Source organism: Pinus tabuliformis, chromosome 5_1 (genome assembly GCF_031772625.1).
Source record: "Pinus tabuliformis cultivar Carrire ecotype Pingquan chromosome 5_1, CPIR1, whole genome shotgun sequence".
Classification (NCBI taxonomy): Eukaryota; Viridiplantae; Streptophyta; class Pinopsida; order Pinales; family Pinaceae; genus Pinus; species Pinus tabuliformis.
The window spans coordinates 275618260-275690348 of record NC_142305.1 but is presented as its reverse complement, the minus strand read 5'-3'; positions in this window follow the sequence as shown (position 1 = coordinate 275690348).

Below are 72089 nucleotides of genomic sequence, written 5' to 3'. Positions count from 1 at the left end.
CCCTGTAGAGGAATGTTTGAACCTCCAAAGCATAATGCTTGATTTGTGGTACCTCTCAAATACCTAAGAATCCACTTCAATGCCCTCTAATGTTCTTTTCTTGGATTGTTCATGCACCTGGTTACAACTCCCACTACATGTGCAATATCATGCCTTGTGCAGACCATTGCATACATTAAGCTTGCAACTGCTGATGCATATGGAACTTTAGACATATCAGCCATTTCTTCCTGCGTCTTGGGACATGCCTCATTACTTAATTTGAAATGGCTAGCTAAAGGTATACTAACTGGTTTTGCATTCTGCATATTAAACCTTTTCAACGCCTTTTCTATGTACTCACTTTGAGACAATGTTAATTTGTGATTCTTCCTGTCTCTAGTTATTCTCATACCAAGGATTTTTTTTGTAGCACCCAAATCCTTCATTGCAAATGAGTTTGCAAATTTCCTTTTGCGCACATTTATTTCCTGCATGTTAGAACCTCCAACAAGCATCTCATCTACATACAATAACAATATAATATAGCTACCATCATTTTTCCTTTTGAGATAAACACAATGATCAGAGTGACATCTAGTATAACCTTGTTCAAACATAAACCTGTCAAATTTTAGATACCACTACCTTGGAGCTTGTTTTAAGCCATACAAGCTCTTCTTCAACCTGAACACTAGTTTCTCCTTCCCTTTTACCTCATATCATTATGGCTACTGCATATATATCTCTTCCTCCAAATCCCCATGGAGAAAGGTTGTCTTTACATCTAACTGCTCAAGATGCAAATCTTCAGCTGCTACTAGACTTAAAATAGTTCTGATTGAAGTCATTTTAACAACAGGAGAAAATATTTCATCAAAATCAATACCTTTCTTCTGTGCAAACCCCTTCACTACAAGTCTAGCTTTGTACCTCTGTTTTCCTCCATCTTCTTCCTTCAGCCTGTAAACCCATTTATTCTGCAATGTTGTTTTACCTGCAGGCAACCTGACTAAGTCCCAAGTCTAGTTATGTGCTAAGGAGTCCATCTCTTCTTTCATGGCTTGCTCCCACTTCTTCCTGGTTTCTACCTGCACTGCTTCTTCATAACATTCTGGTTCACTAGAATCAGTTAACAATACATAATATAATGAAGGAGAGTAATGTTCAAGGGGTTTACTTATCCTGGTAGATATTCTAACACCACTTTCAGGTGTTTGAAGTCCTTGTTGCTGTTGTGGTTGTTGTTCTGGCTATTTATCATTATGATTTTCAAGCACAATCACTTTTCCTGTGATATCATCAAGCACTATGTATTCTCTGTTTTCTTTTTCTTATTTCTTTCGCTACAACTGATTCTTATATGAGACATTTTCATTGAATATTACATCTATGCTCCTAATGATTTTGTGATTTTCATAATCATATAAGCGATAACCAAAATCATTAACACCATATCCAATAAAGGTACATTTCTTTGATTTTTCCTTAGGCTTTGTTCCATTTTCTTTGTTAATGTGGACAAAGGTTTCACAATCAAAAGTCTTTAAAAATGAGTAGTTTACCTTTTTACCTATCCATGCCTCCTCTGGAATACCACCATCCAAGGAACTTGAAGGCCCTCTGTTTATTAGATAAATAGTAGTATCTATAGCATCTTCCCAAAATTGTAAAGGCAATCCTGCATGCAATCTCATGCACCCTGCACCCTCCATGATTGTCCTGTTCATCCTTTCTGACACACCATTTTCTTGTGGTGTTCCTGGAACTGTATTCTCTCTGTGAATTCCATTCTTTGAACAGTACCTATCAAACTCTTTGCTTCAATATTCACCTCCATTATCTAATCAGAGACACTTCAATATTTTCCCTATCTCATTTTCAACCAAAGCTTTCCATTTCTTGGAAGTATCAAATACATCAAATTTATTTCGAATACAATAAATCCACATTTTTCTGGTTGCATCATCAATAAAAGTAACATTAGATTATACTTGAGCAGGTCCCCATACATCTGTATGCACAAGCTCTAATTTTTCGCTCTTCTTTTCTTTCCCAACTCTAAGGAATCTGACTCTCTTTTGTTTTCCATAAACACAATTCTCACAGAATTTTAAATCAACATGCTTCAAACCTGGTAACAAATTTCTTGAGTGAAGAATCTGCATCCCCTTCTCACTCATGTGCCCGAACCTATGATGCCACAATGTCGTATCTTCTCTTGTAGAGGTTAAAGCATTAACATAATTAGAAATGCTATTGCATAAATACAACGTACCAACCTTTTCTCCTTCCGCTGTTACCACAGATCCTTTAGTGACCTTCTAGGTTTTATCTATGAAATTAGTTACGCAACCTTCACCTCCCAACTACCCTGATGAAATCATTTTTTTCTTCAGATCTGGAACATGCCTTACCTTCTTCAATAGCCACTAATTTCCATTTTACTGTTTTATGAAAATTGTACCCATTCCAACGATTTTACAGGGTTTATCATCACCCAATCGAACTTGTCCAAAATCTCCTTGAACATAATCATGAAAATGTTTCTTATCAGGTGTGGCATGGAATGAGGCCCCTGAATCTATCACCCAGGCATCAATAATATTTTATAATGAAAGAATCAAAGCATCTTGCAACACATCACCTGTTACATTCGCTTCATGATTAGTTTCTTGCTGCGCATCTCCTTCTTTCCCTTCTGAGACTTGCAGTCTTTCTTCAGGTTTCCTTTCTTCCCACATTTCCAACACACTATCCCCGATCTAGACTTAGATCTACCTTTTCTTGACTTACTACGATGTCTTGGGCTCTTTCCTCTTTCCATTTTTCTTCCCCTAGTCTTTGCAGTCAAAGCATTACTTGATGTCTCACCGGAGCTTTTCCATCGCATTTCCTCGCTAAGAATTGCACCAACAACATCATCAAACTTTAAAGTACTAGATCCAGAGACAGAGTTACTAACAGCCATAACTAAACCATTCCAACTTTCTGGCAATGAGCACAGAAATAACAGAGCCCTAACTTCATCATCAAGTTTTACCCCTACATAACTTAACTGACTTGTAACTATATTAAAATCATTTAAACGATCTGCAACAGATACACCTTCATATTAAGTAAATGTTTCATAAGAAATACCTTATTTGAGGCCGAGGGTTTTTCATACAGTTTGGCCAATGCCAAAATTAAACCCTGTGTTGTTGTTTCCTTTGAAATATTAAACGCTACCGATGCTGCTAGGCACAGTCGTATTGTTCCAAGTGCCCTTCTTTCTAGAATATCCCATTCTATGTCTATCATACTCATCGGCTTCTTTGTCTTTCTACTCAATGGTAGGTACAGATCTCTTTGATACAGATAATCTTCCATCCGCATCTTCCACAGCTGGTAGTTTTGGCTGTTGAATTTTCGACCCTAAACATACCATCTTCCGCCATTGTTCCCACTCGAACTAGGAACCCTTCTCTCCTACGAGTTTATCAGCCAAATAGACCTTCGACTCTGATACTAGTTGTTAGAAAATTATATATTACAGAGCAATGGAACACGTAAAATATTGCAGAAATATAAACACAGAAAATGCATAAAACAAGAGAGACACAGATAAACGTGGTTCACCCAGTTTGGGCTATGTCCACAGAGAAACATCCAGTCCTTCTTTTATTGTATTATCTAGCAAACTGAAAAAGAAATAACCTACAGTAGGTCTGTTGTAACACCCTCTTCGCTCTCAATCTCCTCTCTCTTCCTCACTTAGAATATAGATATACATAGACACAATACAATTCCCTCATATATAGTGAGGGGTTGCCTTCTAGGGAAAAAATCCCTAAATTAAACATAACTTCTACCATCAGATCATTAGTCTAACGAATGGCCCAGATTGACTAGAAATTACTAGACTTTTACAAGGAAATTTAACATCTATTTTTAGCTTTGGGGGCACTGCCCCTGAACCTCCGTCGGGAGACCACTGGCCACTAAACCCCCCAACCGAGGGGGATTAGCCCCCCGAGACCCCCAAGGGGGGGACAAGTCCCCCCTGCGTGGAGGGGTGTACAGTCTTCCTAGGGTATACATCCGACTAAAACCTTTGAATACAAAAGATAATCAAGCTCCACATCGAACACGGAAAATTTTGGTTTTGGATCCTATGTTAGGTTGGGCAGACCCACCTATGGTTTTGTGGATGATTTTCACACATGTTTTTTGGACGCTGGTTTTCGGTCCATGGTATTGGATGCTTTGGCATGTATAAATATGTATTATAACATTGAAAGGAACATAATGAAAAATCAAGCTGGTAGTCCCGGTTTTGGGATCTAGGGGAAAATCTCTGTGTATATGTGTTTTATGTGTTCTACTCTTGCATTATTTATTTTCTGTGTTTTAGAATTCATATGCAGGTAGTTTATGTACGGGGTTAAAACCTACATTTGGTATCAGAGTAGATTTGGCTTCAAGGGGATGCCTTTGTTGCTGAGGGGTTTCGCTCAGGCTTGTGATAGACCCTGTTCAATGGGAGGTCTGCGAGATCAATTTTGGTGGTGAAAGAAGATGGCGAGTAGTGGAAATATAGAGATCAAGAAATTTAATGGTTAGAGTTTTGAGTTGTGGAAACTCAAGATGGAATATTTGTTGGTGGATAAAGATCAGTAGATCGCAGAAGATCTGGGTCTAAACTAACGGGAGTGTCCGATGAAGAATGGAAGAAGTTGGATCAGAAGGCAAAGAGCACAATACGATTGTGCATCTCAGATTTAGTATTGCTAAATGTTTCATGGGAAGCTACAACAAAGCCTTTGTGGGACAAGTTAGGGACTTTGTACCAATCTAATTCTCTGGTGAATAAACTGTTCCTGCGGAAAAAGCTGTATAACCTAAGGATGAAAGATGGAGACTCAGTGACAGAGCATCTGAATGCATTTAATACTGTGGTAAGTTAGTTAGCATCTGTTGATATTAAAATTTCAGATGAAGATAAGTGCATCATTTTGTTTTGTTCTCTGCCAGATTCATGGGATAGTCTAGTTATTGCAATAGGTAGCAATGCAATTGTCTTGTAGTTTGATGAAATAGTCTCAGCCTTGCTGACGGAGGAGATAAGATGGAAAAATATGGAGAGCCAAAATGGTGATTCCTTGTCTATACGAGGATGATCCTAGAACAAAAACAAAAATAAGTCATCAAGTGGGAGATCTAAATCTAAGGGGAGATATAAATCTGTAGAAAAACCTGGAAAGGTGGTGTGCAAGAAATGTTGAAAGGAAGGGCACTACAAAAAGGACTCTAAATCTAAAGCTCTTGACAAAGGAAAGGGATCTGATGAGTCTCCTTCTGTAGAGGCGAAAACCACCTCAGATGAAGGTGGGGATATGTACTTGGCTTCTTCAAGTACACATGTAGATCATGAGGCATGGTTGATTGACTCAGGTGCATCCTTTCACTTCACTCCCCATAGAGAGTGGTTCTATGATTATGAGAAATATGATGGTGGTGATGTCTTCTTGGGGGATGACAGGAAGGCTAGAATCAATGGTCATGGGAAAGTAAAGTTGAAGCTGCAAGGTGGAAGGGTTAGAAAACTTTCGGGTGTTCTGCATATTCCTGCATTAGCCAGAAATATGATTTCTGTTAGTAATCTGGATGATGCAAGTGTAAAAATAGTGTTCGAGAAGGATACCTGCAAGATGGTTTAGGGAGCACTAGTGTTGATGTAGGGAGTTTAGATTGGAACTCTGTACAAGCTACAAGGTAGCACTGTTGTTGATGGGTGCAAAAATTCTGTGGTTCCTGAAAGTGGAGCAGAAAATCTAGTGGTCTCTGGAGAAAAGTCCATGCTATGGCATCAAATGCTTGGACATATTGGAGAGAAGGGCCTTCAAATACTTCATGGTAAAGGTATGGTAGAATGTATGAGTAATAGCTCTCTGGATTTTGATTTCTATGAAAATTGTGTATACGCGAAGTAGAATCGAGTGAGTTTCCCCTCTGGTGGTAAGAGGGCGAGACAGATATTAGAACTTGTGCACAGTGATGTGTTTGGACCTGTGAAGGTTCCATCACTGGGTAAGTCTGTGTACTATGTATCATTTATAGATGACTTCGCAAGGAATACATGGATATATTTCCTTAAGAAGAAATATGAAGTCTTTGACAGGTTTAGAGAATTTAAGGCTCTGGTGGAAAACCAGACAGAGAAGAAGATAAAGGTGTCGAGGATAGATAATGGTGGAGAGTTCTGCAGTAAGGAATTCAAATAGTTCTGTAAGAAGTGTGGTATAGCATGGCAGAAGACTATTCCATATACACCTCATCAAAATGGAGTTGCAGAAAGAATGAACAAGATGTTGATGTAAAGGGCAAGAAGCATGCTCAGTGGTGCTGGGTTAGGATAGGAATTCTGGGCAGAGGCGGTGGATACTGCATGTTACCTGGTCAACAGGTCACCTTCATTAGCGTTGGAGGATAAGACTCCACAAGAGGTATGGACTGGTAAGAAACCCTTTCTTTCACATCTGAGGGTATTTGGATGTGATGCATATGTACATGTTCCAAAGGAGAAAAGAACAAAGTTGGATAGTAAATCTGAAAAGTGCATCTTTATTAGGTATAAGGATGGTTTAAAGGGTTATAAGCTTTGGAACCCAGTCACGCAGAAGGCTGTGTACAGCTGAGATGTGGTGTTTAGAGAGGTGAAGACTGTTATTAAACATGAATTCCAATGAAAGGAACCTGAGAAGATAGAGTTTGAGCTAAAGGAGGAAGAATCAAACTCTACAGCAGAGGAGGAATCAGAAGATGAAGAGCCACAAACTCCGCTGTGAGAAGATCAATTCGAGAAAGAAGGAATCTTGAGAGGTATAGTCCATTTTCTTTCTGTTCAAATTTTTCTTTATCTATTACTAATGATGATCCAAAAACTGTGAAGGAAGCAGTAGATTTAGAGGATGGAAAACTATGGAAAGAGGCCATGGTTGATGAAATGACATCTTTGCACAAAAATGAGGCTTGGGATCTGGTGGAGTTGCTGGCTAGGAGGAAAACCATTGGCAGCAAATGGGTGTTCAAAAAGAAGACAAATGCAAAAGGAAAAGTGGAGAAATACAAAGCTCGGTTGGTAGCAAAAGGTTATTCCCAGGTGCTGGGAATTGATTTTGGTGATATTTTTTCTCCTGTTGCCAAGGTAACTTCTATTAGATTACTTTTATCTGTTGTTGTTGCTTTTGATTTTGAGGTAGAACAGATGGATGTGAAGACAACATTTCTTCACGGGGATTTGGAAGAGGAGATCTACATGAAGCAACCTGAAGGCTTTGCAGTGAAGGGTAAGAAAGAACTAGTATGCAAGTTAAAGAAGTCTCTATATGGGTTAAAACAGTCACCAAGGATGTGGTATCAGAATTTTGATACATTTATACGGGGACTTGGCTTCACCAGAAGCAAAGAAGATCACTGTGTGTATTTTAAATTAGTTGGTGATCGTGTTATTTATCTAGTCTTGTATGTGGATGATATGTTGTTGGTTGGAAATGACAAAGAAGTTATCCAGGATCTGAAGACCCAATTGTCCTCCAAATTCGACATGAAAGATCTTGGTGCTGCAAACTATATTTTGGGCATGGAAATTAAAAGAGATTGGGAAAAGAGGAAGCTCTGGTTAAACCAGAGGAAGTATGTCGAGACAATATTGTAGAGGTTTAATATGCAGGATAGTAAACCGATAAAGGTTCCTATTCCTGTAGGTGTGAGGTTATCTGCTGAACAGTGTCCCAAGACACAAGAAGAGGAAGAGGAAATGTCCCGTGTTCGATATGCAAGTGCAGTTGGTAGCTTGATGTATGCAATGGTATATACTAGACCAGACATTGCACATGCAGTGGGAGTATTAAGCAGGTTTATGTCAAAACCAAGGAAAGATCACTGGACAACAGTGAAGCGGGTTTTCAGGTATTTGCGTGGAACTAGTGATTATGGTTTGTGCTATTAAGGAAGAACAGGATTGGACAGAGTGTTGGATATTCATGCCTATGCTGATGTAGATTGGGCTGGAGATTTGGATCAGACAAGATCTACAAGTGGGTATGTGTTTAACCTAATTGGAGGTGCAGTTAGTTGGATGAGTAAGAAACAATCTGTAGCGGCACTGTCAACTACAGAGGCAGAAGACATGGTAGTCACTCATGCAAGCAAGGAAGAAGTTTGGTTGCAGAGATTGTGTTCAAGTATTGGGTTAGTACAGGAAGCTATAAGGATAGACTGTGATAGCCAAAGTGCAATTTTCTTGGCAAAGAACCCTGCTTATCATTCAAAGACAAAGCACATTGATGTTCAGTATCACTTTGTGAGGGATACGATAGAAGACAAAACGATGTTGCTGATAAAGGTGGACACTTTCAAGAATACTGCAGATGCATTGACAAAATCAGTGAGCTTTGAGAAGTACTCCTGGTGTAGAGAAACAATGGGCGTTTCAGGGCTAGAAAAATGACTAAGCTCTCATGTGGCCCCCTGTGGAAAGAAAACAACAAGTGGGAGAATGTTGGGTTGTGTTACATTCTTTCCACGTAGTTAATAGGGGGTTTGAGGGGCACCCACCTATGGTTTTGTGCATGATTTTTGTACATGTTTTTTGGACGCGATGGTTTTCAGTCCATGATATTGGACACGATGGTTTTCAGTCTATGGTATTGGATGCTTCAGCATGTATAAATATGTATTATAACATTGAAAGGAACATAATGAAAAATCAAGCTGGTAGTCCTAGTTTTGGGATCCACGGGAAAATCTCTATGTATATGTGTTTTATGTGTTCTGCTCTCGCATTATTTATTTTTTGTGTTTTAGAATTCGTATGCAGGTAATTTCTGTACGGGGTTAAAACCTACAATTATTTATTAAATTTAAGTTATGCTTGCAAATGAAGTTCATTTTTTGGAACTATTCAATAGTTATAGTTGTAATGTTTTGGATTTGAGATTTTATGAGAATAATCAATATTAAATTATTGTTGTTATATGTTTAATATTTTTATTATGTGATTTTCACTTTAATTTTTATGTGAATCATTATTTTTTGAAAAAAACTGTGATTATTATTATTTTTGACATAAAATTCATAAAAAAATCTATGTTTTAACATTTTTTTGTTAAAATTTTCTCGTAAAAATCATTTATTTGACATGTTATTTTTAGAAAAAAATCTCAAAATGTGTATTTTTTTGTTATATCTATATTCAAAATGTGTATTTTTATGAAATGTTAAAAATTATTGCTTTTTTAGTGACAATTATTTGATGTGCATTGAAATATTAATTAACAATAGATAAATATATAGAAAATCGTAACTTTAAAATATACTATGCAAAAAAAAGGAAGATCTCACTTCAAAAAAAATGAAAAGAAAAACAAAAAACACAAACGTGAAAAATAGTTAAAAATAAATTATCTCTAGGAATAAGAATATGATGACTACTTTAAAAAATATTAAAAAAATTAAGTGTCAAAAATAAGTCTTGTAGGAAAAGGGGTTGATGTTGCATGAACAGTTTTCAAAATTGGCATGAAAATCTCTAACATTTAAAAAACAATGGTCATACTTGATACATAAGAAAATTTAAAGTGTCAAAAATATGCTAAAAAAAATAGGTGTATTCCGAATCAACACTTTTCAAAATCCAATGAATTTTTTCTTCCTTAAAAAAACGAGTACTCAGTACAGTTCTCATTTACTGGTTTACATTGTTATGATTTATTGTTGCTTCTATCTAAGGTGCAGATCCTACATATTATGTTATTGTTGTTGAAGACTATCTTGGTCTTGTTGCCTCACTATAGAGGTTTTTGGTCTTCGTTATAAATTTCAAATATGTCATTTGATGTAAAGGTCATGTAAAGACCTATGATGTAATCATTGTAAAATTCAGTCGTGTATGGACTATTTTGGTGAAGTCATGTAATCCCATCATTTCGGGCATGCGATGTAATTTGTAACCCCACTATGTTGGGTGATCAATGTAAGCATTATTCATTGGTGATAGGAAAATTCATGTCTAGTTGATAGAGTCATGTACTTCTTCAAAACATTCAGCATGTGCTCAAGGGGGGCATGGTCAATAGTCATAATTCATTCTCAGCAGATCAGAGCTACAATTCTCATGTCAACAAAGGGAGAGAAGCCTTCATGCAACATTGGTCAGCCCTTTTCCCTTGATGTCAAAGAGGGAGAGTAATTTAGTGTTTGAAAATCTTGGTGCTTAGCTTGATGTGTTTTACAGGTATTTACATGTTGTGGTGACCAAACACCAAAGTGATTTCCATCAAGTCCAGAGGGGGGTTGGCATTATGACTAATGTGTTGTCCTTGATGGAAACCTACTTGATGAGTTGTCCTTTGATGGAAACCTACTTGATGAAGATGTCAACAGGATGTGTCTACATGTGACAAAGGGTTTGGTCAAAGGCATAACAATTCAGAGACAGAGGAATGATAAAGATGAAGTTTGAAGAAGTATATGTGAGTTCTATGACACAAAGCTACTTACACACATGGTGTGAAGAAGAAAAGGTGCATACTGTTTCCACACCATGGTATTCTAAATACCAAGGGTCTATACCATGGTATTGACCCATATTATTGAACCCAACAATAGATATTTAATCTCGTCAAAGAATATTATCAACATTAGTGTGGTTTTGACCCGTGGTATTGGCTGAGGGCTAAGCTATATAAGGAGATGAAGATCAAAGTAATTTGCCTATGCAAGTAATGAATATTTCATAATTAGATCTGAAGCAAGTGTGCATCTAATGGGTTATTAATGAATAGTTTGATATGAAACTAAGTATGAACCCAAGAATTTGATGATGGATTAGATCCAATAGATTTGAAATCACTATATTAAGAATGGATTGATTTGATCTCTAATATTTGTGTCTGACAAAAGCTTTATTATGTGTGCCAAGAGATGGGTTTGTTCTGAAGGTCTGATGTGCAACAAAGATATAAGTCAATAAATGTAGATATGTATGTGGGTTTGATAACCTAAAGGTGTGTACATACGAAGTTTTAATACTAGTAAGACGCGTATCGATTATGCACTTTGAACCGATATGTATGCGGGTTTGATTCCTAAAAAGCGTGTATACACAAATAATGTTTTGTGGAAAGCCTGTGTATAAGTTAGGGTTTTGCTGAATAAGATGTTTGATCAGTATAATCAGTATTGTTGTGTTTCTAATATCTGTCAATGAAGTCTTACTTGATGATCTACGTTTAACGGTGTCAATTAACGTTGAATTGATTGATTGAAGAATGATGATGCTGCTAGCTGTATGTGATTGAAGATCTGTGATAGTTCTGTGATTATTTTAGAATGATTCAGTGGTTCAAGGTGTAACTCAATGTTTGTTTCATAATGACAATGATTTAGTTTCAGGGTTCAATGTTTTAAGATCTGTACACAAGTATGCTTCAAGGAAGTCACGTATACACGTGGATTTGTTAAATTAAAATAGCATATAGATTTTGACATTTTATTGATCAGGTTTTTGATTTGGTTTAGTGAGTTGGTGTAATTTTTGGGTTTTGATTTGGTTCAGTGAGTTGATGCAATGTTTAGGTTTAGTATTGGTACTCTAGTTACAAGAATCTAACTTCTTGGTTGATTGATAATAAGATGATTGATTTTGGTCTCAGTTGGTTCAGTGATTGGTTGATTCATTTGGTTCAATGATTGAGTGATTTTTTGTAATGATTAGTTCCAGTTCTAATATTTGGTATTGGGCTTAAATGATGGTAGTGGGTCCAATCTGAAAATTTGATGAAAAGTGGCCTACAGATTTGATGTTTTAGTCTAGGTGGATCTAGTGTGAAAATATATGAAATGTGGTCCATGGTGGTGCTGAGGGTTGGAGACTTCAATAAGGGAGTTGAAGCTTCGTTCTAGTGGTAGCTAGAAAATCAGATTAGGGGGTAGGAGCTCCCTTCCGGTGGGTGTCGGTAAATGAGATTAGGGGGATGGAGCTCCCTTCCAGTGGGTGTTGGAGAACGAGAGAAGGTTTTAGCCTTCTACAGGTGGGTGCCTACGTGTTGGTATGATTCTATTCCAATACAAGATTGTAATATGATTCCTTTATAATAAAATATAAATATAAAGACGAAAACAACGGTGGTTTTTTACCATAATGGGTTTCCACATAAAAATTTTGGTGGTCATGTGTGTTGATCTATTACTTATGTGTGCTAGTTTATTCTTTTCTTACTGCACATGGTTACTATTTAATTAAATTTTCCTAATGAAGTAATGATACACTGGTTCAAGTTAAACAGATTATGGATTAACTGGAAAATTTAGTTAACTAGATATACGCTAGTTGTCTGCATAACAGTCATGTACATACACAGGTTTATTTCAATAAAGTCACATACATAAATATGAGTAAGAAAAGAAAAGTTTAAGTGGGTTTTAAATAGTGATTCACCCCCCCCCTCAGTGTTTTTCCCAACACTTACTTGTGATTTGTCGAAAGCCATTCTCTCCTCTTGGCTTGTAAGCTCAAACTGTAGCTCTGATCGCTATAATTAGAACATGCATAAAAAATCAACACAAGCCAAAAATCTGTGACATCTATGTAGCATTATCCAATCACTCTATTCAATGGATCAACATAGCATTCAAATATATGAATGTAAACATAACATAAAACATATAGGAAAATGGTATACTCTATGTATTAATATGAAAATGAGAGAGCTTACAACCAAAAGTGGAAGTTGATCTTGTAGATACCTACCCAAGTTGACTTTTCCTTCCTTGTCATAATGCACACCTCAAGGTCACCCTAATGCATGAAAATGATAACTCTCTTATGATAAAAACAAAAACATAAGGGTATGATTAGTCTCTAAAATCCAACCTCTAGCTCATGGATGGTAGTAAATATATAGGGGAGGATGGTAGTTTAAGAATTCTTATCCCTTTACCAATCTAGGCTTGAGATTTTGACTTGATGGGAGGATGAGTTGAAGGAATAAGAGGTGAAAACTCCAAGGTAGGATCAAATAGGATTGGAAGTACTTATCCAAGGTAAATGGTTGTAACAACTCCTCGAAGATTATAGAAGAGGAATCTTTGAGATTCTTTTTATTCTTCCCAAATTTCTAGAATCAGTGCACCCCCAACAAAGGACAACCTGCTCTGATCTGAGTGATTCCAGAACTGAGCAACCTGTTGCGGAACGTAGGTCCTTAAAGGACTAGGAATAACTAGGCCTTATGTTGGCTTGATGGGGCCTGACCTAGGTTCGGAGTTAATTAGCCAAACAGATCGCTGTACTACTGGCCCTTTTGACAATAGCTCGCGGAGCGTAGACTAAGGTCCCACCCAAAGCAGTATGGGGGGATGCTGGAACCAAGTTTCCGCACCCTTGATATGTCTAAAGGATCGATTTAGTCCAACTATGAATACCTTCACATAGGTCACTTTGTGCACCTTCCTAACCTGTGAGGAGTTTGTGCCCTGTTATACTCGACTTTGCGCAACCCTAACCAGCAGCTGAAGAGCTTCGCATTGCTAAAGCAATGATCGACGCTGTTTCCCCAAGTCACACTATGGATCTTACTTATCTTCTTATAACAACTAATTATCTTCACATAAAGAGATACCTTATATTATATTCACTTATTCAGCAAATTCATATAAGTTATCCCAACAAATAAACAGTGAACTTGCAATTTATACCCAATATACTTCAATGCATAAAACAGAAAAAGATACACATAAATATTGTAAAAATTCTATTTATTAATGCTTCAATTGATTATAGACTCAATCTTCCCTGCACACTTAGCTACAGGGGTCCGCGCACTCAGTTGCAGACTACTAGGCCTCTACACACTCCGTTGTAGATCCTTCTCCTACTCTACGAACCAAAGACATGACTCTACACTTAGACTCAATGCTTCCTCGTTAGATCTTCCATCAATTGATTTCTTCTCTTTACACTTAGAGCCTCGCTCTAGTTATACAATCCCATGGTCCGCGGACCATGGGTACAATTCTCAAGCCGACACTACATTTAAGAAAGTAAGGGCGAACATCCGTATGACTCAATTACAACTTCGCACTCTGCACCCATTACAATCGTGGAGTCTTTACATCAGACTTAGTCAAAACTTGGGCTTTAAGCCCCAAACCTTGCCTTGGGGGGACCTCACGCCCAATAGGCCCCCAACAAAAGCATCATGACTTGCCCTCGAGTCACTCTGTCAGTGCGGAAATCTTTGCACGGAGACCTCCCAACTTTTATTAGATTGTTGTAAGGTCGGTAGCACACTGAGTGGCAGCCTACTGTATCTCCTGTACGTGTTGTTCCGAGACCACAACATCAAAACTTCTCCCCTGTATCTATTCTTGCGTCCTCTGCATCTGCACGATCTTGCCTTCAATTTTTGCTGTGATTACAAAGGCCTCGTTGATATGAGGCTGAAGACGCGCCTTCAAAACCGCTTCTCTATGTCGCACTGCATCTACTTGCTCCTTAAGCACTTTGGCCTGTTACATTCGCGCGAACCTCTATGTGAGGGTGGTCCCTTTGAAGTTTTCATATGGTTGCTGTAGTTCACACAGCTCTGTTTCTAAGCACTGTATGTTTGGGTCCTCCTGCAGAGTGGTGAGGACCTCAAATGATTCTTCCAACATTTTGGTTCAGTCCCTTATTGCACTGCTGATCTCCTCCATCCTCGATGTAATGGCACTGGCACACTGTTCCCTTACCTTTGGAGGAGTTGAAGGTTGTGCCTTCAACCGCAACTCTGCTATCTGGAGGTTCAGCTCCAGCTGAACCTTGGCCATTTCTTCTCATGCCTCGCGCACCGCATTTCTTTGCGTGCCTCTACTGGTGCTTCTGCTGGGATGGCCAGCTTAGGGACCATCTGGTAGGCTTCTTTAATTACCTGTACCATATGCCTATTCTAAGACACAACCTCATCACGCTATAAGCTCAACTGCTTCATGTTGATCCTCTGTTCGCTCAACACCTGTAATGCACGACTCTCCCTAGCCTACATTTTTATAGTAATCCCATCTTACAAAACATAGAGCATCTCCCGAGGGAGTGCAACCATGTTAATCCCTATTCCTTTCAATGCACTGACCATAGGCTTGTCAGCCTCATTTACTATAACCAGTACCCCTTCTGGAAGCACTATTGCGTTGGACGTACAAGCGCGCAACATTTCCTCGGCTGCAGTTGTTCCTACTATGAGGCTGGTTGAGAGAGTACAAGCCTGAGGAGTGCGCACCTGCAACTCCTGAATCTATTCTCGGAGGGGCCCCAACACAATCTGACTCTCCTTCAGAAAGTTCTAGAGAGCATTTATGGTAACGTCGTGCACATCTCTCCTATATCATGCAAATACCCCTCGGTAAGGGTGATGGGGTCGATGAACATATTAGACACTTTTACCTTCTTGCACGACCCCATCTTATCTCTTATGCGCTAACACTTCAATAGTGTCGATGATGTCTGTGGGTCCGCACCACCCTCCTCTATCTCTGTTTCCATCTCTCGCTCTTGCTCAGGTGAAGATGACTTCTGGTCCTCCCGCTCCATTTTTGCTACCTTTTGTGCTTCTGTTGCAGCGTTCTGTTGTTCTGTTGCTATCTGCACAATGTCCCACGCCTCCTGCACCTTTTCTGTTGCTGCTTCTTTCCTTCTCTTTTCTTCCAACTATGCCACGTGCAGTTTTTCCTCCTCCTTCTTTTTCTGTGTAGCAAAATTTTCCACCATGGATATGTCTGGAGCACGCTACTCTGACAGCCACGTCTCAAGTATGTCGAAGATCACATCATCTGTGGCCACATATGGTAGCTCGTTCCACTTCTTGGCAGGGTCCTTGTGTGGCTTGAGGTAGATGTGATGAAAGTTGGCTTTAAACTCTGTGAAACTTTGTAGGTTGTTGTAGCTAGTGGGTGATAATCATGGCTTGCGGTTAATCCTGATCCTGATGTTCATCTCCATGAAGACACAAAATATTTTACTGTCGCGGATGTGGTGCGCATCTTTAGTAGCCCATAGCGAGTCATACTTCGTGGCTTCTGGGAGATCCCTTGTAATTGTGGGGAGCTGGTTGTCCTCAAGCAATTCCCCAGCCACCAGCACTATGTATAGCAAAATCCATGCATAGTGGAAGGTTTTCCCTTGTTCTCGTGCCTCGCGACAATTCTCCAAGAACTCCTTGAACAAGAATTCGGACCAGTTAAACTGGACCCCCTCTACGCACTGTTCGACAAGTGCAACCACTGGTGCAGGCACCTCATCCGCGCGACACTTCTGCATGACCTTACTTGCCAGTATCTGAGTTGCAACTCTGACTACCTTGTTGTTGATACTGGAGATTGTGTAGCCCCTCTTTTTCTTCCCCAACTTGTATTTATTTTTCATGGCCTATGCGATGGCCAAATCACTACTTTTACCCTATGAAATGTCTGCAGGGTCTTCTCCTTTACACGGGAGTCAAGTAATTCGATGGATTAGGTGGTCCGTGATGGGGACAAACTCCTCCAAACACAAACATGTATCATGCACTAGGCAGAGAAATTTCCTAATGATGAAGATAGTTACTGGGGCGCGATGGTAATGCGGCACCCAGAGCAAGTTCAACAACCCTGCCTTTTCAACCCCACACAACCATTTGCGTGGCTCCAACTCTATAACTCCTACCATGGTGTGTTTCTTTGGGTTCATGAATGCGCAGTCGCAAAGTGAGGGAATTTCTTGTGGTCAGCGAGATCCCAGTCTTCGAACTTTAAGCTCAGAACCCTTCCCAAGTGCGCTCCTTCGAAAATGATATCATCAGGTAACAACGGAGTCTGCAGAGGGATTTTACTATCGTCCAGGTCCTTGGGCACCTTTGACTTCCCATTCTGTGGAGGGACATATGCGGGCAGCTTGGTTAGAGGGACTGCGCCCTCGGTTTCTTCCTCCATGCCCTCGTCCTCATCCTCTTCGATTATGATATCCTCAAGGTCTTCTTCCTCCTCATCGATTTCCAGGTTAACTGCTTTCCCTTTTTCCTCCATTGTTAATCTAGTTCGCAGCGGGTTTCGAGGGGACACACGCATTAGAATCATGGGCTATTTATCTTTCTTCAGTCTCGACGTGCGCGGTGATTTAGGGATTTCCGCAACAATCCCAACACTCTCAGGGGCATCTTCTATGGTCATGGCTTGCGCGGCTTCTTCGACAGTCATTTCTGCGATTTCCCTAGCTTCTTTAGATGCTGCCATCTTGTTCATCCAGAAATCTCTCAACTGTTCAATTAGGTGCTCAAACAATGCTCTCCATAGGGAAAACAGGTCTCGATTCGGAATACTTAGGGCATGCAACAACTTAATTCTCAAATGACCAAGTGTTGTGTGCTGGGCAGTCCTTTTTAATTTATAGCACATTTTGAATTCGAATTCGACCATTCCCCCAAAATATGATCCATTAATGCTCCCTTGGTAGCAGATTTTCCCAAATCTTACCCATAAAATTCACCTTAAATGCCTGCTGCCCGCTCCATTTGGTCTCAAACCAAGAATCACATCATCAATATTGACTACAATAGTCACTTTCCAACCAACTTGCATGGCAGCACAACCACTCTTGTGCTGTCGCAGACCCCGTGACACTTTGCTCCTATGCACAACCCTAACATTGCGCAACTCTCAGGCAGAGTAGTTTATAGTCCCACGCCTCCTTCCAACTACTTGGAGCGCTAAGACTATGATTCCCACAACTAGTCAGGTGGTTGGGCCACTTATATATGGCTTCAACCGACCATCCATCATTTTTCCTGGAAAAAACTGCCTTTTATTTTTACTGTCTATGTCGCACACTTCACCATCTTCATCGCGCCATCATCGGTGATCCCTCTAGTAATATACCGTCCAATCCAAGGCATCAAGCTGATCAACTCTCAACGTGTTGATGCCTAGAAAATCGTTGCACCAACATCGGGGGATAACCACCTAGTCCGGACCTTAATACAACTCCTTTTCTGATTGGGATGGTGGCTCCGACTGGATATAATGGGACTAGTTTCCCAGTAATGAATAAAAAGAGATGGATGAGTGACTGGTTTTCTAATAAGTGATAATGAATGGATGACTTAATCTAAAAGCGAAACTACAAATGACTATTCTATCCCGGGAAGCTTCTATTCTTAATTGCAATTTTTGATGATCTCTGTTCATCAATAGGCATATAGATGACTCTATTCAATAAACATAGACATTCATTCATATAATAATTGCTTTGTTCAAATAGTTGAACAAAGTAATTAATAAAACATTATTACACTTATCTTTTTATATTACTGATACATGTATGATTAGAAGAAAAGCACGCTGTAAACATCCAATAGTGGAAAGTATAAAGAATGTTGTTAAAACACATGCATATATTCAATAATAGCAAGAATGATCAAATAACAATTCACATAAAAAGAATGAATTCAGACATAGATAGTAGTACCATATGAGCTGCAAATCATTCCCAACATCAATCGCAATTCGAATTCCTTCTTCCGACTCAGAAATACTTTTAAATAAAGGCAGTAGTGCACATCCACATAAAAGCTTCGTTATCAAAATTGGAATAATTGGCCCAGTCTTTATAAAAAATATATACCTGAAGTACAGTAGTGCAACTTCAAGTTTAAGTCATATACAAAAAATTACGACCCTTTCTAAATACATGAAAGGGTCTATAAATACTTAATTAAACTAACTAACTACAAAATTAAAATGCTACTAAATTGGTATAACTTGATCTTGAATATCTTCCCCAAAGCAATCTGGTAGTCAGCAACATGATTCATCACTCTGGTTGTTTCCCTTTCGACCTGAGTTGGCATATCGCTAGCATCGGTTACACTTATTGAGGGCAGTTGAGACAAGAATTGAGTTGAGCGGCATAGGTGGCATCATGTATATTGGGAATGATACACTCGATTGCATCTGTTAGGCACTTGAGGGTGGCTCTCTGGCTATATGGTTTTACTAGGAACAACCAATAGGTGTCCCAATTTAAACTTTTAATACCTGTGATCAATCTCCCATTCTTTTCCAGCTCTTGATAACATGATTGCTCCAATGTTTTGGCTGATAGTAATTTACCTGGTGTACACTAAGAGATCATATTAGATAAATAGAGAGTATCATTAATTAATTCAATCAAATTACTTGTGGATAATTTGAATCTAGAAACTACTCTCTCTGCCTTCATCAATTGGGACTGCCACTCCATAAATAAAATTTCTTTATGGGATTCTAGGATTTTAGGCAAATTTGCTGCCTACCCCTCATTAGTGTCCTGCCAATTAAGAAAATTTGTTAAGGTCTCATCGGCTTGCTCAAAGTCTTGTCTAGCATCGACTGATTTATCGATTATTGATGCTATTATGTCACACAGGGGTTCAACTTGAGCAATGTTATGACACAATAATCTTATTTGTGTTACCAGTGCCTTATTAATCTATAGTGCTTCTGCTCTGAAATCAGCAGGCTGCGGAAGACTCTTGAACTTCTCTATTTGACCTGATAATTGAGCAATTTTCTCATCTTTTGACTTTACCATCTGTTCATTTATTGTCTTCAATTTTGCTAATGCCTCCGATAGTTCTTTCTATTTCTGAATCGCACTCAAATCGATCCTTTGTTTCTCTTCATGCAACTGCTTGTTCAATCGATTATTTAACTGTTGCTGCGTGGAAAATTGTTCTTCTAATTGTTCTACTTTCTGTTGTGCCTCCGATAGTTGTGCTTGTAATGAAGCGATTGCCTGTTCCTTTTCTTTTAACAAATTACTCACTTCTGATACCTTGTCCATAGTAGCCGCCGAATAGGATCCAGCATATTGGGACAATTTGTTAGGTCATCAGAAGGATCAAAATCCTCCTTCCAAACTACGTTGGTTGTCACTATTTGTTCAGGGAACAGGGAAGGTTGATCAATCCTTCTCCTTTTCCTCTGTCGCTTTACTACGGCCCTGTGCTTTGGGCTGTAAAAGACATCCAATGGAGGTATATCCTCCACTTGCAAAATGATTTGATCCGAAGGATCTTTGGGAATTATTTCTAAGTCTGTAGTAGGGGGTAGACCACTGGTTCCTTTGCTTGGAACCTCTTTTGATGCTGTATCCTGTGTATCAGCCGCTTTGGATGTATCGACTTCTCTTGAGCTTTCTAGATTGCTTATGATTGAATTGAATTGCTGCCATTCCTAGAGCAACCTTGGGTTAATCTGGGTATCGACATTCACATCCTTGTTGCTCTGCTCCTACTGCCTTTTCTGTTCCTCTTCATATATTCTCTCTTGTTCTTTCCTTTGCGCTTCCTCTTGTTCTTTCCTCTACGCTTCCTCTTGTTCTCTCCTCTGGAGTTCCTCCTGCTCTCTTGTTTGTACTTCTCCAAAAATTTCTAATGTAGCAGGAGGTTCGTTGGTAAGTCGTTGTAGAGGCCCGCTTGACTGTGTCATGGGGGCAGTGGCTAACAAATCTAGAGGCAGAGTTTGCAACCTCTGGTCTCTAAGTTTGTTAAATTCGACTAACCCGTCATTGTGATATCTCATTTTAGCTAGCGCTTGAATCTGAAATAATGACTCGGCCCAGGAGAATAGGTCCTCAAAATCATCTTCTTGATCTTCAAATTTAGTGAGTTTTTCCTGTTCTAGTGCATTATAGACAACTTTGTTTGGATCAAATCGTCTGTTAGGAAGAGTGGAAAGATTCAGTGTATTTATATTTTTTGCTTCTTTCTCTGCATGCTTGTAGTCATGCAGAGTGTAAACGCCACACCTTAGAGGAAAAGGAGGCTAGACTTGCTTCTTTTTATTCCTCAGAGTCTTTGTAACTCCTTCGGATGTAAGCTGATATGTTATTTGTCGAGCCAATATTTTGTCGAGTATATACAAGGGGAGGACGTGAGGCCTGGCATGACTGCCAAAAACTCTTACATATGTAAATTTTTCTTCTCCGAACCAGGTTCCTATGGCTGTCAAGTCAATCTGTGCTTGTGAGGAAATCTTAGGAGCAGGTTTGTCAAAAATTGAATAGTAAATGGGTAACATAAATCCATTGAAAACTCGATATAGGTGGTGTTTATAGTGGGCTTTCCACAACTTCTGGTGATAGATATGAATGGGCATGGGGTCCTGTGGAGTCCATCTCCACCCTAGCACAGGAAATTCGGAGTTAAAACAGAGAGTATCTAAGATGTAGGCACTAAAGTAAAATGGAGGAATGAACCTTTCAGTAACGCGGGATTTGTTTCTGAACTCAAGAATAGCTGTTGCTAACTTATCAGATAATATATTCCCCCAATCCATTATTTCGTTATTGCATGCTGCTTCCATTAAAGGTACCATCTCTATGGTGAAGTTTGAGGAATCATGCAACCCCCAAATCCTACACATCATCACTCCAACATAACAATAAGGAGAACACAAGAAATCGACAGAGTACTTACCCAAGGACTCATGCTTGTGTTTCGCTGGGTTTTGTCTCCATTCCCGTATAGGTGCTGATTCAATCTCATTTTCATCTCTGAACTTCTCCAGAAATGTTTTGTTATACTTCTTCTCTGGTTTGGGCAAATGGTACATTTGTCTCAAATCATCGAGTTGGAATGAGCTGAATACTCTCCCGTCGATAGTGCAAAATGTTCTGTTTGTGATTGGAATTTCCTCAACTTCCCATCTTACCACATCTGTGTATGGAAGAATTTTCTCTCGAGCCGCTATTCGGTGTAGGTAAGAATTGGCCAAATCTTTTAGGGTTGCCTCGGACTTCCGGGTCGAGTCTGCTGTAGCTTGTACTGATGTTTCTTGAGGCTCTTCGGCCTCAACCAGATTATAGATGCTCTGCCAAGTAGTATTACCGAGACCAAGACATGTGGTGTCTAAGATTAATCCTTTTTTACTTGGTCCCGGATCGACAGTGTGTTGTCTTGTTACTGCGGAAGCTGAAGCTGTTCCAGATTTCTTAGACTTCTTTCCCATTTGGCCTAAATTTGCTGCTTCGGAGGAGCTCTGCACAGGAGATAAAATGAACGTAATGCGGAGAATAGGTGGCGCAAACAAAATATGAAAGAGTTATATCAATCAATGAATAATGGAGGATTAACATAAGGTGGCCGCGGATACAATCTCTGAAGAGATTTTGGCATTACTGCTCCATTAATTGGCCATTTAAACCTGTCAATCATTTAAATGCTCATCATATCGTTTATTGGCCGAATAATTCATTTAAGCGTGGCTTTGATGTTTTGGCGGTTGGGCATAAGTGAATCACTATCAGGAAGAGAAAGGCTTTTAATAATAATTAAACATAATATACCCAAGCCTTATCAATCCTTTTTGAAAGTCGCGCTTAGCTTTATCACAATCAGGGATCGGAGGAATGCTTAAGTTGTTATATTGGTGTCATTACGGGATCCCCGATCACTAATAGCAATATCGCCAATTCGCATTGATAGTTTTTAGAAGAGGGCTTTTAGTTGCATGCGTGTTACATTTCCCCGATCACCGATAGCGATATCGCATTAGAGCAAAGAGAGGGGCCTTTTGTTATGATTGCTTACCTTCCCGATATCCGATAATTATTCATGCTTGTCACATCGGGGAAAACTAATGGGTCTTTTGTTATGCATCCTTTGTTATTGTGATATGCGATCTTGCGATCACTTTATCACAATAATAAAGAATTATTCATTTTTTATTATGACACTGATTATATATTGTCTCAAAAGGCTTATAATGTTTTGTTTCTTTTCAGAATTTTTGAGGAATGATAAGTTGATACCAATTTAATCTAAAAGGGACCCATTTCATATTATAGTTTTGAAAGTAAAATTTTATGAAATGGGGGGGTTGTTGTACAGCGCAACAATTGGCAATTCGCTGGGAGAAACAGTTATCTCTGAGAAATATTGAAATACTTAGACTTTCTTTGTATAGAAATCTTATCAAAGAGGAAAATTCTAATATAACTAGGTATACATACATTCTAAATATAATAAGAGCTATTTTGCTAATTTCTTCTCTTGTTAAAATTAGATACATTCTAAGTTTTAAATTGGCCTCTATTGGTTGATAATGATAAAACAAAAACCTTTCCAACTTAGCCTTTTTTATTGACTCCTTTGTCATAGGTAGGGCCTCTGCTTCCAGCAAACGTTCATAGTTTTGACAGGGATACCTTTTAACCATTTGAATGTCCATTATCCCATCCATTTTAGAATATGATTAAAAGAATGAATTCCAAAATATGCTTTCATATTTTGTATTGCTTTTTTCCTTTTCTATTATTTTGTAAGATAAAAATCCATTGTCCTAGTTTGGTGGCCAGCTGTTTGACAATGCCATTCACTGGTTGTAATCTAACTAAACAAGATGGCTCGTGATGAGACCCCTTGTCTTATGATTATAAGTCATTACCCTGTTTTGGTATGCAGTGTTGGTAATGTCGGTTAAACTATTTCCCAATGATCATGGTAAGCAGGCTTGTAATGAGACCCCTTATCTTTTATATCAAATATTTTAGAATTACACTCTGAGTAATCATAAACTTGGATGAATGCGATGGAAAATTTTCTCCTTAAGGGAGAATGGATGACAGGGTAAGAGTTGAAGATGCTAAGATTGAATTAGCTTCTGTTTTGATATTGATAACCTTTTTGTGGCCAATTTGTAAAGCATAAAATGATTTACAGGACTTCTAAATCTTGAGAAGATTTCACAAAAATGAAATGGGGTTTCAGAATATGAATATACCTAATTTCCTAGAAATTGTCCCTTTTGTTTAAGACTTCTATTTTAAAAGTAAATATCCAAACTACTTCTTTTGAGCAACTTTTCAATATAGCAAAGGCCAATGGAAGATAAATTCTACTGAACTTTAAAAAAGTGGAGAAGGGGTTACCTCCTCAATTGAAGAATTTATTTAAGATGAGGCCATTAACAGGAAGAGAATCTCTCTTTCCTGATAAATCTTGTAATATGAATGTTGAATGGCCTATCTTCTCATAGATCTGAAATGGTCCAAGCCGCATCTTCTGGAACTTGGTGTGTTTTCCTTTATCCTCACGGGCTTTGTCCCATTTTAGAACTAGATCACCAACCTGTAACTGTTTTGAACAGGATGAAGTTGAATCAAAAGATGACTTGATAATTTGATGATGTTTTTCATGAGTAATTTTGGCCTTTTCTCTTTCTTCTACTAATTTTAAGATTTGATCATGTCTAAGTTGAATAGAAGAAGAGGGGCTTTCTTCAATAAACTGAACTAGGGCTAGAGAAGGAAGCACGAGATTGGTTGGTAGCACTGCTTCTTTCCCATATACAAGGTTGAATGGAGAAGTACCTATGGAAGCCTTCTGCGTTATTCTATTAGCCCATAGTGCGAATATTAAAGATTTGTGTCAGTTTTTATCATTTTGTTCAATAGTTCGCTTAATAATTTAACTAGATTTTTATTGGTAGGCTCTACTAAACCATTACCCTGGGGATAGTAATTTGTAGAATATTTCAATTTAAATTCTCTTTTAATAGCGAACTCAAACATAGCATTTCCAGAGAAATAAGATGCATTATCGAAAACAAGAGCATTTGGGGCACCAAACCTAGTAATGATGAATTGATCTATGAATTCCATAATTGCCTCAGAATTTGTTGTCTTTAAAGGAATCGCTTCAACCCACTTAGTAAAGTAATTAGTGGCAGTAAGGATATACTTATGCTGTTTGGATGAATGTGGAGTGATTTATCCAATGACATCCAATCCCCATTGCTCAAATGGTTGTTCAATGTTGACTGGTTGCAAAGGGAAAGCTGGCTTTCTTTGTCTTCCACTGGAGGTTTGACAACTTCGACATTTCCTTACATATTCATGAGCATCTCTGAACAAGGTGGGCCAATAGTATCCAGCATGAATGATTTTTTGGGCTGTTGTGTCAGCTCCAAAGTGTCCTCTTGCTGGTCTATCATGTAGTTCCTGCAAAACCTTTTGTGCTTCAGGTTTTTCTAGGCATCTTAATAAAATTGAATCATAATTTTGCCTAAAAAGTACATCATCAATGATTATGAAGTTTTTTGCTTTTAATCTAATGGCCCATTTGTTTTTATAAGAAAGGTTGGGAGGTGCATATCCATTTTTCAAATAAAATATCAAGTTTGCATATCGCGATTCAGAATCAGTGATACTTATCTGGTTGATTTCTTCAATATGTTCTGTATTACCTGGTTCTTGACTGTTGGATGCTCCCGCTAATAACCTGCAAAAACCTTGGCCTCTAACAATCTTTGCTGGCTTGATTTCCAAGTCATATTCTTGAAGTGTTGTAACCCAGTTTGCCCTTTTTTCACCTAATTCCCTTTGGATTAGTAATTTCCTTACTGCAGGAAAAGGAACTATAACTTTTGTATGGGCTTTTAAAAGGAAGGGTCTGTAATGTTTGACAACTTTATACACAGCAAAGGCTTGTTTTTCAACTTCGGAATAATTTAGTTAAACACCTTACAGATTTGAACTATAAAATGAAATCGGTGCTTCCAAGTTTTGATCATTACTCTAAGTGAGTACTGCTACATAAGATGAATCGGATGCGATAGTGTACAATATGAAATGATTAGAAAAATTAGGAGTGTTTAAAGCGGGGGCATTGATTATTGATTTTTTGATTGAATCAAATGCTTCCTTTTCTACAGATCCCCATCTAAACACTGAATTTTTCTTAAACATAGTTTGTAATGGTAAAATGATGTGGGAAAAATCGGGAACAAATCTCTTGAAAAAGTTAATTTGACCTAAAAATGACTGCATGGATTTTTTGTTATGAGGAAATGGAATTTCAGAAATCTCTTTAATCCTATCTGGATCAATATAAATACCATCTTTGGAAACAATAAAGCCCAAGAGCTTTCCTTGATTAAGAGCAAAGAAGGATTTTTTGGGATTGAGTGAAATACCATACCTTCTGCAGCATTCAAAGATTTGATTCAAATCAAGGAAAATTTTAAGGATGGAAATTTATCTTAAAGTTTAGAAACCTTGGTGAATCCCACTCGTCCATAATATGAAATCTATAAAATGTTTGGAGATATTTTTGTAAAAATATTCAAATTTATATATTTTTATATAGTCTATATATAATTTTTTGGCGATTTTTAGGGTAAAATAATTTCATTTTATAAAATTTGGGCGAATCATTTTTACAAAAAAATGGAAATTAGCGAATCTTTTTTTTGGAAAAAGTATAAAAAATTAGCCCATGGGCAAATATTAGCCCCTAAAATTTTCCTTGATTCAAATCATGTAAATGATTGGATCTCTTCTTGGAAAATACAGTAATATCATCTAAATAGACAACTACTGTTTTGTTGATCAATCCTTTGAAAGATATATCCATTGCTCTTTGGAATGTAGCTCCTACATTAGTAAGTCCAAAAGGCATTTTCTGATAAGCGTAAGTTCCCCATTTTGTTCTGAAGGTAGTTTTGAGTCTGTCATCAAGATGGAACAAAATTTGGTTATATCCTGAAAAAGCATCTAAAAAGGACATTAACTCAGAACCTGCTAGTGAATGGAGTATTTGCTCCATGGTATGGGAAATTATCTTTTTGGCTTACCTTATTCAGATTTCTGAAATCTATACAAATCCTGATATCGCCATTTTTCTTCCTAACAAGCACCATATTGAAGACCCAGTTTGAGTGCCGAACGGGAAAAATAATCTTAGCTTTCAAGAGTTTATTGAATTTTGATTTTATTTGACTCTCTAAGTTCGAATGTATTTTCCTCAACTTTTGTTGAACTGGTTTTTGTTCAGAAAGAATTGGAATGGTATGCTGGATGATTGATGTATCGTAAGTTTTTAAATCCTCATATTTCCAAGCGAAGACATGTTTATTTTTTCTTAATAATCTAATGAATGATATCCTTTCTTCCCTAGAAAGTCCTAATCCCAAATTAATGTTTTGAGGGTTCTGCTCAGTACCAAGGTTTATCAATTCAAATCTTAAGGTGGAACTTTGGAGCTTTGCATTGGTCACCTGTTTAAACCTGTCTTTAATATCGTAGAGATCCTCAAGTTTAACCACAGGTTTTGGTATGGAGTTTTCCTCGTGTTTTTCTTTCATCTGAAGATCATGATCATTTTCCTCAATGATCTGATCAACGTAGGACTTGTCAGAAGTCAAAAAATGTAATATGTCTTCATCGTGATTGAACACTCGCCAATAGGTGACATTGTGAGGAATCGATGGTCTAAAAATTAACTCTACTGAAAATCTATCTGGGCTATAATCTTCAGAAGGTAGGAGTTTGGAAGCAACATTAGCTAACAGGTCTGCTGCTGCATTCTGGGACCTAGGGATGGGAGAAATATTGAATGCTAAAAATTGAGAGGTGAGTTCTTGTACCAGAGACTGATAGTGTTTGAGATGACTAGAAAGACAATGAATTGTGTTTCTAACTTGTTTTATGACAATCTCTGAATCACCAAACACTTTCAAATATTGAATATTAAGGCCAATAGCTTTATATAGTCCTTGAACTAAGGCCTTATACTCAGCTGTATTATTCGTGCATTCAAATTCCAACCTACAAGACAACATCGTTTTTTCTCCCTCAGGGCTAACTAAAATGCAACCTGCTCTTGATCCTTCACTGGATTTAGATCCGTAAAAGTATAAAGACCAAAATAAAAAGTTATCAACAATTTTATTTACAGTGTTCTCAGCAACATTAACACATCTTGATCTATCGGTTTGTGAAAAATTTTCGATTTGGGATGTGAAATTGCTAACTGGGAAAGGAGATGGTTGGGCGGTGAAGTTGCCAAAAAATGATTCAGATGAATAATTCCCCAAGATATTGTTATTAAATGCTATTGGTTGATTCTCCTCTTCAAATTCTGTAACAATATAGGTCATATGTTTCTCCCGATTGATTTTTATTTGATTTGGCTTTCCCTTGTAGGGTAGCCACATATGGGACCAATCGGTAGAAATATACCCATGGAGCTTCTCAGACCAATCCCTACTCAAGATTAAACCATAAAACTCAGGTATATCATCGATTAAGATATCAATTCTTTGAACTACTCGTGGATTAGCCGATAACCTGATGGTTACAGAGTTAATTTCCTCTAAAACCTGGACTTTGGTTATATGTAACTGCACAATGTGAATTGAGGACTTTTGGGGCTCAATGTTCAGTTTGGAACAAACTGAAGCTGGCATTATATTAGAGGATGCCCCTGAGTCAATCAAACAATTGTGTAGATTTCGATTATAGATCTCGTAGGTTAAGAGGAAAGGAGGAGTATGGGAATTTGATCTGTCTCCAATTAGAATCGTATCAGTAGCTTCAACCCTACCAGAAGGTGGTTGACCTGAATCATTTGCAGCTTTAGCACTAGGAAGAGGCGAAGAAGGAACTGCATTCAGTTCCTTAAGAAGCAATTTCTGCTGATGTTTTAATTTGCTAAGTTCAAACATGGTGATGTTTGCCTTAGTCTTCTTCATATCATCAACAATATTGTAATCCATTGAATCTGATACTACCAACGTTTTAGATGTTGAAGGTATATTTGAGGATGATGGTTGGTTTTGAGGTACTGTTGCAGCCGGCTTCTTTGTGGGTACCTTTTCCTTTGTAGTAGTAGTACCTGCACTCCTTTTCTTTGAACTTGCCTGGACAGGTTCAGGGGCACCTTTACTCCTAGTAGTCATAGGAAAAGCTTCTTGTTCATTTTTTGTATCGGAGTTAGGTAATATGAAGTCCCACATTCCATGGCATTCAACAACTTCCTCTTCTTCAAATTCATCGGATGGTGGAATTGTTTGATCTTCTTCTTCCTCTTCAAGATCCGAATCTGCATTAGATATAACATTTGGTGGTTTTGATTCAGTTTTCTTGAAGTTCCTAAATGGCCTTTTTGTTGAGGTTTCAGCTACTTGTTTTTTGATTTCAACCATTTCATTTGACATCATGGAAAATTTTAGGGGCTAATGTTCGCCCAGTGGGCTAATTTTCCATGATTTTTCCAAAAAAAATATTCGCCAATTTCCAATTTTATAAAAGACGATTCGCCCAAATTTTAGAATATAAAATTATTTTACCTTAAAAATCGCCAACATTATAGAGAGACTATATATAAAATAATTATAAATTTGATTAATTTTACAAATATATCAATAAACATTTATAATTTGCATATTAGGGATTAGTGAGATTCGCCAATGTTTGAAACTTCAAGAAAATTTTCCATCCTTAAAATTTTCCTTGTTTGACATAGTCTTGAGGAACTTTTGTAAACCTTCCATATCATATGGATCTTTAGGGGTTTTCTTCTTTGAATCATATTTAAAAGAAACTTTTTTGGATTTTCTATCTTCAAGAGCAGTTTTCTTTTCTAGAGCATTAATATGTTTCTCCACATCAAGTGCTTCTTTCATGTTTTCAGCTAAAGTTGGTTTTGTAGCCCTGTCTACAAAGATAGCTATATTGGTGGGTAGGGTAGTTATATACCATTCTCTTCTGATTTGCTCACTTGGTTTGGAGGCCATTGGAATCTTATTCAGGAGTTTATTGAATCGTGAGTTGAATTCTTTAATCGGTTCCTTATGCTTTATCCTAAGATTTGAGAGGTCATTGATTAATGTGGCTAAAGATCTATCATTGCCATACTTAGTAAGAAACTGTTCTTGGCAAATGTTCCAACTGGTAATGGATCCAGAGGGTAGGGAAAAATACCAAGATCTCGCTGATCCTTGCAAAGTATAAGGGAAAAGCTTAACGACAACATCTTCCTCTGTTACTCCTTTCAGATTAACTGATAACATGAAGTTATTAATATGTTCTTCAGCTTGTGTTCCAGCATCTGGATTAAACTTGGGTAACCATTTTTCAGGAGAATCAGGCAATGCATGTAATGGTGCAGGCATATTGACCGCACCAGGACTATTCCATGGATCTGCCATTGAAACACCAGTAGTGGATGAGATTGCTGATGAAATTCCAGATGTTTGGGAAGGAATTGATATTGAGGATTGAGCATGTTGGAATGTTGAAGTTCCTAATCCATGATGAACAACAATATGTAATGAGGGAGTGGATGGCTGACTTTGCACTGGGGAGGATGAGATGGAGGATGTGGATGAGAATGATTCACTATCAGATCCTTCAGTGTTCTTCTTCGCCCTTTTCCTTTTAGGTAAGGGCAACTAAGTAGGTTCAATACCGAGCTTTCTGCTCTGAAGTCTGGTGAGAGGATGAGGTAGATTGAATTGCGAAGTCTCACTGACTTGAGATACCTCAGATTTCTGTGGTGATATCAAGAAGCCTTGAAGTTCATGGATGAGTAACTGAAATTCAGGGGACTCATGACTTAATCATTCTGGAGTATTGTGGGTTTGAGCAGTGGTAGTTGATTCCTCTTCTTCTCAATTGGATACTGGAGAACCAGCATGCAATTGGGAAGTACGAGGTGATGTGGAGGGGGATTTACTCTCAGAATGGACTATGGAGTTGGGTTTGCTCACCATTCACAGTTTATAGCCCTCCTTCTAGCACCAAAAGTGTTGATGCCTCAAAAATCGTTGCACCAACATCGGGGGATAACCACCTGGTCCGGACCTTAATACAGCTCCTTTTCTGTTTAGGATGGTGGCTCCCACTGGATATAATGGGACTAGTTCCCAGTAATGAATAAAAAGTGATGGATGAGTGACTGGTTTTCTAATAAGTGATAATGAATGGATGACTTAATCTAAAAGAGAAACTACAAATGACTATTCTATCTCGGGAAGCTTCTATTCTTAAGTGCAACATTTGATGATCTCTGTTCATCAATAGGCATATAGATGAATCTATTCAATAAACATAGACATTCATTCATATAATAATTGCTTCATTCAAATAGTTGAACAAAGTAATTATTAAAACATTATTACACTTATCTTTTTATATTACTGATACATGTATGATTACAAGAAAAGCACGCTGTAAACATCCAATAGTGGAAAGTATAAAGAATGTTGTTAAAACACATGCATATATTCAATAATAGCAAGAATGATCAAATAACAATTCACATAAAAAGAATGAATTCAAACATAGATAGTAGTACCATATGAGCTGCAAATCATTCCCAACATCAATCGCAATTCGAATTCATTCTTCTGACTCAAAAATACTTTTAAATAAAGGCAGTAGTGCACATCCACATAAAAGCTTCGTTACCAAAATTGGAATAATTGGCCCAGTCTTTATAAAAAATATATACCTGAAGTACAGTAGTGCAACTTTAGGTTTAAGTCATATACAAAAGCTTACGACCGTTTCTAAATACATGAAAGGGTCTATAAATACTTAATTAAACTAACTAACTACAAAATTAAAATGCTACTAAATTGGTATAACTTGATCTTGAATATCTTCCCCAAAGCAATCTGGCAGTTGGCAGCATGATTCATCACTCTGGTTGTTTGCCTTTCGACTTGAGTTGGCATATCGCTAGCATCAGTTCCACTTCTTGAGGGCGGCTGAGATGAGAATTGAGTTGAGCAGCATAGGTGGCATCATGTATATTGGGAATGATACACTTGATTGCATCTGTTAGGCACTTGAGGGCAGCTCTCTGGCTGTATGGTTTTACTTGGAACAACCAATAGGTGTCCCAAGTTAAACTTTTAATACCTGTGATCAATCTCCCATTCTTTTCCATCTCTTGATAACATGATTGCTGCAATGTTTTGGTTGATAGTAATTTACCTGGTGTACACTGAGAGATCATATTAGATAAATAGAGAGTATCGTTAATTAATTCAATCAAATTACTTGTGGATAATTTGCATCTAGAAACCGCTCTCTCTGCCTTCATCAATTGGGACTGCCACTCCATAAATAAAATTTCTTTATGGGATTATAGGATTTTAGGCAAATTTGCTGCCTGTCCCTTATTAGTGTCCTGCCAATTAAAAAAATTTGTTGAGGTCTCATTGGCCTGCTCAAAGTCTTGTCTAGCATCGACTGATTTATCGATTATTGATGTTGTTATGTCACACAGGGGTTCAACGTGAGCGATCTTATGACACAATAATCTTATTTGTGTTACCAGTGCCTTATTAATCTGTAGTGCTTCTGCTATGAAATTAGCAGGCTACGAAATATTCTTGAACTTCTCTATTTGACCTGATAATTGAGCAATTTGCTCATCTTTTGACTTTACCATCTATTCATTCATTGTCTTCAATTTTTCTAATGCCTCTGATAGTTCTTTCTATTTCTGAATCGCACTCGAATCCACCCTTTGTTTCTCTTCATGCAACTGCTTGTTCAATTTATTATTTAACTGTTCCTGCGTGGACAATTGCTATTCTAATTGTTCTACTTTATGTTGTGCCTCTGAAGATGTGCTTGTAATGAAGCGATTACCTGTTCCTTTTCTTTTAACAAATTACTCACTTCTGATACCTTGTCCATGGTGGCCGACGAATAGGCTCCAACATATTGGGACAATTTGTTAGGTCATCAGAAGGATCAAACTCCTCCTTCCAAACTACGTTGGCTATCACTATTTGTTCAGGGAACATGGAAGGTTAATCAATCCTTCTCCTTTTCCTCTGTTGCTTTACTACGGCCCTATGCTTTGGGCTGTAAAAGACATCTAATGGAGGTATATCCTCCACTTGCAAAATGATTTGATCCGAAGGATCTTTGGGAATTATTTCTAAGTCTGTAGTAGGGGGTAGACCGCTGGTTCCTTTGCTTGGAACCTATTTTTATGTTGTATCTTGTGTATCAGCCGCTTTGGATGTATCAGCTTCTCTTGAGCTTTCTAGATTGCTTATGATTGAATTGAATTGCTGCCATTCCTGGAGCAACCTTGGGTCAATCTGGGTATCGACATTCACATCCTTTCTGCTCTGTTCCTGCTGCCTTTTCTACTCCTCTTCATATATTCTCTCTTGTTCTTCCTCTGTGCTTCCTCCTATTCTTTCCTCTTCGCTTCCTCCTGTTCTTTCCTCTACGCTTCCTCTTGTTCTCTCCTCTGGAGTTACTCCTACTCTCTTGTTTGGACTTCTCCAAAAATTTATGATGTATCAGGAGGTTCGTTGGTAAGTCGTTGTTCAGGCTTGCTTGACGGTGTCATTGGGGCAATGGCTAACAAATCTAGAGGCAGAGTTTGCAACCTCTGGTCTCTAAGTTTGTTAAATTCGACTAACCCGTCGTCGTGATATCTCATTTTAGCTAGCGCTTGAATCTGAAATAATGACTCGGCCCAGGAGAATAGGTCCTCAAAATCATCTTCTTGATCTTCAAATTTAGTGAGTTTTGCATGTTCTAGTGCATTATAGACGACTTTGTTTGGATCAAATCGTCTGTTAGGAAGAGTGGCGAGATTCAGTGTATTTATCTTTTCTGCTTCTTTCTCTGCATGCTTGTAGTCATGTAGAGTGTAAACGCCACACCTTAGAGGAAAAGGAGGCCATACTTGCTACTTTTTATTCCTCAGAGTCTTTGTAACTCCTTCGGATGTAAGCTGATATGCTATTTCTCGAGCCAATAGTTTGTCAGGTATATACAAGGGGAGGACGTGAGGCATGGCATGACTACCAAAAACTCTTACATATGTAAATTTTTCTTCTCCGGACTAGGTTCCTATGGATGTCAAGTCAATCTGTGCTTATGAGGAAATCTTAGGAGTGGGTTTGTCAAAAATTGCATAGTAAATGGGTAACATAAATCCATTGCAAAATTGATATAGGTGGTATTTATAGTGGGCTTTCCACAACTCCTGGTGATAGATATGAATGGACATGGGGTCCTATGGAGTCCATCTCCACCCTAGCACAAGAAATTCGGAGTTAAAATAGAGAGTATCTAAGATGTAGGCACTAAAGTAAAATGGAGGAATGAACCTTTCAGTAACATGGGATTTGTTTCTGAACTCAAGAATAGTTGTTTCTAACTTATCAGATAATATATTCCCCCAATCCATTATTTCGCTATTGCACGCTGCTTCCATTAAAGGTATCATCTCTATGGTGAAGTTTGAGGAATCATGTAACCCCTAAATCCTACACATCATCACTTCAGAATAACAATAAGGAGAACACAAGGAATTGACAGAGTACTTACCCGAGGACTCATGCTTGTGTTTCGTTGGGTTTTGTCTCCATTCCCTTATAGGTGCTGATTCAATCTCATTTTCATCTCTGAACTTATCCAGAAACACTTTGTTATACTTCTTCTCTGGTTTGGGCAAATGGTACATTTGTCTCAAATCATCGGGTTGAAATGAACCAAATACTCTCTCGTCGATAGTGCAAAATGTTCTGTTTGTAATTAGAATTTCCTCAACCGGCCATCTTACCACATCTGTGTATGGAAGAATTTGCTCTCGAGCCGCTATCCGGTGTAGGTAAGAATCGGCCAAATCATTTAGGGTTGCCTCGGAATTCCGGGTCGAGTCTGCTGTAGCTTGTACTGATGTTTGCTGAGGCTCTTCGACCTCAACCAAATTATAGTTGCTCTGCCAACTAGTATTACCGAGACCAAGACATGTGGTGTCAGAGATTAATCCTTTTTTACTTGGTCCCGGATCGGCAGTGTGTTGTCCTATTACTGCGGAAGCTGAAACTATTCCAGATTTCTTAGAATTCTTCCCCATTTGGCCTAAATTTGCTGCTTCGGAGGAGCTCTGCACAGGAGATAAAATGAACGTATTGCGGAGAATAGGTGGCGCAAACCAAATATGAAAGAGTTATATCAATCAATGAATAATGGAGGATGATCATAAGGTGGCCACGGATACAATCTCTGAAGAGATTTTGGCATTACTGCTCCATTAATTGGTCGTTTAAACCTGTCAATCATTTAAATTCTCATCATATCGTTTATTGGCTGAATAATTCATTTAAGCGTGGCTTTGATGTTTTGGCGGTTGGGCATAAGTGAATCACTATCGGGAAGAGAAAGGCTTTTAATAATAATTAAACATAATATACCCAAGCCTTATCAATCCTTTTTGAAAGTCGCGCTTAGCTTTATCGCAATCGGGGATCGGAGGAATGCTTAAGTTGTTATATTGGTGTCATTACGAGATCCCCGATCGCCGAGAGCAATACCGCGAATTCGCATCGGGAGTTTTTAGAAGAGGGCTTTTAGTTGCATGCGTGTTACATTTCCCTGATCGCCGATAGCGATATCGATATCGCATCGGAGCAAAGAGAGGGGCCTTTTGTTATGATTGCTTACCTTCCCGATATCCGATAGTTATTCGCACTTATCGCATCGGGGAAAACCAATGGGTCTTTTTTTATGCATCCTTTGTTATTGCGATATGCGATATTGCGATCACTTTATCACAATAATAAAGAATTATTCATTTTTTATTATAATACCGATTATATATTGTCTCAAAAGGTTTATAATGTTTTATTTCTTTTCGGAACTTTTGAGGAATGATAAGTTGTTACCAATTTAATCTAAAAGGGACCCATTTCATATTATAGTTTTGAAAGTAAAATTTTATGAAATGGCGGGGTTTTTGTATAGCACAACACAACGGTAGTCCCAAAATGTGTCAACTTAATCGTGCACACCCTATTTTATCACCCGAGTATTCTTATCGAGAAAATCCTTGTTTATTTCTTCCTCAAGCTTCTTGACTTCCGCTTCCACCAGAGCTCTTTTCTCTCTTAACCACACTCTTTGTTTCATGAGTTATTGGAGCCTAAGATCACCTTGTTTGATTTCTTCATCAGTTCCCAAACATTCTGCTTTGTTCAGCTACGTGATCCCTTCTTCCAAGGCTCCGCAAACCGTCATATCTACCGGCGCTACTATGCACGGACTATGCATATTATACTCTATTGGGACTACAACGTTTGCTCCATAGACTAGCCTAGAAGGTGTCTGTCCCATCAATTTATTGCACCTTGTCCTATAAGCCCACAAAACTATTGGTACGCGCAGGTCCCAATCACTTTGCTGTGCATTATATACCCTGTTTAGTGCTTCACACACTTCGTTAAAGGGTCCTTCATGGGTAACCTTCTGCACACTCATTGTTTCCTCATTCTGTCATCCCAACTGGAGGGACCATTTGTGCAATTGCCGCACCAACACATGCGTATTTACTGTTTCCCCAACGTGAAGTCCATGTGCATTCGCGTAGGTTGTTTAATATATTCTTGTACCCACCTAGATAGGTGTGCATGTGGACCATCCCGTACATTATATTTATATGTTAGCCACATTCGATGCTTCCTAAAATGCATGTGCATCATTCTCCTGCATTCATGCTAGTCCTCAAAGCTTCCTTGGTGTGTACCCCGCTAGCTCGCCGGCATAGCACACAATACCCACTTCAAAGCCTCAAAATGTTGTTGTTCTGACACCTCCCTTTCAAATCTATTCAAGAAAACATCTACCTCAACACATCATAAGTAGGCGGATCCCTTACTTCTGTCTATAAGTAGTGCAGTGATCTTGTCATCTTGTTACAGTTAAATGTGGTTACGTCGTGTAACTGGTTCTTCCATCGCTCTATTTCCTCACCCGAATCCGATGTACAGGAGCTTTTGCACTCCCATCAAATTCGTCCATCCGCAGTGGGATTTACCCATACTTGCTCTCATGTGGTTATCTTGTAGATGCAGTCCAAATCTTCATCTCTTTCATAGTCGCACACCGGATCTGTGTAGCGTGATCCTTCTACAGGGTCCAAAGGTACGACTACACGCAGAGACTTTTTCTCAAAAATCATCTTGTGCTTCTTTAGATTTATCACCCCGTTCATGTCAGTGGCCCAATCGATTCCTAAGAGCGTAGGATAGGGATTGCTATCATTAAAAATCTATATCACTTCAAAGTCTGATAGCGCGCTTTCTCCTTCAATATCCACAGTTATTCCCTGCAATATCTGCATGGGTATTATCTTTTGTTGGTTCGCCATTCACAACTGGATAGGAGACCATTGCAGCATAGGCCTTCGCATGCACTCCCATGTCTACTTTGGCAGAACGTTTGCGTCTGACCCTAGGTCCAAAATTACTTGGTCCATCTCATATTCTCCAATATACGCGGTCAAACAAATTTCTCTTCCCATTGTTGTCGCATGCTTTCCTATCTTCCAGACTATGCGTTTTTCTCTTGGCGTAGTCCCAACACATCTATTATTGAGTTCCTGCAATCCCTTTACAACTTTTCTGTCACGTAGTAGCTTCATGCATGTTTCTAGGAACGTCATGAGCATCTATGGGTCCATTTCTAACTCTGGTCTGTCTTTGCTTCCTGATCTGGAGGCATCAACGAAGCTCTTCCTAGCTTCCATTAAGGTTTCCTTAGCATGCTCCAAATCAAACTCCGGTTCTTTCGTCAGACCCTTACAAACCCAAGTACTATCTTCAAGTTGTTTTCCTTTATCATCTCCTGTCATAATTCCACTTCAGAGCACAATGTTCACATTGGGGTCTTCCTTGTGTGGCTTAGACCTCATCATCTATAAGTTCTGAGTCAGGGGAGGTTGGAGTGCTCCCTTGTCACGTAGCTTAGCTATCGATGTGGGACAATGCTTTGTCTCATGATCAAACAAGGTACAATATAGACATGATGGACGTGTTGGATTCGTACAATCATGGGCATAATGTCATGGCCCCCTACAGTTGTAACATATCAGCTGTCCGTGAACTCTTCCAGGTCCTCCCCCACCTCAACCTCATCTACACCGCTGAAATCGGGTTTGCGCCACTCCTGCTTTCTAGTCAAGGGGCCATGTTTGAGCCTAAACTCTATAGGTGGGAGTCCTAGCCATCATCATCTCATAGCTTCTACAAGTGCGTTCATCGTGTCCAACTAATCTACAAAAGTTACAGAACAACTATTGTGAATTCTGTGTGTACTTCTGTAACAAATGGAAGTTGTCCGTAGCATGCTTTCCTCCTATTTGAAAAATCATGCACCACAAAGTGGGTGTCGCACTAGGTCCTGCTTGTGCCTCTAGTATTAACAACATCGGCCCTCCTCCCGCAAGGAAATTCATGAACACTAGGCAATGGCCCTTGTCATGTCCCTGAACCTTTAATTTTACGCACCATACTTCTTCGTGTACTTTTGGGCGAGCTGTCTTTTCCTGTTTCAGACTCTGCATCTTAAGGCATAAGTTTCTCAACTGTGCATGGATTTGCTAAAATCTCAGTTTAGGATCCTGTATCGGGGTCTCATGTAGCCTCATCGCAATATCCAAGGCCTCTGCCTATGTTGTTAACCTTTTTTACGATAACGCGTTACTCAAATGCGGCGTTAGCGATGCCACAAACCATTCATGGTGCTGTCCATCTGTCAAAGTCATATTAGCTTCGCGAATTTTGTACTCCAATCTTTGATCCAATTCCCAAGGGGTCTCACTTGGTAACATTGTGATCTCCTTGAACCCAATGATCGACTGTGCCTCTAACTTCGGCCTGCTAAATTCTCTGTTCACCGCAATTTAGATATCCACGATCCTCGCATTTCGATTGTCATTAGTATGCTTAATATACCAGGTCAGCACACAATCTTGTAGAGCACTGAACAATGTTGCTTTATCTATGCTATCATCCATGACTCCCTATGTTTCCCATACAATCCTTATCACGAACCAACACTAGTCTGGATCTTCATTTCCTACTCCCTTAAACACCAACAACTTTATCGCGCTTGACATATTGACTTGTGGTGGTGGTGGAGGTGGTACAAGCGAAGATGGCGTTGAAGGCAATGAAGTTGGTGATGGCATGGGTGGGGGTGGTATGCATGGAATCGTCTGCCTTATCAAATTGATCGCACTTCTCGGTGAGACCTTCGTGAGCTCTTCCTTGTCCCTTACTTCCTTTGTTTCTGTAGGTTTTTCCACTTTTTGTAGCTTTGGACATTAAGGTAATTGCATAATCCTCTTTTCACACAATAACATTTTAAATCAAGTATTCAGTGACTTTACATACTTACCTCGCGGTCCTTTGAGAAAGTGTCGCTTTGTGTCGCTATAGCTGACTGAAGTATCTACCGCAAACTCGGTAATAAAGCCTCCTATAATCTGATTGAGCCAGTGATCAACAGTGCACATGATCTCATCCTCTGATACTTCAAATCTGTGTACCAAATTTAGGGTCCACACAATAGGATTTTCGAGTTTCCACCTTCCTTGGCTATCTGCTAGCTTTGCAATCCATGCATACAACTCAGTAGGGAAAGATGCGAAGAAAATTTCATGGATCTTTGCTTACAGGTAGTAGTCTAACCACTTTTCCTTTGATAGCCTTGGATTCTTGTTCTACTGCGTTGCAAACTCATGAATTGTCCTGTCCAACCAACATTTAATTTCTTTCTTAGTTGTATTCCAATGATATGACATTAGGCATATCTATGCAGATTCTGGTCTAGACAATGGAAGCATTTGTTGGCTTGATGGGGCCTGTTATAACCTAGATAGAACCTCAAGCTGAAGGAAGGCAATTCTAGGGTAACCACAAACCACGCTTAGCCAAGTAGCTAGCCCTACTAGGCTGGGAGAGGACTCTCTCTGTAAGGATCTCAATCAAGATGACTAGATCAGGAAAAGGATTTAAGGCTAGGTATAGTAGCATGAAGTTTTGATTTGATTTTGAAGTCACTTTGTTGGATTAGGAGGAGTTGGGCAGTTTAGGTCTGGGAAATTAGGTCAGAAATGTAGGGTGTTCTATGGGGCAAGGTAGGCATAAGCATTAGCACTTTAGGGATTGATGAGGTGAGATGTTTAAGACTGGTGAGAAGATGTTAGGCCCCTATACTACTAGTGTAACCCCTTATTGTTATTAGTATAACCCACTTATTATATTGATGTACCCATGTAGTGCCCATATTGTTACTATTGTGCCCCATAGAAGCCCACTATTGTTATTATTGTGCCCTTACATTATTATTGTTATGTCGCCTCTGATTATGTTATAACCCCTTAGACTCCTATATATAGAAAGGAGGTATTTTCATTTGTATCATCCAAGAATTGTTCATTTATGTAATGTAAAGGAGGTTGCCCCCTCGAAGAGGCTGAATTCTAAGGCGTTGATCTATCTTTTCTATCTTTTCTTGAGTTGGTTTCATAACATTTGGTATCAGAGCTTTGGATTCTAGGGTTTCGCTGCTCTAAACAGGTCATCGTGGCATTTTCGCTATAACTTTTTTTCTGTGACGTTTCAGAAGTCGCGCGATATTTGCGGAGATATGATCTGAGGAAGTTGGTCTTTTTGCAAACTCCTAAATTACATTCAAAACAGGTGACCTGGGGAAAATCGTCATAACTTTCTCTCTGGGGATCAGATTGAAATTTCGTAAGAAGGTACAGAAAGAGGACGGACTGTAGTTTCTTGTATGCATTTTTCAGATCCAAAGGTTGGAACAGTGACACATGGAACTTCATAAAATTTCGCTCTTCTGGAAAGGTCTATAATCAGGTCATCTTGGGAGATTGTGCATAACTCTTTCTTAGAGAATCCAATTCGGATCAGACTGGTGGCATTGGAAAGAGGACACAAAGGGCTACTATAATTCATAATTTCAGAACTTAAAGATTTGAAAGTACAGAGTTACAGTCGTTTCAAGGTCAAGCTCCTAAAATCAAGAAAAAGCAAGATGAGGAAGTTTGATGGCAAGGATCCGGTAAATTGGATACTTCAGATGGAGCAATATTTTGATCTACATGGTGTACAACTGTTACAAAAGGTATGTATTGCATCTTCATATTTAGAACCAGATCAATTTTTATGGTATGAAGGGCTTTGTTCTCATAAAAAACTTGTTACGTGGTCAATTTTCATGGAGGAAATGATAGCACATTATGAGGATACAAAGAGTGACACCTTCTTTAGAGCAACACCACAACAATTGGAAAGAGTAAAAGGGCTTTGTGACATAATGGAAACCAGGAAGCATACCCCTCACAACGATAAAGATGAAAGTGTTGTTTCTCCCAGCCTTCCACAACCTACAAGGGTTACACCACAACAATTGGAAGAAAAAGGAGAAAAAGGGCTTTGTTACAATTGTGATAGCAAATGCACTAAAGGTCATAGGTGTTCTAAGAAGAAATTATTTTACATAAAATATGAAGAGGAGGAAGAAAAGGATCAAGAAACATCAAAAGAAGAGGATATACGCCAGGACACCACTCCAGAGAAAGAAGAAATGAATCAGATCATATCTTGTAAAGCATTGGCAAGAATTACCACTCCTCAAACTATCAAGATAGAAGGACACATCAAGAAGAAAAATGTTCAAGAAGTGAAAGATCACATTGAGCATCAAGAAATGAATCCGACCATATCTTGTAAAGGACTGGAAGAAATTATCACTCCTCAAAAGATAGAAGGACATATCAAGAAGAAAAAGGTTCAAGCAGAGAAAGATCACATTGAGCATCAACAACAAGCTCTCCAACTTTTAAAGGATAACTCCACTTCGGTGCAAAATCAAACGAAACAACAGGTAGATCAACATCGTAGTGAAAAATGTTTTGATGTAGGTGATTGGGTATTTTTACTGCTACATCTCAAGCAAGCTATTTATGAGAAGGAAATGTTGGCAATACTACATGCACTTAAAAAAAGGCGACCTTACCGAATGGGAAGACTCTTCAAGGATGAGGATGTGGAAGCATTGTTTTGTGCTATTTATATTATCCAACCAGATTGGATAAATGAAGCAAGGGATGAATTGAAGAAGGACGAAGAAGTATGGCCACTTATTCAAAAGTTGCAAAAGATCCCAGTTCAAGCAATATTGCCAGAAATTGAAGAGGAAGGAAAAATCATACTGGAACCTGGAGAAGTCACAGAAACAAGAACCTGACAGCTACGAAATCGATCAATTTCAAAGTATCTCATCAAGTGGAAGAACTTACCCGCTGAATATTCCACATGGGAGGACAAGAATTTTATACAGAAGCATCAATAACTACTCAAGCGTTGAGGACAACGCTTTTTGAAGGAGAGGGGCATGTTAGGCCCCTATACTACTAGTGTAACCCCTTATTGTTATTAGTATAACCCACTTATTATATTGATGTACCCATGTAGTGCCCATATTGTTACTATTTTGCCCCATAGAAGCCCACTATTGTTATTATTGTGCTCTTACATTATTATTGTTATGTCGGCTCTGATTATGTTATAACCCCTTAGACTCCTATATATAGAAAGGAGGTATTTTCATTTGTATCATCCAAGAATTTTTCATTTATGTAATGTAAAGGAGGTTGCCCCCTCGAAGAGGCTGAATTCTAAGGCGTTGATCTATCTTTTCTATCTTTTCTTGAGCTGGTTTCATAACAGAAGCTAAGAAGGGAATGAGACAATCATGGATCCTTGTTAAACAATAGAAAACATATAAATGTGAATATTTACCCAAAGCAGAGCAGTATTGTGATGGATTCTGCCTATCAACTTGAAAACATTCACTAAGAAGCAATGGAATGATTAATGAAACATACAAAACATTCTAACATATGATCACAAAAGAAGAAATTGCACTAAAACTCCATACCACATAGATCCCATAAAAATAGTTGTAATTCTTATTAGTCTCCTGCCAAACTGCTTACAAAGATGTACAATCAAGGTCTGAGCATCCAACTGAGTCCAACCATTTACAATGAGAAAGAAGAAGAAGATATAGACACGATTTCAAATTCCTCCCATCCTCAGGGGTTGAATCCCCAAGATGAGGAGCTAATCTAACTAATTCTGAACAAGAAACAGGAATATAGGCATCATCAACAACTTGCCTCTAAAAGTGAAAAACTAATTCATTTGAGCTCAAACTAACTTCTAAAGCAATGAATGTACCCTATATCACTATTTATCTATCATAATTACATTCCAATTTATCATTTACAATGGTAAATCATCCACCATGAGAGATAATCCATGATTACAGTCAAAAATAGGAAAAATAGCAACCCTGAGCAAAACTGCCAAAAGCGCAACGCCACTTTCAGGTCCCTTTTGGAGGCCTTCCTGGCATCCAAAGTGGGCCTAAGATAGCTCATTGGAAATTTCTTCAAGTATAATTTTAAAATCACCTGGAATTTCTGTATTTGAATCTCATTTGACCCCTCAAAACTTGATTCTCCCAAGACTTCTTTTGTGTGTCCAAAAAGTGGCAGAAAGGTCATTTTTAGGGTGTTTTTTGACCTTTTGGTGGACGAATTCTGCCCAAAAAACTTTGAAACTTGCTATGGTGCATGTCCTCATCGCTTTGTATCCAAAAATTCAAACCATTTCTTCATTGGGTGCCAGTAGGAGATAGTTTTCCTGTGTATTAAATTTCAAAATTTTCAAATGACAAAATTTGCTCCAAATTTGCACAAAATTGGTTGAGAAGCACCATCATCATGTGCTCTGATGAGCCAAGGAAGCTTCAATCAGAATCATACACCCATCCTCCTCCCTTGTGTGGTTTTCTCTATTTCCTAGCTCCGTCTGCTGAGGTGTCACTACCTTTTTTTGCCTCCTCCTCATAGTCTCGGTCTTTTTGATCCATGTTTGCAAGGTTGAGGTGTATGAAGGGAATGATTGAAAGTGTTTTTAGGAATGAGGGGATGGGAGATGAGCTTGTGACTAAGAAAAGAGAGAGAGGGCTTGTTTGCTTGAGAATTTGATCTTGGGGAAGAGGGACAAAGGAAATTGGAATGAAATGGAATAGGGGTAAAGTGAAAAAAAGATAAGGTGATAGGGAATTTAGAACTGTAGGGCTAGGTGCTAGGATAAATAGTGAGGATTTAGGGTTTAATAATCATTAGGAACATTTTAGCAACATTTTACTTGTAATTATGGAAGGATAGAGAAATTTAGAGTTTCCTTGAGGGTTTTAGGGTTTTTAAGCTCTCCTGCCTAGAGCGCAGAGCCACTGCCAAAAGCGCACTGCCACCCTGCCAAAAGTACAACACCACTTCAAGTCCACTTTTGACTACCTTCCCAATGTCCAAACTGGGCATGAGATAGCTTGTTGGAAATATTGTTGAGTTTCCTTTCCAGAACATCTTGAATTTTGCAATGTGGATCTCATTTGCCCTATCAAAAGCCCAATCTCCCAAGACTGGTCAAAATGTGCAGAATGAGGCTACCAAAATCCAGAGTGATGTTGCAGTCAACTTTTTGAAGGTTTTCCTCAACTCCAAATTGAGCTCATGATAGCTCATTGGAAATATCTCTGTGTCTAGTTATCATTTGACTCATCAATCAAGTCATTTGGTCACACAAGCTAGGAGAAATATTGATTTTCCCAAGGTCACTCCAGAAGTGCATCAACTCTCCTGAGGCAACTGTAATTTTGACATTTCTCTAAAACCATGACACCTGTATAAAAAGTGAAGGAGGTTTTCCTTCCTTGGCCTATTCTAGACAAAAACCTCTCTCACTATTTCCAAATTCTTCCGTATTTTGTCTAAAACATAGTTTGAAGAAAAACCAGCCCTATGTGTGGCAAATGATTTGTCCCTTGGAATGACTTATTGAAAAATGATGGAAACATGATGTGTATGAGTTGGAATGGACTCATACTCACTGAGATGACCTCCCTTATGCCTCATATACTCAGATGTCTCTGATTCCATAGCCAACCCTAGCTCAATGGATAAGGAAATTAGGGTTTAGTGCTTGTGGAAAATGATGATTTGGACACCCTCAGAAAAAACAACTCCCTTTCACTTCTTGCTTGGAAAATGAAGATAATGAATTTAAAAATGAAGTATGACGGCTTAAATAAAAAAATATTTTGATTTTTTACTTGAAAAACCCACTTTTTCAATGTTTCGTTTTCTCCTTTAATTCCTTTTCCTTCTTGTTTTTTTGTAGGTTAATAAATGATCAATTTGACCTGAATTTTTGTAGTGTTTCTCTGTCTAGAAGCAAGGAGAAATATTCTGGTGCAGCTTAGATCAATTATTACATATAGGAACTTAAAATTACATATGAAATACAAATAAACTAAAATACTCTGTTTTCACCTCAAAAACATGTTTTTGAGGTGAAAATTACATTAGAGTAAAAACATAATAATTTTAGTAGCTATGACTTACAACCCATCATACTTGATTTCTTGATCATCCTCATACCCTTGCTGACATTTATTTACACTTTGAAATCAGTTTCTTGACCTTGGTGATGAAACCCTAGACCTAATACCGAGTGACCAAATTTTACTTGAAGACTCACTGAAATGACAAAAATTTGACTTTGACACCCCAAGGCCACTTTGTAAGAGCATGTTTGATCATTGGTGGAAGGCTGCAAAGACTGACACTAACATTGGCTCCATTGGGGATGGTAGCTCCTTGGAGGTGCCAAGAACACCGTAGACCAAGTAGCCTTACCCATTGGACATGGAGTAAAAAAAAAACTCAATCTGAAATACATGACTAAATGCTAATGAGTCAAAGACACAAATTGACTCGAAACTGACTTGAGATTGACTGGAAAAAGAATGACTCAAGACATAGTTAGTTGACACAAGTACTTACAAAACTTATTAATTGCAGCAGACCATCGAGATTTGAGGGCTTCAAATTCTGATGACAACCGCCTGCCTACTGAAGAAATATGTACAATCATGTGAAGTGAAGCTTCCAATGTAACCAATCCAACAGATGGTTTCTCACTGAAATTTTGTTCTCACTTTCCTCAAGCAAGTAGAACGATATACATGTAGGCAACTTACAATAACAACTGAAACCAAGGATTATGCTAACAAACCAGGCAACATTCATCTTCTCTAATGCTTGCAAAAGAATGCCGAAGGGATCTTCAAAATCCTGAAGCACTATCTTGTCTTGAGATCCAATAGAAAAACTACAAGTACTCCCTTCATTCTGATCTGAAAGAACATTTAGTTGCAGATTGATAGGAAGGCATAGAGATGTATAAGCCTCTGCTATCTCAGTGTTGGTTGTAAATTCATCGAGCATGAGAAATTCTGACTCGATTTCTGGCATACTGTCTCTCTCGGGCTCATACTCCTCAATTTCATAGTCCAAGTCATTCTTAAACAGAAAACATTATTCAAGATTAGATATCATTTTTTGGGATTCAACTGCGTTAAGTAAGTCATTCAAACGTATGACCATTTCCATGAGAGGTAGTCGTAACTGACTAATTTCTCATGATTTTTGAATAGTTCACTTAGCACTCATTACATCAGGTGATGCTCACAGGGGTGAAGAAGTGGGATTGAAACTAGTGAAATGTGGAGAACGAATCACATAGCATCAATCATCACTTCCGGGGCTTGCACCCGGTAACCAGGACTTCCCAGGAGGTCACCCATCCCAGAACTCCTCTGGCTCAAGCGCGCTTAACTGTGGAGTTTTTCCACAATCAAGCCCACTTAGCTTGCTACCCCATTTGCAAAACCTTAGCAAGTATTGTGCCTCATGAACCATTCAAGCCCCGGAAGTGATGATTGATGCTATGTGATTTGCTCTCCACATTTCACTAGTTTCAATCCCACTTCTTCACCCCTGTGAGCATCACCCGATGCAATGAGTGCTAAGTGAACTATTCAAAAATCATGAGAAATTAGTCAGTTACGACTACCTCTCATGGAAATGGTCATACGTTTGAATGACTTACTTAACGCAGTTGAATCCCAAAAAATGATATCTAATATAATGCACTGCGTAAATCCCCCATACTATTATTCAAGATTATCAAACATGATATCCCTATCATCTTCATGAAAGAAAAAATTATCTGTTCGTTGAACTATAAATCTAATTTCAAGATTGTCCTCATTTTCAAAAGTGGAAGAAGCTTCACTAACACCTTATTGACGATGTGAACACTGCAAACCTGCATTGGCTTGGGCTGTAACATGACCTTTTAGGAGTTGATCTACGTCATCTTCAGACAAAGGATATAGTACCTTTTGTTTTCTTTTGCCAAAAAAATAATTGTCTTCTTGAAATAACAATTCAAAACATGAAATATGAGAAGAAAAATCTGAATGACAGTCCTCAATTCCCCGGTCTTCTGAAATTTGAATACATTGTTGATCATCTTCATATGACATGGAAACCAGATTGTCATGTTTCTTAATGCACTCATTAGTCATACGAGGGAAAAGTTCAGATAGTTCTTGAAAATCAAAGCTAACACTTCTATCATTTACCACTGAGTTATCCAAAAAATATTTTTCACTCACTTGAACAAAGATCTCATATTGTTTTTCATAAAAGGACTGGATTACCTCCTCGTGAAGGCTTTGTTCTAATGAAATGAGAACACTTCGGTCAATAACTTTGTCTTCTTCATTCTAGATGATCTCATCAATAGAGCTCTCCTTCATGGATTTAGAACAAGGTACTCTTCATCATCACGATATGAATCTAGATCTAAAATTGGAACTTGATTTCCCTGCATACTGTCTTCTGCTATGAGAAGATCTGAAATAAGACCTTGTCTTCCATCATTTTCAATTGTACTAAGATCTTGAACCTACTGCAAATTTTCCTGAGCATCTTGATAAGTATCCTCTAAGCTCTCTTTATGTTGCTGAAATGGATTTTCATACAGGGCTTCCATGATCTCATCATCCATGAAGTCATCATCTTCATAAACTTTCTCAAGATTTTCAATAAAACTATAAACATGTTTACAATAGTTCTGAACTAATATTAAGGATGGACAAGATTCTTTATACCTTTCAAAGAACATGGTATGAAAATCATTTAAACAGCAAATAAAGCAGGCGGTAAACTTTCATACCAAGATTGGGCTTCACCTTCTAGAGTGGACATGAATATCTTCATCAAGCAGTCTTCAAGAAAATCAACCTTCAAATTGTGATTATGCATGTGAAATCTAACCAGATGTAAAGCAACATCATTCCTATCATCATCTTTAATCATAGGAAAATTCCTTTGCCAATCTACCTTAGGAATTTTATTTGGGAAACCTGGAATGTGATGTCGGCTCATGGGAACGTACCTTTGAGCAAGCAAATCCATTTTGATAACCATGAATTCACCAATAAATTCTTTAGACTACTGGGTCTTGAAGAGTGGAGTTGCCATAAAAATACTAAACCTTTCAGATTTTTTGACACTGGAGTCGCCAGGTGAATGATTTCAGCCTTCCGGTGTCTGATCGTTGTCCACTATAAACAATCAGATCTAAACTTGATACATTTTGCTGAGGAACATAAAACTACGTTCCCCAGTATGGTCGCCACTATGTTATCACCTGGATTGAAACTCACGCTGAAGGAAGGCAATGCTAGGGTAACCACAAACCATGCTTAGCCAAGTAGCTAGCCCTACTAGACTGGGAGAGGGCTCTCTTCGTAAGGATCCGATTCAAGATGACTAGATCAGGAAAAGGATTTAAGGCTAGGTATAGTAGCATGAAGTTTTGATTGGATTTTGAAGGGGTTTGTTGGATCAAGAGGAGTTGGGCAGTTTAGGTTTGGGAAATTAGGTCAGAAATGCAGGGTTTTCTATGGGGAAAGGTAGGCATAGGCTTTAGCACTATAGGGCTTGATGAGGTCAAATTTTTAAGACTGGTGAGAAGCTAAGAAGGGCATGTGACAATCATGGATCCTTCTTAAATAGTAAAAAACATATAAATGTGAATATTTACCCAAAGCAGAGCAGTGTTGTGATCGATTATACCTATCAACTTGAAAACATTCACTAAGAAGCTATGGAATGATTAATGAAACATGCAAAAAACATATGATCACAAAAGAAGAAATTGTACTAAAAATCCATACCGCATGGATCCCATAAAAAATTATAGCTGCAATTCTTATTAGTCTCCTGCCAAACTGCTTACAAAGATGTACAATCAAGGTTTGAGCATCCAACTGAGTCTAACCCTTTACAATGAGAAAGAAGAAGAAGATATAGACATGATTTCAACCTCCTCCCATCCTTAGGGGTCGAATCCCTAAGATGAGGAGCTAATCTAACTAATACTGAACAAGAAACAAGAATATAGGCATCATCAACAACTTGCCTCTAAAAGTGAAAAATTGATTCATTTGAGCTCAAACTAACTTCTAAAGCAATGAATCTACCCTATATCACTATTTATCTATCATAATTACATGCCAAGTCATCATTTACAATGGTAAATCATCCACCATGAGAGAGAATCCATGATTACAGTAAAAAATTGGAAAAATAGCAAACGTGAGCAAAACTGCCAAAAGCGTAGCACCACTTTCATGTCCCATTTGGAGGCCTTCCTAGCATCCAAATTGAGCCCAAGATAGCACATTGGAAAGGAATTCAAGTATAATTTCCAAAACACCTGGAATATCTGCATTTGTAGCTCATTTGACCCCTCAAAACTTGATTCTCCTAAGACTGTTTTTGTGTGTCCAAAAGGTGGCAGAAAGGTCATTTTTAGGGTGTTTTTTTACCTTTTGGTAGACCAGTTCTACCCCCAAAAATTTGAAACTTTCTAGGGTGCATGTCCTCGTCACTATGAATCCAAAAATGTAAACCATTTCTTCATTGGGTTCCCCTAAGAAAAGTGCAGCGCCACCGGGCAGTTTCCTGTGTATTAAATTTCAAAATTTGCAAATGACAAAGTTTGCTCCAAATTTTCCCAAAATTGGTGAGAAGCACCATCATCATGTGCTCTAATGAACCAAGGAAGATTCAGCCAGTATCTTAAGCCTATCCTCCTCCCTTGTGTGGTTTTCTCTATTGCCTAGCTCCGTCTGCTGAGGTGTCACTACCTATGTTTTCCTCCTCCTCATAGTCTCGGTCTTTTTGATCCATGTTTGTAAGGTTGAGGTGTATGAATGGAATGACTGAAATTGTTTCTAGGAATGAGGGGATGGGAGATGAGCTTGTGACTAGGAAATGAATGGAGGGGTAGGAAATGAGAGGGAGGGCTTGTTTACTTGAGAATTTGATCTTGGGGAAGAGGGACAAAGGGAATGGGAATGATATGGAATAAGGGTAAAGGGAAAAAGGGATAAGGTGATAGGAAAATAGGGATAGGGGAATTTAGAATTGTAGGGCTAGGTGCTAGGATGAATAGTGAGGATTTAGGGTTTAAGCATCATTAGGAATATTTTAGGGTTTGATATTAAACATGGCAAACGATGCTTATAATTTAGATTTGCAGATCAAAACCAAGGTGAGGGATGTCCACTTACCTGTAATGATGGAAGGAGAGAAAAATTTAGAGTTTTCTTGAGGGTTTGAGGGTTTTTAAGCTCTCCTGCCAAAAGCACAGTGCCACCCTGCCAAAAGCGCAGCACCACTTCAAGTCCACTTTCGACTACCTTCCCAATGTCCAAATTGGGGGCGGGATAGCTCGTTGGAATCTTGTCGCATCTACTTTGAAGAACATCTTGAATTTTCAATTTAGAGCTCATTTTCCCTATCAAAATTGTTGGCACCTAATCATCAGGATTGGGTGAATAAGTGTAACTGATGTAAATAAATAATAAGAAATATGAATAGTCACCAGGAGATGAAGTGAACAGTCTCTCCCTCATGTATATAGTAAAGACCAACCTAAACGAATACGAATGAATTTATTTGGAGGAGTTACTGCCTGGTCTGACATGGTATCAGAGCTAGCCCTATTTTTAGCATTCCTTCCCTTGTAACTCCCTTTTCTACCTATTTGCCTATTCTGCCTATGTTCTACCCATATTGCAGAACTGACATCACTGACATGGTAGTATGGTGTGATGAGTGCATATTTGGTGATATTGCATAAGTTAATTGGCCTTTGGTATAATGTTCCATTGTAGCTTGTTTGCAGCACGCATACATTGCTCTCTCCCTTCCCCATAACATTGGCCTCTGGCATAATGTATGGCCTACATTGAACGTTGAATAACTGCCGCACTATGTGAACGTTGTCATACAACGCTCCCTCTCACCTCTGCTCTCATACGCTACCATAGGCACTGTTTGAACATTGCCATATGCTCCATATGCTCCATACACTCTCCCCCATCCACGTAGTACGCAAGATCAAAATTGACTTGTCTTCTTAGCCAGAGCAGAAGCTGGCTTTGGGAACAACGCAGCAGAAGCTCGTGGAATCCATCAAGAAGACGAGCATCTGAGGGAGGATTTAAAGGAGGCCCTGAGTCCCAAGGACAGAATTTCATTTCTGCCTATCGCGTCACAGATGAAAGAGGTGTTCTTTGGCTGTTCGAGACCTGCGTTTTCGTCGCCACTAGGTATGAATGCTGGAGTTCGTTCGCTATGAGATTCGAATGAGTGACTAACTCTCTGGTTGTGTGCGGATATTGTCTATGCATTATTAGAAGTTTGCTGGTCTGACCTTTGGTTCGTATTTCCGTTTTTCCCGTCCCAATTTTATTTTCTTTCAATATGAGCTGAGCGTGCTTGCTTACGTTGGCTGGTCATACCTAACTCTTATTCAAGGGGTTTATGTGTTGAAAATGCCGAGGCAACATAATAAAAATAAATGAGTCACTGAGGTATTGGCCAGAAGGATTCATGGTGAAAGGGCCTAAGCTTCCGTTCTCTGAAATATGTGCGCCATTTAAGATCACCATTTTTTTGATATATAATTGCCTCCTATGTATTAGACTGCTACTTTGAATATGCACTGATTTGTTATGTGAGTTATGCAACTTTGATTTCTGGTCGCAGTACATTCTAAATGAACCAGCATATTGTGTATTTCCTTGGTGATGAAACTTCATATGGTGGATTTAAGATTGCTGGTTTTAATACACTACTGTTTTAATTATCCCTCATATTTTTTTTCAAAGTTAAACAGAGTTTTCCACCAGAAGTACAAATTTTTACAGAATATTTCTAGAAGTATTTTTTTTACAGTACACAGATTTTACAATGCATTCAATCATATCCATTGTGGGAATAGTTCCCACTGGCAAGGAGAACTATCCTGAGTGGTCTCGGATGATAAATCACACCTTCATTTTCAATGAGTTATGGAAAGGAGTGTGTGTTGGAGACGAAGACAAAAAGCGAGAACAACCTACCTCAGACAAAGAGTTCGCCATTTGGGAAAATAAGAATAGCAAAGCCTATGCATTAATTGCAACATCTTTAAGTGAAGAGGTGAGTCACCATATTTCGCCATTTTCAACTACTTTCGAAGCCTTACAAAAGCTAAAAGAACTCTATGACTCACATTCTGCACATGAAGTTGTTCAACTCATGATTAAACTCTTCACTCTTGAATTACAAAATAATGATCCTCTTGATCTTGCATCCGAAGTAAAATCTATAATGCATGATATCAAAGCCACTAAGGTTGAATTGGATATTCCTCTTATCGCTTTTGTCAAGTCACTTTATCCTACTTACTCCAATTATCTTGAGTCATTGCAAGCAAATGGAAATCTCAAAGATATTACCTTTGACTCTCTTGTCAAAAAATTTGCTGAAAGAGAGAAAGCTTTTGGAAAGAAGACAACCCCTAAATCTTCTGAAGAGGCTGTGTGCCTTTCTCATAAAGAAAAGAATCTTGCCCAAGATTCTTCTAGAGGAAGAGGTGGTCAAAGAGGAAGAGGAAGATATTTCAGACACAGGGGTGTAGACACTCTCAAGGAGAAAAGTTAGATTTGCATCGCATACGCTGCAAAAGAAATGGATCACATGATGCCTCCACATGCAAGTTATCTTGGGAAAAAATTGAACAGCAGCGAAACCAACTAAAAGGTAAGACTAATGACACAGACAAAGGTAAAACACCTGAATCCACTTATTATGTTGTGGCACACTGTAATATTGGAGTAAATGAAGACTTATTTAATGCTTCACTTGATTCTTGGAAAAATGATTGGTTGCTTGATTCAGGAGCAACTTTCCACATGACTCATAGAAAATATTTTTTTGAAGAATTTACTAACAATGTTGATGGAGTAGTACAATTTGCATACCAATCAAAACTCAAGCCATCAGGGCTTGGAAAAATTAGGCTCAAATTGTGTGGTCTTCCAGACTTTCTTCTGCGTCATGTTCTATATCTCCCATAGTTGAAGAGAAACTTGTTGTCCTTGGTCCACATTTGCTGGTAAGGTCACTCCATTGATATGTTTGATGGCAAGCTTGAGGTGAGAAAAGAATCTAACCACTCACTTGTCATGAGGGGGATAGAAGAAGAAAGGCCTCTCAAGCTGCAAGGTACCTCTGCTAATGCACAACATTTCTCATACAACTCTCACTATGAAGAAGGTACACTTAAATCAAGTTTATTATGGCATGCTATATCTGGACATTTGAACTATGACAACCTCTGCTTATTGAAGAAAAATGGTGTTGCTGGTTTGCCTACATTCCTAGGAAACTTAAGAAATGTGATGCTTGCATTCTAGGAAAGCATAGAAAACAGTGTTTTCATGATTCACATTCAAGAGCACATAGAAAACTTGAACTCATTCATTCAGATTTATGTGGTCCAATGCCTATTCCTTCTGCAAATGGAAATAAATATATGATGACATTTATTGATGACTACACCAGAATGTGTTGGGTTTATTTATTGAAGAACAAATCTGATGCTTTTCAAACATTCAAGAACTTTCATACTTGGATAAAAAATGATGCACAATCTCATATTGGCTCTATTCACACTGATAATGGAAAAGAATACACTTCAAATGAATTTGAAAATTATCTTTGCCAACATGGGATCAAACATCAAACTACTGTGCCTTATAATCCCCAATAGAACAGTGTAGCTGAAAGAATGAATAGGACAATCTTAAAAATGGTGCGCTCCATGATGTTTTTCAGAAATGTAAAGTTGATGTATTGGGTTGATGCAGTTCTATGTGATGTATATATAAAGAATAGATGTCCATCTAATGCTATTAGAAACACGACCCCATATGAAATGTGGTATGGGCACATTCCTTCGGTAAAGCATCTCAGGGTCTTTGGTTCCACTTGTTATGCCTTGATACCAAAGGTACATAGAAACAAAATTGGTGCAAGAAGTCATAAGTGTATCTTCCTGGGGTATTCAAACACCTCCAAAGCATACCATCTCTAAGATGAAGTCAATAAAAAGTTTGTTGTATCTAGAGATGTAATCTTTCTTGAATCATCCAAAACTGACAATGTTGTTGAGTGGCAACTTGATCACTTGGATAGATTCGAAAATATAAAATCATTTCAAGAATTTGATAATCAGATTACACATCTTGAAGGGGGGATTCCTATACTAGATCAACCTGTGGAATCTTCTTCTGAAGAACTCTCTCCCCCGCTTGAAACTCCAACAACGGATGATACTTTAAGTGATGTGATTGATAGAATTTGGAGACTCATTTTTTATTCAGTCCCAACTCAATCAACAGAGCAGCCTGGACCATCTGAGAAAGGTCCCCCAAAGTGGCTGACAAAGCCACTTGAAAATGTTCATCTTGATGAGGTTGGAAAGACAGGAACTAGTAATTCAAATCGGCAAAATGGAGGTGATGTAGATGACTTTGATTCACCTGTTGATATGGATGTTTCTTATGATTGGGAATTGAATTTGTCTACATATTTCGAACCAACTTCCTTCAAAGACGCTGCTTCCCATGATGAATGGAAATAAGCGATCCAAGAGGAGTATGATGCCCTGATAAAGAATGGCACTTGGAAGCTAGCTGATCCTCCATTAGGAACCAAACCAATTGGTTGTAAGTGGGTCTACAAGAACAAGTATAAAGCATATGGCTTACTTGACAAGCACAAAGCCAGGCTTGTGGCAAAAGGTTTTGCATAGAAGGAAGTGGTCGATTATGAGGAGACTTTTTCCCCCAGAGCAAAATGGCCTACCATCTAAACACTCTTTGCCCTAGCAGCTCAGAATGGTTGGAAAGTCCATCAAATGGATGTAAAAACTGCTTTCTTGAATGGAGATGTAAAAGAGAATGTTTTTATGTCCCAGCCTGAAGGATTTACTGTGAAAGGACATGAACATAAGTATGCAAACTTGTGAAATCCTTGTATGGCCTCAAACAAGCACTGTGAGCCTGGTATGAAAAACTAACTGAGCATCTTCTGCAACTCAATTTCAAACATTATGATCTTGATGATGTAACTTTATTTGTCAAGAAAGTTGGCAAAACAATTGTATATCTTGTGGTATATGTAGATTATCTTTTGATGACAGGGAACAATAAAATCTACATTGCATCCATAAAGAATGAATTGAGGAAAGGTTTTGAAATGACTAATTTGGGCTATGTTCATTACTATCTTGGTATTGAAGTAACTCAACATCCAAAGTTCATATTCCTTTCTCAAAATAAGTACATTGGAGATTTGTTGAATAGGTTTGGCATGATAGAATGCAATCCTCTTACTACTCCAATGGAACAAAACTTAAAGCTCACATCCATTGAGGGAAAAGAATTTGAGGATGCAACAAAGTATAGATAGCTTGTGGGAAGTCTCAACTACCAGAAATTTTGTTTGTTGTTGGAATCCTCTCCAGGTTTATGCAAAAGCCTTGTCAGGGACATTGGTTTGTTGCAAAAAAAGTTTTAAGGTACTTGAAGGGAACTCAAGACTTTGGAATCAAGTATACACAGGTGGATGACTTCAACTTGATTGGCTACTCTAATTCAGACTTCGATGGAAAAAAAGAAACTGGGGTATCTACTTTAGGTTATGTTATGAGTCTTGGATTAGGAGCTACGTCTTAGAGATCACACAAACAATCAGTTCTCGCAGATTCCACAACAGAAGCAGAATATGTGGTAGCAGTTGAGGCAACAAAAGAAATTGTGTGGCTCAGGAAAATTCTTGAGGATTTGCAGGTAAAACAAGAACAATCAACTCCACTCATAATTTAAAATACCTTGGCAATAAAGTTGGCAAAGAACCCAAAGTTCCATGATCGAACGAAGCACATCAATACTAAATATCATCTTATTCGACATCATGTTGAGGCCAAAATAATCCATCTCCACCATTGTTCCACTAATCAGAACATTGTAAACATCTTCACCAAAGCGCTTGGAAGAGAAAAGATTGAATGATTCAGAATGATGGTTGGACTCACCAACATCCCTTCAGATTAAGGGGCGCAATGTTGACACCTAATCATCAGGATTGGGTGAATAAGTGTAACTGATGTAAATAAATAATAAGAAATATGAATAGTCACTGGGAGATGAAGTGAACAGTATCTCCCTCATGTATATAATAAATAACAACCTAAATGAATACGAATGAATTGATTTGGAGGAGTTACTTCCTGGTCTGACAGAAAGCCCAATCTCCTAAGACTCGTCAAAATGTGTAGAATGAGGCTGCCAAAATGTAGAGTGATGTTGCAGTCAACTTTTGAAGGTCTTCCTTAACTCCAAATTGAGCTCATGATATCTCATTGGAAATATTTTTGTGTCTAGTGATAATTTGGCTCATCAAGAAAGTCATTTGGTCACTCAAGATGGGAGAAATATTGATTTTCCCAAGGTCACTCTAGAAGTGCATCAACTCTCGTGAGGCAACTGTATTTTTGAAATTTCTATAAAACCATGACACCTGTGTAAAAAGTGAAGGAGGTTTTTATTCCTTGGCCAGTTGTGGACAAAAACCTCTCTCACATTCTCCAAATTCTTCCTTGTTTTGTCTAAAACATAGTTTTAAGAAAAACCGGCCCTATGTGTGGCAAATGATTTGTCCCTTGGAATGACTTATTGAAAAATGATGGAGACATGGTGTGTATGAGTTGGAATGGCCTCATAGTCACTGAAGTGACCTCCCTTATGCCTCATATACTCAGATGTCTTTAATTCCATAGCCATCCCTAGCTCAATGGGTGACGAAATTAGGGTTTAGTGCTTGTGGAAAATGATGATCTGGACACCTTTGGGAAAAAGCAACTCCCTTTCACTTCTTACTTGGAAAATGAAAATAATCAATTTGAAAATGAAGTATGAGGGCTTAAACAAAAGAAGATTTTGATTTTTCACTTGAAAAACCCACTTTTTCAATGTTTCTTGTTCTCCTTTAATGCCTTTTCCTTCTTGTGTTTTTGTAGCTGGATAAATGCTCAATTTAACTTGAATTTTTGCAGTGTTTCTCTGTCTAGCAGCAAGGAGAAATGCTCTGGTGTAGCTGAGATCAATTATTATATATAGGAACTTAAAATTACATATGAAATTCAAATAAACTAAAATACTCTATTTTCACCTCAAAAAGATGTGAAAATTATATTAGTTTAAAAAGATAATAATTTTAGTAGCTATGAATTACAAGCCATCATGCTTGATTTATTGATCATCCTCATACCCTTGCTGACCTTTATTTATTCTTTGAAAACAGTTTCTTAAACTTGGTGATGAAACCCTAGACCTAATACCTAGTGACCAAATTTTACTTGAAGACTCACTGAAATGAAAAAAATTGACTTTAACACCCCAAGACCACTTTGTAAGAGCATGTCTGATCACTGGTGGAAGGCTACAAAGGCTGACACTAACAGGGCCTGACCCAGGTTCAGAGTTAGTTAGTCAAACAAATCCCTATATTATTGGCCCTTTCGGCAATAGCCTGCAGAGCGCGGACTGAGGTCTCACCCGAAGCAGTATGGGGGGATGCTAAAACCATGTTTGCACCATTGAGATGTCTGAGGGGTCGATTTAGTCGAACTGAGAATACCTTCGCGCAGGTCACTTTGTGCGCCTTCCTGACCTGCGAGGCTTTCGTGCCCTATTATACTCAACTTCGCGCATCCCTAACCAGGGGATGAGGAGCTTCAGAGTGCTAAAGCAACGATCGATGCTATTTCCCCAAGTCACACTGTAGATCTTACTTATATTCTTATAACAGTTAATTATCTTCATGTAAATAGATACCTTATATTATATTCACTTATTTAGCACATTCATATAAGTTTGCGCAACAAATAAATAGTAAACTTGCCATTTCTACCTAATATACTTCAAATAAAAGAGGAAAATATACACAAAAATACTGTAAAACTTCTATTTATTAATGCTTCAATTAGTTACAGACTCAACCTGCCTTGCAAACTCAACTGCAGGGGTCTGCACACTCAGCTACAGACTATTAGGCCTCTGCACATTCAGCTGCAAAGCCTTCTCTTACTCTACGACCCAAAGACACATCTCTACACTTTGACTCAATGCTTCCTCATTAGATCTTCCATCAATTGATTTCTTCTCTTTACACTTAGAGCCTCACTCAATTTATACAATCCCATGGTCTACGGACCATGGGTAGAATTCTCAAGCCAACACTACATTTACAAAAGTAAGGGCTGACAACCCTATGATTCAATTACAACTTCATGCTCTGCGCCCATAAATCGCGAAGTCTTTACATCAGACTTAGTCAAAACTTGGGCTTTAAGCCCCAAAACTTGCCATGGGGGGATCCCATGCCCAACACCTTAAAGCACTAGAATGAAGTAATCAATGTTAGAAACTTAGGGATTTGAGAGAATCATGCTTAGGGCTTTGCATAGGGATGATGAAAAGGTGTTCATGGATGTTGATTGATTTAGTTTGTAGGACTATTGACCAAATGTGACAAAGTGGCCTATAACAAGGAAAATTTTCCAAAGGAGAGAATTTTTCCCTAAGCTACCAAATTAACAGTGTCAAGTAAATAAAAGAACAATTGTTTTATGGCATCTCTTGGTGATACATATTGTTGTATAAATGGAATGATTGTATGTTGTATGAAATAAGGAGAATTAAATTAGTTTGATTGTTCATCTTTTTTTGTGATATGAATTAAGGTCATATGGAGTATTCATATATATCTTGATGAAATATCACATGGGTTTATAGTTTTAGGTGCAAATTCATTTTATTTTTGTGTTAAGTGGCCAAATTCTTAAGTTCCCAACCATATTCTTGTTATGTCATTTACTCTCTCAATTTACCCAATATACCCATAAATTGTATATTTATCCCAAAGTGTATGAATGCCCCAATTTTAAAATATTTAGAATAAATAAATCCCAAATGTCTTTTTCCAAAAGGTTTATGTCTCTTCTGCATAACTTCTTAAAACAATAAAAATAGAAAACCCTGAAATTGAGAAACATTAGATGTTTCTAGGCTCTGCACTGTAACACAACGCAGTGTGACTCTAGGGTCCCAACACGACCCACATTACGTTACTTTAAAATTAGGATACACTAAGTTTGATCAACATGATTTTTTACAATTAAGTAACATTATTTTAGCATTAGTTTACTAACAATAAATGTTTAAATTTGATAAACTCCCATTACCTATTTTATCTTTCTCACTATCTTCCAATATTTGTGACATATAGGTCTTGGGAATTTCTAACATATAGGATTTTCCTGGAGAGCACATAGATGAGCTTTGTTTCTTCCCCTTTATTATATGTTCTCTCACCTCTGTTACAACCTTTTCCTCTCCAGGAACAAGGAAAGAAAACCATATACTAGTTCTTAACCCTCTACCCTAGTTGATTGCAATTTTCTCAGTCTTCAATTTCCTCTGTGTTTGTAGTAACTCTCTACCCTAGCTAGTTGTAGTTTTCTCAATCTTCAATTTCCTCAGTCTTTGCAGTAACTCTCTACCCTAGCTGGTTGTAGTTTTCTCAGGCTTTGCTGTCCTCTGCCTTACCCAGAGATACCCTAAGACGTGGAAATCAATAGCTGGTCCTGGATCTTAATTCTATGCTTCTCCTACAACTAATGTTGCTATACCTATTAGTTCCTCGAATGGATCTGCTGCACTAGGTACCCCGAGTTCTCATGTGACTAAAGCTAGACTTGAGTCTAGGTTTCGATCTGGAACAACCACTATTAGTGGGGATGCTACTATTGAGGTTTATTGTGGAATGCATCTAGGCTTTTAGGGGAAGGATACTGGAGGATGAAAAAGGGCCTAGGTGAAACCCCAATAGTATAGGTTCTAGGTCAAGGGAATAGCCTATTCATTTTATGGAAACATAGGATTGACAACTTCTTGGCCTAAAAACATGAATTTTATGGCAAGGAAAATTTCGGTATTGCGAGAACTTGATCATCCAAATATAGTGAAGTTGGAAGGGTTGAATGTGTCTTCTTTGTCTTTTTTCCTCTAGTTCTCTTGGATTTTGTTTTTAACATACTAGGTGAACATGTACAAGCAAGCTCATACTCTTGTTGGATTATAAGTAAAATAGTAAGTTACTCATCAAAAAAAGAGAGAAAAATATGAATGCAAGATCCCAAAAGAAATAATCGAAATCTTAAATACCTGGAATCCGAAATGCAACATCTCTTTCCCCAAATCAAAATTTGTAGGTTTACTTTGTTTATGGAATGCATCGTATTAAAATAAACCTAACACTAGCGATCATAGATTATTTCGGGAGCTAACTAGAGAATACCCTTCAAGTTATGGGGCATCTATTCACCCCTCTCGAACCAAAGGCAAGTGAAATTCATCAGGTTGAAACTAAGTCATTTGGTTACTTCTAAGAATGAATTGTATTATGTTGAAATGACAAACACCAAATCTCGAACTCCCTTGTTTTTGGTTTTTTCATTTGTTCTTCCCCTTATTTTTGGGGCGTCATACCTATTGATTTTCTAATGTTAGGTCATGTGCTCAATGTATGTTGATCCATTCTATTCACTTGCCCTTATTTGGGGATAACTCCTTCATCTTGTAACTAATGGCTTTACACTAATTGAACATTCAGGTAGTAAAGCATGGAAGTAATAAATTAGCATAAGAACTAATACCTATTTTTTTAAGAAGCATCATACAAAACTAATGGCCAATCTTAGAAATCTAGAGACAACCTCCTCTGATCTGTGAACCATTTTCTAAATTAATAGTATCATTGTTATAACAAAATGAATGGATAAGTGCAAAGGCTATAGTTCAATCCTTATAACCACAATAAGTTGCATGAATAGGGTTTGTTGAATCCTTGTTCTTCCTTGGATCATAAGTTGGAAGTCACCTAAATGGTTGTGATAACTAAATTATGAGCTAAACATTCAAGTACTTCAAACTTCTCTTGGAAAACTTATGCCATGATCCATCTTCCAAAATGGATGCCTTATTATATATTAAAAGTGGGGATTATATTTGCAATAGAGGCCTTAACATGAACCCGTTCAGATGGAGATCCCATTTTTATTTAACATAGAAGCACTTAGTCCTAGAACTATAGCCTGGACCACACTTTGAAGGTTTTCCCTGAAATAGAAAGGATTTGAATGAACTAATAGTCACCCAATTGCGGAAAACCCTAGTAGTGCCCCTTGCCTAATAGAATATACCCCTAGAAAAATTGATAATCCAACAAAGACCTTTTCTGAATCAAAATTGTGTGATACCCCCAATCCTAAACTTCTCTTGACCTTACAAACTCATTATAAGTAGTTTTTGGTCCTATTCCCAGTCCTGGATCTAATCCCAAGCACATATCTTAGAACCTTGATTCCCAATTACCTTAAGGAGAATCCATCGTTAGCGTTCTTGGTTCGCCACTCTTTTACTATGATCTTCATAAGCCTTGAATGGAGCTTTAATTCTATCATTATGTAGACCAAGATGAAACATGAGTACTATATATCTTACTTTATTTGTGTGCCCACTAATCAAGAAATATGGTTACATATCTTCATTTTTATTCATTAAAGTTCCACTCTAGTCCATAAAGCTCCTATCTCTTGCTAGATTTTTCTATTATGTCAGACTTGATATATGGTCCCTAAAAACTTGGACAGGAAACCAAAACATAGACTACATATTTCTTTTATCTTAAATAAATGAGTACCTCTTCTTTGTGTTTTCCATCATGCATGTTGGATTATTTCAAGATATAAAATTGGTAAGATTGTGGGCCCACGAGGTTAGACAAGTGGTAAAATCATGGGCCCAAAGGGTTAGAAAAGTGGTGATTTATATTCGATGATTACGAATCTTTGTATGTGACATCTTTGCATGCATTACATGTGCTTTTTTCATAAGACTGTAAGAGTATGTTGAGGTATTCACAACATGACGTTTTTTATCTCATCTATATGTAAGATCTTCCTATTCCTATATTGGTTTCTTTCTAGTCATCAATACTATTGTTATCCCTCGAAACTACCCTTTATTTATTCTTTTAAACTTATATTTTTATTATTTCTTCCTCTAAGCTTATTTTATGGGGTTTCATCTTTGGATTTTTAGGCGATTTCATTAGTGGAGGAAGAAAAGGCAACGATGAAGAATCTCTGGTAGATCGTAATTACTGTAAAAGGAAAAAACCCATTTTTATTTTCTATTTGTTGCTTTCTAGGGATTTTATTACGTGATTTGTACTGAGGCATTGCGACAACATTGCAATAACAAATATTTTTTTAGCAACTTCTTGGATTTAATTTCCATCCATCCTAAAATGGTTTTCTTTCAAAAAAAAATATTGAGGGTTTAATTTTTAAAAAGAGCTCATTATATGGGCATGATTTTAATGACGTGTATTTAATGAAATTATGATGCATGATGTTGGTGTTTGGGACAAACTTATGTACACAACAAAAGAATGCGTCTATACTTATTTGCACGATAGGATTATGTTTGAAAGAATCGAGTGAGACTTGACATAAGAATTGGCACACCTATGTACCCTCCCAACCATCTTGTCTTACGGGTTATAACATGGGCGCAATTCAATGTTTTAATAGAAAGCAAATTGACTTGTTGCATCATACTCTTTTACGGTAGCCAAATGTCATGCATGATTTGGTATGAACACTGAAACAAATATATTGATGTTATGAGTCACATTATGGGATTTAATGTTGCATATGGTTGTGGGAAGAGTTGGTAATGAAATGCTCACAAGTGAAGTCAGAGAAGTTATAAGGTAGTTATTACTAATTTTTTTCTTTAAGGTAATATCAAACAATTATTAGAAAAAAAATTCTAAATGTGATTGATTGCGAGGATTAAAAATTACTATCCTCATAAAATGGGAACCAAGTAAATAACACATTCGAATTTGTGTTATTGAGTGCATTTATTTGCAGGGTATGTTCACTTAGATAATTAGATTATTAGAAGCTAGGATTAAGCTTGTGTAAGTCGAAATATATTTTCATGGCTTGTAGGAATTTATACTAGCCATCTGTCTGTTGGGAAGATGAACTGAAAATGGTTTCCTTTTTTAATCAACTTTTTTACTTTTTTCCTTGAAATATGATGTTGTCCATATTAAATGGTCACATGTGTTTTTTGTAATAACCATATGGTTGAATATTCTATAGGTGCAAAACTTTATTATTATTATTATAAGAAAATGGTAAACTCAAAGACACTCAGAGTGAGTGAGAAATATGTACAAAGGATACATTTTCATCTAGAAACATTATGGAAAAAAAAAGAAAAATGTTTCTTAAGGTTGACTTAAAAAATCAATTCTCGTGGGTGCTCGAAAGACAAAAATTCACTACCTCGTGGTTTTTTCTTCGATAGTCACAAGGGTCACTAGAAGCACAACCAACACCTCGGGACACATGCTTGAAAAACACTCAGTCCCTTGACATGATGGGCTGAACATTTCAGCCCCTAGCCCCAATAAGCCCTTATGGTAGGAGGATGGTAGCTCTCATCTCATTTATGAGGCAAAAAACCTCATTGATGAGCCAAAGGAGGGAAGGAGTGTTTGAAATATATATAAATGAAAGAGCATGGAGAGCCAAAAACAAGAAGTTGTGCATTTTTATGCTACCAAAAATGCTCCAAACCAATCTAGCATACCATTGTGAGGAGAGTTCCACCACTGTAGAAAGTTTTCTTTGCTTATTTGACAAAGAAAAAGATTGAAAAATATGTTGAGGAGGGGAAATCATTGCTAAGAGATATTGAGCACAATTTCTCAAGAAACTCTCCTCAAGTGTCTTTAATATTCATTTGTAAATCTTTCACTACCAACAATTAATAAAGAGGATCCTTTTCCTACTCCTTTGTTGATTTGTTTTTCTTCACAAGCTTGTTTTTATGTTGCTTTAGTTTAGTTTTGTTTATGCATTGTTTTTGTTCAATTCAATGCTTTGTTAGTCCATGTTTAATCACTAACACCACTCATTTTTTGCATATTTCATTGTAGGAAACAACCAGCTACGAGGAAGGTGGATTTGGACTCATATGAGACCAAACACACCATACAAAATGGTGATTCTACTTGCTTCCCTTTTTTATCTATTTTTTTAAGAATATTTTTCTCACTATTAATACATTTGGTTTTCATCACATTATTTTTCTTAACCTTTTACAGGTCTCCATTGGACTTGTTCTCGGCCTAAAAGTACACATTTTTGTTTTTTCGGGCTGGTCTAGCAGTTGTTTACAGATCCAATCATGCGAGTCTCTTGAATGCACAAAACATAATCCAAAAAACACACAAAGAAACAAAATTTTCATTGTAATTTCATTTTCTTAAGTGTTTTGGCAACCTTTAGTGATTTTCCTACACTCCTGCAATTTTTTATAGTTTAGATAAGCTTTAATTTTTCTTTGCTAACCATTATAAGTAGATTAATTTTCTTATTTTTGTATTCAAAATTTTGTATGTTCCGACTAGGATTAGTGTGATTAAGGACGAGATTAGGCCCTCTAGTCCTTGCACCCTTGTGGTGAAGTTGTGGAGGGATCCGAAACAATTCTAAAATACCACCTCCCATCTCCATTTTAATTGGAACATCACACATATCTTAACCAAGAAAAAAGTAAGTGGCCCATTATCCACACATCTTTTTTACTTGTTTTGCTCAAATCATTTCATATCACACCTAGCTTAATTAGGAGAAAAGTAAGTGGCCCTAATACGCACATCTTTTTTACTTGTTTTGATAACCAAATTTCATTTATTTTTGGGACTAGGAGTTGGTGTTAGTAAAGAAAGAGAGTAGACCCTCCCTCCCTTGAACTATTGTGGCAAACCTATGGGGGGATCTGAAACATTTCTTAAAGAATTAATTTTCCATCTCCCTATATGCTCACATAGAATAATTAGGAAAAGTAAGTGGCCCATTATCCACACATCTTTTCTTTTTCGTGCAAGGAACAACATAACATAGTGTAATTAGAGGGATTGTAAAGGATCAATGCATATCCATAGCATTGCAATTCACACTTTATATGTTCACCATTTGACTTGTACACACCATCACCCCACACACTAAGTTCACTTAAAGTTTGTGCAAATGGTTTCCTCTTTTGAAATATTTTTACTTAATTGATTTTGAATTTACATGTTGGCACACCTTAATAAAAGGAAAGACTCTTTGAAAACAACCTTAAATTGAACACACTAAATTCCCCACAGGGGCCACAAAATAATTTATAGTTCAAGTTAGGACCACAGGGATATGCGACACATAAGCCACCATGTTTTTTTTCATATTGAAACATAGAAGTTCTCTTTTTAGGGAGATTAGAATCCTACATCATCTAGTGCCAAAACCGGTAATGAGTTGAAACCTGTGAAGGGGCAAGGCTTATATGAAGAATTATCATGGACCACCTTGTTATCTCCTAACACTTTGTGGGGGTTTTGGGTTCATAGTTGATAACTATAATCTTAGATTCACTCATTACCACTGGATGTAGATAACTTAGTGGCCAAATCTTAGGGAATATTTCCCTATAGGTAGCAGGTGTGGGAGCACTCCACTTGAGGAAATTTTGGTCATTATACTAGAAGCATTGACAGATCTTTTGAGACATAGCCCCAATGCTCCCCACTATAACCCTATCCATTCCTTGGTTTGATTTTGGTTGTTGGAAGTATGGCTAGTATTTTCAGGACATGGCCCCAATACCATACTATAAAATATTCTGAAGGCCCAGTTATTATTTGAGTGGAAGGATATTAGGTATTTTTAGGACTTTTACCATACACAAAACCTCATAAACATTTTTGTTTGACTGTTTCACACATTAAAACGTTAAAGGGAAAATTAACTATTTGTTTTTTTCTTTGTCTTATGTATGTGATTCATTTGGTTTGCTAAAAAAAACCCCTCATAGTATCTTTCCACACACTTACTAGGGAACCATAGTGGATCCAAGGTTTACCTATTGCTCTAGATGCCTTCAATACCTCCCCCCATTACCAGGAGCTGTGTCTGGTCTCTCACCATTTCATCGTAGGATACAACACCTATCTACCTTGTATGACACAACTATTCTTGGTGCAACTTTGATATGATTTACTTCCTCTCAATGTACCCCTTTCACCACCCCTGAGGGGAGCCCCAACACTACCCCACTAGATACCCCTTCCCACACATCCCTGCAAGGGAACCCTTTTAACACTCCATTTCAAGGTAATTCTAACATGGAAAATACCAATAGAATTTGACTTGTAGCTTCCATAAATATCCTAGATATTATGAAGATTACAAATGACCCCATTTCACATAAAAAACAATGGGCCCATATGCCAACCAAGTTACCTTTATATATACCTAAGTTTGAAGGAAAAAAGGGAGAAGATACAACAAACCATATTATGACCTTGCATTTATGGTCTTCCTCTAATAGTATGATTAAGGATTCAATTTGTCTGAGACTATTTTAACACACCCTCATTGGTCCTTTTGCGAAATGGTATGTAAGCGAGACCACAAATTTTCATCGAACATTTGAGTCTTTAACAAGATTCTTCCTCACGATTTTCCAGCTCCGATTTCACCATGACAGGAGGTTGGAATTATTAACCCACTTTCAACAAAATACCTCATCCCACATTTCAGACCATGTTCATGAATGGTGGAAAGGTCATAGTTTTGTAATTAAGTTGACATATTAGAACCCCTTCATCTCTATTTCTTCTCGAAATCTCTTTTTCTTGCAATTGCAAAATATGTTGCCACAACTATGTTGCAAATAGAAGAAGATGCCATTGATAAATCTAAACAATTTGAGCTCATCTACACACAATCAAGGTACCTTTACTCTGTAATCCTAGATGCTCCTCACTTACATTCCTTTGTTCAAGATAAACCAAGAGCATAAAATTCTATAGATGGTTGATTGAGAAAATCACCTAGAATCAACTAGGGAATACCTTCCAATATATTAGAAAGATGTATGGTTCAAAACCACATTTTTAATCGTTTGGTGGGCCACCTTTAGCACCAAAACCATTGTATTCTAGCTACTACCCCAACCAACCTATACCTCCTCAGAACCCTCCCATGCAAGGTCATCAGTATCCATCATGCACCTCAACGATGGTTTCAACCTCCCAATACAACTACAAAAACATTAGTCAAATAAATCCTTTTTTTCCTTTCTCAGAACCACAACAAAATAACCCTAAACCTTAATAGAACATAGGGGTTAATTTTATTCAACCTTCACTTTCTCAGCAATAATAATCATTTGAAAAAATAAACACTGGGAACCCACCAAATTCCAATAAAAAGTAAGCGAAGAATAAACTGAAAGGATACTAAGGGCATGGGTGAAACCAACAACAACAAAAAAAATTGAGGGCACGGACTGGGGGAATCCCCCTATTAAAAACATAAACCAAAACCAGTGTACAAATAAACCCCAAAAGAAAAACAAGAATGTTGGTATCTAGACAAACCATTCTGGTGCGATTTGCAGAGAGTATGGGTACTAAACCCATCATTGTCGTCAACTTCTAGAGTTGAAATGCATGAGAGAGGCTAGGGGGTAGGGTGGAGAAAATTACTAGCCTGTAGTAATGAAAAATATGTTTCCCCACGAAGGAGAAGTAGCTACTTAGCACGAGGTTGTCCCTCCCAAATATCAAAACCAAGCAAGGGGCAGTTCTAATGACATTGCTAATCATGACATCTACATGCAAGGAATAAATGTCCTTCTTCAAACACATAGTCGTGATTATGGAACCTTCAACAATGCCCATCAGTAATAGAGATATGCCATCTTTGACTATACAATGACCCCCCATTGAACCCATCCCCAAGATGGTCAAGGGACCATTATGCCATACATCCCATAATTAAAAGGTGGCTTATAAATATAGTATTTTTAATGACCTTGGACAACCCCCATTAGCCATGTTAGAATTGGAGGTCTTTCAAACATGGAAACGAATCATAAATCACTACTTTTCATGCTTAGTGTAATTGATCCTTCATATTCATGATTGATAACCTTTGATTTAGACAATGCAGAACCATGATTACCATCTATAGTCTCCTTTTTGAAGTCGATTATCATTTGAAATGTCACTATTCATAGGTGCATTGTTGATGAGGGGGAATTCACCTGTACTATGCCAAAGTCAGTTTGGAAGAAATTAGGATCCTCTGAACTCACTACTTCCTCCATCACATTGACGACACATGATTGGCGACCAACATCACTTGTAGTACTCTTTTAGAATGTTCTAGTCAGACTCATAGGAAAGAAATTTCTCATAGATATTGAAGTCCTGGATGTCTCTTTAGATTACAACATCTTGTTCTGACGAAGTTACATGTTTTCCATGAAGGCAATGGAATCCTTAGTTTTTTGAACCATGATGTTCCCCCATAATGGAAAAATCATCACCATCGACCAATTAACACACTATGAAGCAAGAATGTCTTCCTCACCAGATCACCCTTGCACTATTTTCACACAACATGGTCATGACACACCATTTCCCTGACCTCCATAGATATCAAGATGCATTAGTGGCCCTCCATCAAGCTAATAGTATTTCACCATCACTTCTCACTACTATGGTAGCAGATGATGAAACTCAGACCATTTACTGTGTCTTAGAGGAAGAAGCCCCATTAGCAGTTCACCAATGTTCTTTCTACAATCATACCTATCACCTTACCTAAGTGTCCACCAGGAAAAATAAGAATACAAAATAAAATCCTCCAGAACTAACCCCTTCATGCACCATATATAATGAACGCGTAAATTTTATTAATAATTGTCCAACTTTTAAAGAGCTTCAAAGTTTCTTCCATTCTTATATTCTTACCCTTCAAATTATTCACAATAACAAATTTAGGTGCAATCAACACAATTGTTGCATTTGCACACAAGGGGACCACACATGACATTGCCCAAGTCTCCCTAGATTTAGAGAAGCTTGGGTTTCTTTATGAAAAACTAATGTTGAGCCATTGGTACTTCTTCCCACTTCTGCTAAATCTAAGATTGATATGTGGCATGCACCCACTAGAAGGATGCCACCTAAATATGTTCCTCCCAATTCATTGATGGGAACTATGAGAGATGTTTCCACACAGAATATCTACATGGCCTCATAAGTTACACTAGGTTCCTTACATCCATGTGATATCTACACTAGTACTTCCCACGTCTCATCCACATGTCTATTTATGCAGATATTTGGACAATTTAGTATAACGTGTGACCCCTCACATGCAAATAAAGCATAACTTCTTCTTAGAGTTGGCTCCCAGGACACTGACACCTTCCATCAAACCCTCTCCCACTCACCATCATGTGACTATTAGGGAGACGCTCCCAACCCTTCGTGCTAATGACATGAAACATGACATTCAATTCATTTCTTCCTCCATATGAACCATGATTAAAGACATATACTCATCGTTCCATTTTGTTAATATCACTTCACCCATTTCAAAGGTTGCACCACCGACAACTGCATGGACCCATCCTGCCTATGTGTTGCCAACATCGTTTGGTTCTATGGAAGTAATAAAAAAATCATTTCCGTGCTTTTCAACCAACATTTCCAGATGCCAATCTCGACCTCATGATGTCCCATCACCTCCATCACCATTCAAAAAATTCTTTCATTTCGATGAAGATATATTGGAGGCCATGATGGAAGCCGAATATTTGTGGGATTCCATGCACCATTACTCTTTATTCCTACCAGAAACAACATTATCACCTAATGATGCACTAGTTAAGACCATTTTCACAATAGAAACCAAGGATTTTCTACAAACAAGTCATGTAGATTGGTTCAAAAAACCTATTCCAAAACCTGATGCATTTGAAGAAGGGAATTTGTCCAACATCTCACCCATGCTCAAGATAGACATCTCAAAAAGCAAAGTACAGTTCAATAAATATCACAGGCCGTAGCTTTTTCTCCTAACAAAGTGACCTCCTACAAAGCCCTATTCTAGGAATGTAGGGACATATTTGCATGGTCATATTATGAAATGCATGGAATTAGCCCAGCAATTGTAGAGAATCATATTAAAACATGGCATAAATCCTACCCTAGTGTGGAGCGATAAAAAGGTGTCTTGTGAACTCCTAATTACCTCACATTAATTATCAACCCAGGGACGACTTTTTGTTTCAAGAGTGTACTCTGTCTGAGGCGGCTATTTACTTAAGAGTGATGTTTTGCAGTACAGTGCTTAAAACCCAAAAGTAAATGAATGCTTGAAAAAGAAATCTAATTGAAACAGCAAGAAACTGAAAATGTCTTAAACTAAATCATTCATTCAAACAACCATCAATCGAGGATAATAACTCAGTCCTCTAGAAATTGATGAAAAAGAAATAGAGTATGGATCATGGATCTGGGAGCATAATAGCGTCTGCTGTGTCTCACGACAGCCTTGATCCTCCTCTCACACCAAAGCAATAAATGCAAGGAAACGGAATGGCAGCAAGTAAAAATGAAATAACAAAAGGAAATAGAACAGCCGTAAATGAAACAGCAATTAAAAGAACTAAATCTCGCGAGTCAAAAGTAAACTTGAACCAAACTCACATTTTGCAATGAAATAACAATCTTCAAAAGCAATTTACTTTATGAGGCGATATTCACAAATGAATTATGGAACAGCAATCCTTAATGAATTACAAAATAACAACTATCACCCGTATGTACATGATTTACATTAATATAGCAATCTGAAAGTATTGAATGATATAACTATATTTCTGAACGAAGGAACATTGTCCTCAAGCCTCACAAATACTATTTCACATGGATCGGATAACAGTAACATTCATAACAACGTTCCGCTACGGAAATAGCTGAGAAATGCAATTCGAATAGATCCACTTATACAATGCAGAGACATGAGAGAAAGAACACCTTCAGATATCAATTATAATGAGGCATAGTATATCACATATAAAGAATGTATCAGATTACTTAATAACAGAAATGAACAAACCACACGCAATTTACCATATAATACAACAGCGGCAAGTGTCCGTTGGAGCCGGGCCCGTAGCTTCCAATGGCACCGCCGTAAATTATTTCAGATGCAGGGAGAAAGTAAATGCCAAGCCTTTTATATTAACGCATCAATGATAATACAGCAACACTAATTCCCAAAGAGATTCGATCGTCTGAGTTCTGAAACTTAGAATTACAAAAACAGTCCTCTTCCGCCCCCGCTCTCTGATCTTGGGTTTCATTTAAATAAAGAAGATCAGAGCATAGATAATTACAATCATGATTTCTCTTACAAATTTAGGTTGATTCTAATCCATTGATTAACAAGAACAAGGCGGATTTAGGTTTGCAGCTAAGATTTGGAGGGCGGCCGCAACAGCAAATCTCAGAAAATCGTGCTCAAAGAACCCTGCGTTTCTCCCTGTACAAGCCGAATTTGGGCAATCTGTTCATTCTGAAGATAATTGGGCCCGTTCTGGACAAAACCCATGTTCCGGATTTTCCAAATTCGTCTTCATTTGCTCAGAATCTTAACCGCAAAACTGTCACTCCTTAAACCAGCGAATTTCTGAGTTGGCTGATTTAAAAATCAAATCTTCAATCTGGAAGTTACTTTGGAGGCTAAAAATGGTAGATAAGGTTACAACCAACTTATTAGAACTATCATTGGTAAAATAATGCATAATAATCAATTTATTAAAAATAAAAGAGAATAAATAATATTCATCCATGAGAGCATAAATCATTTATAAAATGGATTTAAATGATAAATTATAATAAATGACATGATGAAGAATGGTGGAAATGGGTGGAATAAATGTTCACAAGTGACAATAATCATGGCATATTAACGACCCCACACACCCCCACACTCAATATGTTGCATGTCCTCATGCAACGAAAACTGAATATATTGCATGTTCTCAT